Source organism: Coregonus clupeaformis, unplaced genomic scaffold, assembly GCF_020615455.1.
Source record: "Coregonus clupeaformis isolate EN_2021a unplaced genomic scaffold, ASM2061545v1 scaf1013, whole genome shotgun sequence".
Lineage (NCBI taxonomy): Eukaryota > Metazoa > Chordata > Actinopteri > Salmoniformes > Salmonidae > Coregonus > Coregonus clupeaformis.
In genome coordinates this window covers 109,017-181,105 of record NW_025534467.1, presented here as the reverse complement: position 1 = coordinate 181,105, position 72,089 = coordinate 109,017, and the positions used below count along the sequence as shown (strand labels likewise).

The following is a 72,089-nucleotide window of genomic DNA, read 5'->3' as shown; positions in this document are numbered from 1 at the left end:
TAACTCTGTCTCTTACGTCTCTTGTTTGGGTCTCTCTCAGACCTGAAAGTTGTCCTTCTTGGTGGCAGAAACTCTGGGAAGAGCGAAGTGGGCAATGTGCTGCTAGGCAGGGAGGAGCTTGTCATCAAGGAGCGGACAACGTGCTCTATGAGAGTGGGAGAGGTGGCAGGTGGGTGGGTCACTGTGGTGAACACACCTGGCTGGTGGTGTGACTTCAACGTGCAGGACACCCCTCAGCTGGTGAAAAGGGAGATAGTTCGCAGTGTATGTCTGTGCATTCCAAGACCCCATGTTTTCCTTATCGTCATTAAGGTACGCTCAGGGTTCTGTGAGAAGCGTCGCAGGGCTGTAGAGGAGCACCTGGCCCTCCTCAGTGAGAGAGTGTGGAGTCACTGTATGGTCGTCTTCACCTGCAGTGACTGGCCTGGACACATGCCCATGGAGCAGCAAGTCAAGAGAGGAGGCAGGCCCCCCTGTGGCTGGTGGAGAAATACAGTTATGGGTATCACTGCCTCAACTTGAAGAGTGGACCAGGTGGAAATCAGGTCACAGAGCTGTTCATGAAGATGCAGAGACTGGTGACAGAAAATAGTGACAGCTATTTTGAAATGGAGGGAATGCTTTTACAAGACGTGGAGGAAAATAAGAGGATAGTGATTGCTAAAGAGATTGATAAAAATGCAGAAACAGAGATGTTGCTGGGAGACAAGTCACCGTGGTGAACACTCCAGGCTGGTGGATGAATGACTTCTCTCAGGATAGTCCTGTTTTTGACCGACAGGAGATAGTGTGTAGTGTATCTCTTTGCTCTCCTGGTCCACATGTCCTCCTGCTGATGGTGCGTGTGGACTGGTCCTTCACAGAGACCTACAGGAGAGCTGTGCAGGAGCACCTAGAGCTCATCACAGACACAGTCTGGGCTCACGTCATCGTCCTGTTCAACTTTGAGGACTGGCTGGGAGACACAACCATCGAGCAGCACATTGAGAGTGAGGGGGAGGCCCTCCAGTGGCTTGTGGAGAAGTGTGGCAACAGGTATCATGTCCTCAACAATAGAAGCAATTCAGGATTTCAGGTTACAGAACTGATGAGAAAGATTGAGGAACTGATGTCATACAACAGCAGTTGTTACTGTAAGATTGAGGGTGGCGTTCTGCAGGAGTTGGAGGAGAAGAAGAGGGAAGAACAGAAAAGAGCAGGGGAGAGACTGATGAGAAGGCAGAAACAAAGAAAGACTGCCAGATCTCTATTGGGTGAGTTAAATCAATCTCTCTCAAAATGCACTTTAGGTGTCTGATTCTATTCATATTGGTGTGAAATATTTTGGATGAACATTTTCCATTCATTCATAGAGCTGTAAATCAGACAATGTTAATGAAGCACTTTGTATTCATTCATTTTATGTCTACAGTAGACGTGTTATACATGACAGTATTCTTATTTGTTTGTGACAGGGAAGCTCCACTGTTGCTCAGAGCTGAGAATAATGCTGCTGAGTGGCCGCAGCACAGGCAGGAGCTCTGCTGTAAACACCATCCTGGGCAGAGAGCACTTTAAAGTAGGGTGCCATGCCACTGACTGTGTGGAAGGACAAGGAAAGGTCAGGGGTAAGACTGTGACAGTGCTGGACCCACCAGGCTGGCTGTCAGTGGGTCCTGGCTCCCTGATGTCTCCCTCAGCCTCTGGGGTAACTGTGGTCCTGGTGGTTGTGAATGTGAGATCCTCCTTCAGCCACACTCTCCGGAGAATAGTAGAAAAACACCTGGAGGCGCTCGGAGAGAAGGTATGGAACCAAACCATGTTCCTATTCACCTTTGGGGACTGGCTGGGGGACACGACCATCGAGCAGCGCATTGAGAGTGAGGGAGAGCCCCTCCAGAGGCTTGTCGAGAAGTGTGGCAACAGATATCACGTGTTGGACAGTAAGAGCCAGGGCACCGGTGCACAGGTCACTGAACTGCTGGAGAAGATAGAGGAGATGCTTGTGGAGGAGAGGCTGGAGGTTCTACAGAGAGGAGAACAGGTTGGGAAGTGTCTCACAGTGATGCAGGAGCCAGAGATGGATGGAGTGATGAGACAGGGAGAGGGCATAGAGGTCCCTGCAGCAAACTATACAGACGCTCCCTTTCATGATGGTAAGCAAGACTGATGCACATTAGTTATAACTTACAGTGCATCATGTCATGCTATATTTACTATTTATTCTGACAGAGCTCTCTTGTGTTGCAGCGTGTGAGGTGGCCAGTTCAGAGGACCTTCTAACCCCAGACGACCCAGGAGCCTCAGACTTTGGTGGACAGGGGTTGGCACTACCAGAGGGTAGCGGAGGAGGGTGGACTGGAGCAAATCACTCCATCCTGGATGTGGAGGGGTTTCTGTCCAGCATGGCCAGTGTGCTTCAGGGGAATCAGGAGGGGCTGATGTGGAACATGGGGGGCAGACAGACGCTAGTGGTGAACCTCCCAGACTGGCTCCACACTGGATCTACTCAGAGCCATCATCTGAGATGGAATGGACAGAATGGTAGAAAACCTGTCACCCTGTTCTCGCCAGGACACCAAGCTCTCCTCCTGGTCATACCCGTGGAGCAACCCAAAGAACCAGAACGAATGCTGGTGGAGAAACAGGAAGACATTGTGGATATACAGTCCCTTGGACACCCCAGGCTGAGGGACAGGGCCTTCAAGGAGATCGCCAGAACAGGAGGCCTGCAGGCACTGATTGACCAATGGGGGAACAGTAACTTGGAGGAGCTTGAATCCTTCATTGACTCCTATTTTGAAATGGTGTGGAAGGAAACCATGGGGTCTTTCATGGTAGAGGAGGAGGACTGTCTCATCAGCAACAGCCCAGAGCTGGATGATGTTGGGGATGATCTTGTAAATGAGGGTGGCCAGGAGGTGCTGTCATCCATTGACAAGAAGCTGTCTAAGCTGGACATCCTGGAGGGCATGCAGAGAGACCTGCTGGAGCTCAGACAGAGCCTGGATCGCAGCTGTAACATCATACAGGAACTCAGTGACAAAAGTAAAGCAACACAGGAGCCTGCTGTGCCCTCTGATGCAGGGGAGGCAGAAGTGGAGGAAAGTTGCTAGAGGAGAGATGTTTAACAATAACATAAATTATAAGTTATAGATTGGTTTGTTTGTTTTATCTAATGATGCCCTAACAAGTAATTAACAGTATTGATTTATTGATGGAGTTAATGCTTATGGTGAGCCAGTATATTCACAAGATTTCTTTGTGACTTTATGATGTCATGTGTTTCCACAAGGGGGAGCCCTCTGACAAGTGATTTTGGGGGGGTTGGTCTCCTGCATAGTCTACTGATCCAGTAGTTTTTTGAACTGAGGTTACTGTATCTATTCACTACATGAAACATTTTAATCACTCCATTATTATGCAAGATACCAGTTATTTTAAATAAGTTATTGCTGATAATTTCCTAGATTATTGTTTTATTTATTTTCTGAGGCTTGTACAAAGACAGACATATCGGGTCCAGATGATAGCACATGTATCATGCCATAAAAGTTACATATTATATCAAGAAACATATCATATCATAAAAACATCCTACAAGTATCTCTCCATCCAAGGGGGAACTCAACAGCAATCTGTTATTTTTTGTGTGTTTGCTCATGGGATGACTTGTTCGAGTGAATGTCAAACGAATTGACAGCAACAAAGACTGAGAGCCGTGGCCCTCTTAGGTTGTGGGTAAGCTGAGGATGAAAAACTCTCTGACTGTGTTGTGCTGTGGTGACTGTCTGCAGGTGCTGCAGCCCCAGCCTCAGCCCACTGGCTGATGACTCATCTCTCTACAGCAGAAGCAGAACATGTACAGTTGAACTGATGCACAACTGGAAGGGAAATAGGTCTTCACATTGGGTCACTACTGTTCATAAATAAGGGCATGGAGTTTTTCCTCTTCAGGTCACATGGTTAGGAAAAACTCCAGGTGCTTTTCACAACTGCGCTCCATCTTGCAACATGCTGAGGTGTGTGAGAGGGAGAGAGAGAGAGAGAGAGAGAGAGAGAGAGAGAGAGAGAGAGAGAGAGAGAGAGAGAGAGAGAGAGAGAGAGAGAGAGAGAGAGAAAGGGAGGAATAGGAGAGAGAGACTGCACAATAGAGAGTGAGGGGGAGAGAGAGAGAGAGGGAGAGAGAGAGAGAGAGAGAGAGAGAGAGAGAGAGAGAGAGAGAGAGAGAGAGAGAAAGGGGAGGAATAGGGAGAGAGAGACTGCACAATAGAGAGTGAGGGGGAGAGAGAGAGAGGGGGAGAGAGAGAGAGAGAGAGAGAGAGAGAGAGAGAGAGAGAGAGAGAGAGAGAGAGAGAGAAAGGGTACAGGAGAGAGAGAGAGAGAGAAAGGGGAGGAATAGGGAGAGAGAGACTGCACAATAGAGAGTGAGGGGGAGAGAGAGAGAGAGGGAGAGAGAGAGAGAGAGAGAGAGAGAGAGAGAGAGAGAGAGAGAGAGAGAGAGAGAGAGAGAGAGAGAGAGAGAGAGAGAGAGAGAGAGAGAGATGCAGAAACAGAGCATGTCCTAAATTACCTTCAATCTCCAGTTAATGAAAAACAGGAAGTTGGTTCAGGCTGACCAGACATTGTGTGAGCTGAGAATACCATAAAGCTGGAAGGCTACATTTCTAAACCCTTTCAGAATTTGCCCAAGAGCCAGAGAGATGAGTCACACAGACACATATAGCGGCTAATAGATTTCTGGCTGGGTAAGTAAACACTTTGCAAAGCCTGGTGCAGTCAAGGTCAAGCTCTATCTACTTTTAAAGCCAACATGTAAGAACCTCAAAGTAAAGTGTTTTTATAGGACAATTTTTGTTGAAGTCATTTAAAAAAATGTTTTTCCCAAGGAATTCTTTTTTTTTACCCTCTATTTTTTGTTGATCCTCTGAACAAGGTTACAACGTTGACTGATTGAGGACAAACGTGATGTTTTATTGTCACATACACCAGATAGGCAGTACTGTAAAAACGATTGATACTCAGACATTGTAGAATTACTGAAACTTGGGCCAAAAACCAGCCAGTCAATTGTCTTTTCCTCTCAATACGGTTGAGTGTGTTTTTGTATTAATTTCTAGTTCTTGTCAACCTCTAGTTTAACTCTCTACATCCAATACTCACCTTTGTCAATAGCAACACTGGGTTATTTTTAGAGGAAAGAAATCCCCCAGCCACAAAGTGAGGCTCTTGGGTCATAAATGCACTTATTTTATTTTTGACACATAGCCTAGGCATCCGGTCTAGTGTTTTTCTTCCTCAGACTAGAAGTTCCATTCTGGGAGCATGCATTATGCAGCGATCCCCAGAGTGCTCGGGGAGAGTGAGGAGGGTCCCACCTGGTGTGTTCAGAGTGCATCTCCCCACCGCCCAACTTACTGGCCAATGGGAGAGAGGGTTGTGACTCCCACCCCAGCATAGCCTGGACTGGAGAGAAGGGAGAGTGAGTAGAAAAGGGTAAACAGAGAGGGTATGGGATGTTTTTAATAAGGTGTAATATGAACCATGCCTCTCAAGCAACAGATGTAAACTACACTCTTGGAAAAAAACATCCCTGAAAAGTGGATGTTAGCGTGTTCTGGCGACTCAGCATAGGCTAGCCCTCCAGTCACTATCCTTCTCTTCCTCTCTCTATGTCTCTCTTCCCAAGCTCCTTCACTCCCTGTCTCCTTCTCTCCTATTATTGCCTTTCCTCCCTATCCCCCCACACACACACACACTCTTTCAGCTCCAGTTGTGAGTCTCAGCCCAACCTACCCGTTAAAAAAGATCTGCAGCTCGGACGGAAGGAAGCTGGAGAGAAATGGATCTCTCAGTGTGACGGCGGTGCAGTGGCCGTTTGGCCCGGGAGACAGTCCTGAGCCCACATCCATCTCCATTAGTAGGACAGCCCAGCAACCAGCACGACCCTCCCCCCCACCCCCCACACACACACACACACAGGATCACGTTTCACCGCCTGCTATTTTTCCAGGTGGAGAGAGAGGATAGTAAAAGGAGGGAGGGAGAGAAGCAGGCATGGAGGGAGGGAGAGAGAGGGATGATTTAGACTTGGTGAAAAAGAATCAACCATCCTTCACTTGCCCTCTCCATGCTCCAATGTCATGACCCCCCAAAGGGTCGATGTCTGTCTGAGGTGGTACAGTGTACAGTCGTGGTCAAAAGTTTTGAGAATGAAACAAGTATTGGTCTTCACAAAGTTTGCTGCTTCAGTGTTTTTAGATGTGTTTGTCAGATGTTACTATGGTATACTGAAGTATAATTACAAGCATTCCATAAGTGTCAAAGGCTTTTATTGGCAATTACATTAAGTTTATGCAAAGAGTCAATATTTGCAGTGTTGACCCTTCTTTTTCAAGACCTCTGCAATCCGCCCTGGCATGCTGTCAATTAACTTCTGGGCCATATCCTGACTGATGGCAGCCCATTTTTGCATAATCAATGCTTGGAGTTTGTCAGAATTTGTAGGTTTTTGTTTGTCCACCCGCCTCTTGAGGATTGACCACAAGTTCTCAATGGGATTAAGGTCTGGGGAGTTTCCTGGCCATGGACCCAAAATGTCGATGTTTTGTTCCCCAAGCCACTTAGTTATCACTTTTGCCTTATGGCAAGGTGCTCCATCATGCTGGAAAAGGCATTGTTCGTCACCAAACTGTTCTTGGATGGTTGGGAGAAGTTGCTCTCGAAGGATGTGTTGGTACCATTCTTTATTCATGGCTGTGTTCTTAGGCAGAATTGTGAGTGAGCCCATTCCCTTGGCTGAGAAGCAACCCCACACATGAATGGTCTCAGGATGCTTTACTGTTGGCATGACACAGGACTGATGGTAGCGCTCACCTTGTCTTCTCCGGACAAGCTTTTTTCCGGATGCCCCAAACAATCGGAAAGGGGATTCTTCAGAGAAAATGACTTTACCCCAGTCCTCAGCAGTCCAATCCCTGTACCTTTTGCAGAATATCAGTCTGTCCCTGATGTTTTTCCTGGAGAGAAGTGGCTTCCTCGCTGCCCTTCTTGACACCAGGCCATCCTCCAAAAGTCTTCGCCTCACTGTGCGTGCAGATGCACTCACACCTGCCTGCTGCCATTCCTGAGCAAGCTCTGCACTGGTGGTGCCCCGATCCCGCAGCTGAATCAACTTTAGGAGACAGTCCTGGCGCTTGCTGGACTTTCTTGGGCGCCCTGAAGCCTTCTTCACAACAATTGAACCTCTCTCCTTGAAGTTCTTGATGATCCGATAAATGGTTGATTTAGGTGCAATCTTGCCTGTAAAGCCCTTTTTGTGCAAAGCAATGATGATGGCACGTGTTTCCTTGCAGGTAACCATGGTTAACTGAGGAAGAACAATGATTTCAAGCACCACCCTCCTTTTAAAGCTTCCAGTCTGTTATTCTAACTCAATCAGCATGACAGAGTGATCTCCAGCCTTCCAGTCCTCGTCAACACTCTCACCTGTGTTAATGAGAGAATCACTGACATGATGTCAGCTGGCCCTTTTGTGGCAAGGCTGAAATGCAGTTAAGGATAGTAATTGGGCACCAGTGAAACTGAGTTCCAGTTCATTTTGAATCTGCGTCTGTTTCTCGGGGACTGGTACCTGCTAAATCATTAACCTCAACCACCGCTCTGCTACATACTGTACATTAACAACTTATGACTGCACTCCAATGACAGGGTTGTCGCTACAAATCCACTGAGAAGAAGGCTATGAGAAAACCCTCTAGTCGATGAGGACTGGGTTTGCCTCTATCTGACCCTGAGCTTTTTAATAAATTCTACTTCTCATCATAGATTACTGGATGAAGATGCAGTGGGATGGAAATACTTGCCCTGTTGCCTCAAGAGCTATGGCCACAGATAGAGTGCTCTTACAAATAACCTAGCTTAATATGAATTCCTTCCTGTTATCAATTGTTACATGTCTGGATATTTCTGTGATTGTTGTTGGATGGTCTTTTTCACCAGTAAACAATTCTGATACGGATGGGGTTTGTATAGAGAGGACACTGGGATGATATAAATGCAAGGCTATTGCTTTGTGGCTGGAATGATAAGAGACACAAAGAGCCTGTTGGGATGCAGCATGCAGGTTATCTGTAGGTTTATAGGGATGGTGATTGGAGAGAGAGATGAGGAGAATACAGCAGGACAGAGAGGAGGAGAAATAGTTAAAGTTCAAATTCTAGCATCTATTTGCAAAGACATAGAGACATAAGCATGCCACACACACTGACACAAACACATCCTGTATACACACTTGCATGGCACGTACTGTACACACACACCCACATGCAAACACACACCCATGCAAACGCACACACACACCCATACAAATGCACACACACACACACACACACTCACACACACACTCACTCACTCACACACACACACACACACACACACACACACACACACACACACACACACACACACACACACACACACACACACACACACACACACACACACACACACACACACACACACACACACACACACACAGAAAGTTGACTTTCTCTTTGTGTGCTTGTTGAGGATTTCCAGGACATTAGCTTGAAGCCATGTGTGCGTCTTGACTGAACATGTCCCAGCCACACAAGGTTAAAGGCTTTGATCACTGCCAGTGAGGCAAACAATATGACCAGGCTGCCATGTGCAAACAAGTATACGCAGAACACAGACAGACAGACAGACACACACACATGCACACTTTTCTCTTTCCACATCCGCCCTGGGTAGCAAGTAAAATTACCCATAATAAAAAAAAAGACATATTGAAGCACACACATAGACATAATGAAGGCCTACATGCACATTTGTGTTTGGATGTGTTGGATTCATCAGTAAACTTTCTTTGGATTGCCATGTCACAATTGGTTTATTATTTATTTGCATGGTTTATTATATTGGATCAGGCACACACTTTGATTATCCTATTAAATTGAATAATTCATTAGTAAATATTATTCAATAGAATGGAGCTGAGGAAGTCCAGTGCCTGCAGGGTTCAATAAGAGCCTGAGATCAGATCACATTGTGGAAGGGAAGGAAGCAGGGAGGAAGAGAGAGAAGATCAGGTTATCACTGATGGCTATTCAATACCAGGCCACCAACCAATCAGATTAGTCCCTCTCTGTGCCTGGCTGTCAATACTCATCACTAAGATGGTCTGTGTTAACACTTCTCCTTTCCTCCTCCCCTCATTCGCTCTTTCTTTCAGTTCCGCTCCTCTTTCTCTGCTACACTCTTCTCTTCCCCTTCTCAATTCCTCACTCTCACCCGCTTTCTCTCCCCTCTTTTTGAACCCAGTAACCTTCTCCTCTCTTCTCCTCTCCTCCCTGGTGCTGTCCATTTAACAGATGAGAAGAAGACATCCAGTGGAGGTCTTGGTCTCAGTGGTTGTTAAGGATCCCAGGACACTCATACAGAAGATTAGAGATTTAAACAATGGTCTCCTGGCTTTCTCATGCAATCTCACATACACTAAGACACTTTGATCATTCCACTGTTTGATATACTGAATACATGACTAGCTGCGTGTGTCCAGAACAAAATAGCTGAGTGCTGCCCTCCCCCCACTGCCCTCAATACATATTGTATGTATTGAGGGATATAAATGAAACCATATCATAGTGCAAATAGCAAACTACTGATACTGATATACTAATACTAAACTAAATTACTGATATGTTCTTGAAACGTTATATACACCATTTTACACAATACAGTAATAACAGTATTGTTGTGGAAAATGTGAATTCTGCCACAACAATATGTAATAATAATCCTTTCCTGAAGTTCTCCCTGCCCTCTAAAGAAGGCCCCAGGGGAGGTTTCAAGGTCCCCACCTCCCAACATCATCAATATTCACCCAGAGCAGACCATCCATTTAGCTGATTAGAGCTGGTAGCTCAACCAGACTGATTAGAATGGGAGGGGAGAGCAGGAGGGAGACTAAAGAGAATCACTCCTCTCTTCTCTGTTGCCTGTATGTGGTGGTGAGTGTCCAGTTGCAAAATACTGCTATGCATCCATCCACCAGGTTGGGTTCCTACATGGTGGTGGATGAGGGGAGTTACCCCTATGTGCTCTATGACACATTGTACAATCAGTAGAAGGGAGGCAGGACCAACTGGACACAGACGTCAATTCAACGTCTATTCCACATTGGTTCAAAGTAATTTCATTGAAATTACGTGGAAACAACGTTGATTCAAGCAGTGTGTGCCCAGTGGGGAGTTTTCCATTCTAGTCAATACACACAACATGAACAACCTAGCATCTATCCCATGAATGTAAACGGGATGCTGTGTTTATTAGCTGACCTGCGTGCTTAGGGACAAGATCCTTTTCACATCTGGGGGATGTCAGGGGCACACTGGACTTCCATCATGTTTGGAGCTGAATTCTCAGACCACATCCTCAGGGCCAACAGAGGACCACCATGCCTGTATTTGTCTGACACCCTCTCACTCCTCAATGCTCTAATGGTCAGATAGAGACAGAACTGTCTATTACAGCATGGTCTATCACCTGTACAAACACAGGGAGCCTAGGCTTGGCCACTTCCCTGTGATATCCTCCAGGTCTTACTAGTGGCCCCAAGGCACTCAAGGGTCATCCCCTCTAACAGGTCAGGTGCTTTACAACCTGGTCTCGCCAGCCTTACTGCACCTTGCCACAACCCTGACCACTGACTCTGTTTGGCTTCGTGCTGCTGCCTTACGAGGTGACAGCAGGGGAGCTGGCGTGAGCCGGGAGGGGGACACGGTCCTGTCGCCAGGCGTGTAACCAGGAACAGGGTTGAGGGACTTTACAACCCCTCAGGACCATTACATAACACCTGCCCATTGTTTATGTTAGTATTGTGGGTGCTGGGTTAGTGAACTGAGAAAGGTGGTGTTAGTGGGTGTGTGGGTCGAGTCAGGGTAAACACATTGCACCATCACAGGCTGTGTGGAGACAGCGGTTGGCCTTGGACAGTGGTTGGACAGTGGTTTCCGTTGTCCCCTCCCAGATAGAATGAGCATCTCAGGGAGCTATAATATGACCTATACCACTGCACTAGCTCTCCCTCCTGAGCCAGAGTGTATGCATTCTGGGTGAGGATTGGGGAAGCCACAGAGTCCAGGGGTAGATTGGGTCAAAGTCTGGTCATGGTCAGTGCCTCCTAACAGCCCCAGCCCACCTCCCTCTAGCCTCACAGATGTCTGAGGAGGACTGTGACTCGAGACATGAGGTATGAGTTTACACTTTGAAGATACAGTATAGCCACACAATGCATGTTGAGGGGTGCTGTATAACAAGTTGTAACCGTTTTGCTTTTTCTCCTTGGTTTCATACAGAGCTGTCATTTGAATTTACTGTCCATGTAAGTCAGAGGAATTTGGCATAGTACAAAGCATAGTAAACATGACTCAATCTAGGAAAATACTCACAGGGGAGAGTTATGCATGCACACACATAACTAGGGGCCAGTATGAAAAGGTATGAAAAAATAAAAAATGTATGTATGCACTCACTAACTGTAAGTCGCTCTGGATAAGAGCGTCTGCTAAATGACCAAAAAAATTAAAAAATATATGTTTAAAAAATGTAGAACAAAGGAATGTTCCCTAAAAGAAACAGAGGGAGAGATTACAGTCATCTGGGATTTTGGACTTGCTGACCGCAGGCCCCAAAACAGAATGGATATCATTAGTCAGTCCATTAACAAGAGGGATAATTAACACATAACTAATGCACTTAGCATCACATTATGATTGAGGGGGGAGCACGGAGTCTTTGCAGCTATCACCCCCCCATAACCTGTTGTTCTAATGAAAACACATTATAGAAACGATGCAGAATCTTCAGGTTTCTATGCAATCAACAACTCCACCTGAATGTGGTTCCCTTAATAACACTTTAAGGGGGGAGAGGGGGCGTTTATATAATGGTTCTGATGGGATCATCTTTTTGTGCATCCTTTTTCATCTTACTCTTTGAACCCTTGACATCCGATCTGAACCCAGAACTCAATCCATCTGTCAGGGTTACGGTAAATGCAAAAAATGAATGTGACAACACAAAGATGGCTGGCCAATGAAAAATGTATGCTCCCCTGCTGCAGTCTTGGCTAAGGTCCATATTTGAACATTTTCCCCCCGTCTATCTATACTTACAAACGATTTGTGCCGCCGCTCTTTTATGTAAAGGAACCATATTTCTTGTTTTTATATGTTGGGCTTTTCTGTAACCATTCTCAGGTGATAGGCTATTCCCTACTTGGCAATAGATACATACATGTGGTGTCCACTCTCTCCACTCCATGCTGCAATGCACACTAGGCTGTGACCTCATAGGGGACAGTCCACCTCTTAGATCAGCCTCTACCTGCCCGGTCCCAACCTCAGTGCACACTGTGCTGATAGGCCCTAACTCCTAATTTGTCTATTAATGTTCTGTATTATGTCATGTTTCATGTTTGTGTGGACCCCAGGAAGAGTAGCTGCTGCTTTTGCAACAGCTAATGGGGGATCCTAATAAAATATAAAAAATACCAAATACCAGTACACTGTGCTGATAGGCCCTAACTCCAGTACACTGTGCTGATAGGCCCCAACTCCAGTACACTGTGCAGATAGGCCCTAACTCCAGTACACTGTGCAGATAGGCCCTAACTCCAGTACACTGTGCAGATAGGCCATAACTCCAGTACACTGTGCTGATAGGCTCTAACTCCAGTACACCAATGTTGGTTGTATTTGTTTACTGTACAACATGGTACACTACATGGCCAAAGATATGTGGACACCTGCTCGTCAAACATCTCATTCCAAAATCATGGGCATTAATATGGAGTTGGTCCCCCCTTTGCTGCTATAACAGCCTCCACTCTTCTGGGAAGGCTTTCCACTAGATGTTGGAACATTGCCGCGGGGACTTGCTTCCATTCAGCCACAAGAGCATTAGTGAGGTTGAGCATTGATGTTGGGCGATTAGGCCTGGCTCGCAGTCGGCATTCCAATTCATCCCAAAGTTGTTCGATGGGGTTGAGGTCAGGGCTCTGTGCAGGCCAGTCAAGTTCTTCCACACCGATCTTGACAAACCATTTCTGCACAGGGGCATTGTCATGCTGAAACAGGAAAGGCCCTTCCCCAAACTGTTGCCACAAAGTTGGAAGCACAGAATCAGAATGTCATTGTATGCTGTAGCGTTAAGATTTCCCTTCACTGGAACTAAGAGGCCTTGCCCGAACCATAAAAACAGCCCCAGACTATTATTCCTCCTCCAACAAACTTTACAGTTGGCACTATGCATTGGGACAGGTAGCGCTCTCCTGGCATCCGCCAAACCCAGATCAGTCTGTCGGACTGCCAGATGTGAAGCGTGATTCATCACTCCACAGAACTCGTTTCCACTGCTCCAGAGTCCAATGGCGGCGAGCTTTACACCACTCCAGCCGACGCTTGGCATATCGCATGGTGATCTTAGGCTTGTGTGAGGCTACTCGGACATGGAAACCTACTTCATGAAGCTCCCGACGAACAGTTCTTGTGCTGACGTTGCTTCCAGTGGCAGTTTAGAACGCGGTAGTGAGTGTTGCAACCGAGGACAGACGATTTTTACGTGCTACGCACTTCAGCATTCGGCGGTCCCGTTCTGTGAGCTTGTGTGGCCTACCACTTCGCAGCTGAGCTGTTGTTGCTCCTAGACGTTTCCACTTCACAATAACAGCAGTTGACTGGGACAGCTCTAACAGGGCAGATATTTGACGAACTGACTTGTTGGAAAGGTGGCATCCTATGACGGTGCCACGTTGAAAGTCACTGAGCTCTTCAGTACGGGCCATTCAACTGCCAATGTTTGTCTATGGAGATCGCATGGCTGTGTGCTCGATTTTATACACCTGTCGGCAATGGGTGTGGCTGAAATAGGCGAATCCAAGTCCACATACTTATAATAGGCGAATCCAAGTCCACATATATTTGGCCATGTAGTGTAGCTCTATGCTAGTGAAGGGAGTTCAATGTTCTGACTGCTGCGGGGGGGGGGTGGAAACGGTTTTTAAAATGTTCAGTTTTGGTGGTCAATGACCTGTAGGGCCTACCAGAGGGGAGGGGCTGAAATAGGTAATTGGATGGATGGGAGGGGTCGTTGCACGTTTGGAGGCGCTTGGTATACAGAAAGCTCCAGAGGGAAGGTCCCAGGACAGCCAGTAATAACACAACCCTCTCTAGTCTCTTCTTAGTGAGACTGTCCATGTTACTATACCAAACTGTAATGGACTGTATGAGGCAAAGTCATGAGTAAGGTACTTTCAGAAACCTATCAAATTTCATTACTTATCCGAATGAATATAAGGCCATTCAGCTACTTTACCGATTCAAACCTTTAAAAAGTTCAACCTCATCAAATCGTTATCACGACTATATTTTATGAGTGACCTTGCCGAGTGGAATGGCATTTGCTTACAGTATGCTGACTAATCATTAAGACAGGAACATGATATGTGGGGAGAGAATAATACATGTATCATAGAAGGGCTTGTCAGCACACCAGCAGTATATACATAACACTACTTAAAGAGCTCTCATTCAGTGGCTATTTGTTATTTATGGCCAGTTGGATAGATACATTTCAGCTATAAGTACTATACACCTCCATAACCATGTAATCATCATATTCATCATCACCTCTTTCAATGGGCTGTTTATCCATTAGTAAGTTGCCATGACAATCATCTTAACAAACCAACCAAGTGTATGACAACAAACTACCATCATGGATAATAATATATTCTTAAGAGTCATATTGTGGCTACATGCATACAAACAAAAACCAACTTGAGAGTGACACCATTTGTAATGGTCAGTGACACAGTAGAATACTTTCTTAATGGTGTATTTCCTATGCAATGTTTTAGATTAGGTTAAAGTGACTGGTTGGTACGTGTCCTCTGGATGGGGGACATGGGGGTGTGAGGAGTGGGGGCTGGTATTCTGGGAGGATGTGGGATCATTGATGTGTCCAAAGATCAATAAGGGAGAACATTCAGATCTCAACAGTGAAACCTAACCAGCCTGCCAATACAAGGGGGCTTCAGCCCATAGAGTAGAGTAGAACCCCTCAGCTGATAGGTACAGAAGGGGTGGAGCCAGACAGGGTCAGGGGGACAATAAGGTTATAGTGGAGGTGGGACGTGACGGTGACAGGTCAGTGTGCTGCAACATGATTGGTGGCTTCTGCTGGCCAAATTGTCAGAGATCAATAGCCATCAACACTGATTTGCCTTTAAGTGTAAAGGGTAAATACCTCAATGAGCATTAAACACAATTATAGAACTCAGACGTGCATTAGTGGTCTTTCAGTGGCCTTCCCAAATTTAGTGTATCGTCAAGGACTGTGGAGCCTGTCCAAAAACTCCACATAATGGACCATGTGATATGCTTTGATGGACAGGTTCAATACAGAACATATCCCAGAGGTGTGTGTATGAGCATAATGGCTCAATTGAAAATTCACACTCTCTCTCACTCTATTCACTTGCCATATGGCGTTGTGTCATCATGGTACTATGAGTACAAGTGGTAGGTCAACGGTTGTGAGCTTTGGTATGAAATTACATTACATGAAATTATGTTATAAAATGGATTGTAAAACATGAGTCAATATTAATTCAGTTGTTTTTTCTTGAAAGTGCACATCCTTCATTGAACGGACTTTCCTTTGATAGCCTGAACATTCACAGTAGTGTTACTTCAGGGATGACCAACTATGCAAGTTAAGCAGTCTCCCTCTTGTGGTGTATCATTATATTGTGCTAGATTATGTGGTGTGGCTGGTAAAAATCCTAGCAATATGAGCCATGTTACAATTCCCACCAAGTGGGTTAACCCTATTGTCGCTATGCACAGGGTTAATATAGCGGAGACCCGGATTCGCTTCCCGCTCCCTCTGTTCGCTATATTGGTGTCAGAAGTGGGATGGCGGGCGAGAGGCCATCGGAAGGTACGGACATATGTGTGAAGGGGCTTGAAAGAAAGTCGACGTGCCTACCCGTTCGAAAGGGGCAGTATGGCGGGTCCTCGCTATATGATCCACTTTACAATTCCCACCAAGTGGGTTAACCCTATTGGCGCGATGCGTAGGGTGTTGCTTCCTACTTCTTCTGTTTGCTACATGTACTGTATATATATATTTTATTTTTTTGGGTGCGGCTGGTAAAAAGCTGTGCCTTGAATGATGATGTGCTTGACACCTGATCCTGAAAAAGGCACAGTGATGCCAAAACGTTGGTGGTTTACCCAATACATTACTGTGAGCTTGTATATAGAGTGTGCGACACTCTTTGTTAGTTTCTTTTTTTGCGTACAGTTTGTTCGCCTTTGGTCAGCACCTCTACCAACTTTTTTGGGGTGTGCACCAGCTCATGCTTTTTATTAGACACCCAAATTCATTCATAAATATAAAGTTGACGCAATAAAACAGACCACATAAATTAAAAATGATCAACAAAACTGCATGTGAAAAACGCATCTACCCAAAGATTTCAAGTAGATTTCCGGGGATGCTTTCTATGGCAAACAACATGCAATGTAACACTTCGGAGGGAGAGCTAGAGAGCGAGAGAGACAGAGAGAGAGCGAGAGAGAAGAGAGAGAGAGAGAGAGAGAGAGAGAGAGAGAGAGAGAGAGAGAGATGAAGTGTCAGAAAAGTGACTCCAGTAGAACCTTGTCTCTTGTCTGTGTAGATCAGGGTTCCCCAACTGGCGTCCAGAGGGCCGAATTTGTACCGCAGGTGTTTTTAATTGTTGGACATAAAAAAAAAAAGTTAAAACACCGGGAAATCAGCTCCAAGTTATTTTTATTTGGGATATCTGTTCCCAAGTATTGCCATGTATAATAGAGAGACACATGACCATATACAAATGTAAGCAAGGTTTGGAATTATTATGTTTTAGTCAAATATTATATATGTTTGGGCTACTTGCGGTCAATTTGCAGTCTACAAATTATTTGTAGTTATGTTCCGGCCCCCCAACCATCCACTCAAGAAAAAATCGGCCCGCGCCTGAATCTAGTTGGTGATCCCTGGGGTAGATCGTGCAAGTCGTCTACTGCAGAAGTCTTCAGTTCGTGCACGACTCTTGCCTCCGCAGTGCACTGCTGGATACCGCTCAGTACAGTCAGTCTGCGCGGGGACGCTGTACGCACGCACCAGTGACCTGCCAAAGCGACGCATCTCACTCTCAAAAGGTCTCGAACGCTACACCGCAGCGAAGAGCATGGGGAATTCACTGCGGACTCATTGATAAAGAATTGCCACTGGAATTAAAATGAACAATTCGTCCTGTATGTTCCTTTGCAGTATCCACTTAGTATAGTCTATTTGTTTATGACACTGTAGGAAACCGAAGCATGATGGGTACCTTATCGTTGGTGATGTTGTTTGGAGTGGTAAGTAGTGGCATGATTTATAACTCTGATTTCATAAAAAATATATTTCATTTTTATTGAATAGCTAGCATGGGAGAAACGTGTTCATTGTTGGCATTTTATTACTCTGCGTTATAACACTGGAGTTGTATTGGACTGGGGATCCCTGCACTGTCCCGCGTATTTCTCCAACTAATGCTGGCAAATTAGTCACGATACTAATCTGAGGAGAGATGCTGGAGGGAAGGTGCTTATCACCCCTCATCTCAGAACTGATCATAATAAACCGTATGTGTATTTTATAATAACACCGTGCTCTTCATCTATATCCTTTATAGAACAACCATCCTGGAAGGTTTTCATAGGCAGGTGCCATAGTCCAAGGTTCCTTTTAGAATTGTTGGATTTCATAGCAGGTCCATTCATTAAAAACTGTTATAAGATCACATATGGACTGAAATGTAAAAAGCTGTTTCATATATGCATACTCAGTGTTGGCGAAGCTACTCAGAAAATATAGTTGACCAAGCTACCAATTACTTCACACTGGAAGAAGTTAATCTACCCTTAAGAACAAATATTTTACTTAACTAAAGTTACTTTGAAAAAGTAGTTCACTACATCCAAACTACTTCTTGAAAAACATTAATATGTAAATCTGAAATGTCATAGACTACAAATTGCAGGAACAGATCACTTTGAGGTCATATGATAACAGAATGTGTAATTTAACCTAATAAACACAAAAACAAATGTTCCAAGTGAGAATTAGGCAGGTCTGATGCCGAAAAAATAAAGGAAATCATTGCCTACTTCACCCATATACCCAGTTTAACTACTTCCTTTGTGAAGTCATTGGTAGCTTGGTAAACTATATTTTCAGAGTAGCTTCCCCAACATTGAGTATGCATATATGAAACAGATCTGTACCATTTACTGATGACTGACCAAACCCTTTAAATTTCAGTCCATATGTGCTCTAATAACAGTTTTTATAAATGGACCTGCAATGAAATCCTAAAGTCCCCATATTTCCTTTTCCTTTTTTGGCAGTAGGCTTCTGTTGAAGTGGAGGTAGTGTCTTATCTGAAGTGCAAAATGTTTTGAGCAATTCATGACATGCATGTGAATTTTCGATAGTTGGGTGATGATAATGATAATGGTGATGGTGATGATGACAAACTATTTGCTATTATTTGGGAAGTGGCTGTCATGGGCTAATCTTCCTGATATGCCTAAACCTGCTGGTCTAGTGGCTGTCATGGGCTAATCCTCCTGATATGCCAAGACCTGCTGGTACAATAAGGCTTGTTCATTCACTCACCATGTGAACAGCCCTATACATGACTCAGGAGAAGTCTGTTTTGACAGCTTCTTTACAACATTGTGGTAGTATTGTTTGTAGAATTAGATTGAGAAATATTGTTTTTTTATTTCACCTTTATTTAACCAGGTAAGCCAGTTGAGAACAGGTTCTCATTTACAACTGCGACCTGGCCAAGATAAAGCAAAGTAGTGCAATAAAAACAACACAGAGTTACATATGGGGTAAAAAAAACATAAAGTCAGAAATACAACAGAAAATATATATACAGTGTGTGCAAATGTAGCAAGTTATGGAGGTAAGGCAATAAATAGGCTATAGTGCAGAATAATTACAATAGTATTAACACTGGAATGCTAGATGTGCAAGAGATGATGTGCAAATAGAGATACTGGGGTGCAAAAGAGCAAAATAAATAACAATATAGGGATGAGGTAGTTGGGTGGGCTAATTTCAGATGGGCTGTGTACAGGTGCAGTGATCGGTAAGGTGCTCTGACAACTGATGCTTAAAGTTATTGAGGGAGATAAGAGTCTCCAGCTTCAGAGATTTTTGCAATTCGTTCCAGTCATTGGCAGCAGAGAACTGGAAGGAATGGCGGCCAAAGGAGGTGTTGGCTTTGGGAATGACCAGTGAGATATACCTGCTGGAGCGCAGACTACGGGTGGGTGCTGCTATGGTGACCAATGAGCTAAGATAAGGCGGGGATTTGCCTAGCAGTGATTTATAGATGGCCTGGAGCCAGTGGGTTTGACGACGAACATGTAGTGAGGACCAGCCAACAAGAGCGTACAGGTCACAGTGGTGGGTAGTGTATGGGGCTTTGGAGACAAAACGGATGGCACTGTGATAGACTACATCCAATTTGCTGAGTAGAGTGTTGGAGGCTATTTTGTAAATGACATCGCCGAAGTCAAGGATCGGTAGGATAGTCAGTTTTACGAGGGCATGTTTGGCAGCATGAGTGAAGGAGGCTTTGTTGCGAAATAGGAAGCCGATTCTAGATTTAACTTTGGATTGGAGATTCTTTATGTGAGTCTGGAAGTTGAGTTTACAGTCTAACCAGACACCTAGATATTTGTAGTTGTCCACATACTCTAGGTCAGACCCGTCGAGAGTGGTGATTCTAGTCGGGTGGGCGGGTGCTAGCAGCGTTCGATTGAAAAGCATGCATTTAGTTTTACTAGTGTTTAAGAGCAGTTGAAGGCAGTTGAAATAGTCTCTAATTGACTATGAAATCGGGGAGAGTGCAAAGCAGGAATGTCAAGGCTGGGGATGTGACCTGGTGTGTGTATGTGTGTGTGTGTGTGTGTGTGAGGGCATTGCCTTATTCTACACTTTTGAGTTGAAGACTTAAAGCCAATTTATGCTTGATCCGAAAATGTGGTCGGAGGCTCCGTATGGATGGTGTGACGCAATTGCAGAGTTTCCGGAGGGGAGGCATGCAGAGACCAAATTAAGCTCTGTACCGCATCGCCGTGCGCCTCTCAAATTTTGTGACAATGCGGAGGGCTCCATATAGCTCCGCATTGACATGATTGGTTCATGGTGGGTGAGGGCAGGAGGTCCTGTATAAACACAAACTCACTTCCATGACAACGTCCTTCACAACAGTTCTGCGCTGCTCCGCGAAGCTCAAGAAGTATGAATGCCCTGACTTCTGCAGAGGCCATATCACCCTAAATGCTGCACGGCCAATGCAGACGTCGGATTGACCATGCAGCACCTTTCAGTCACTCAGATCATGTTGAGGGTAGCAGGCTCCTTATCAGAGGTGAGGCTGGTAATTGCCAGTTTATTTCACTGACAAGATGGACACAAATACAGATAAACTCGGGGGTTTGGGCGGCATTCCAAGTTCACATTCACCGACCTGGTGATTTTAATCTATGACCATATTCAAATAAAAACAGAGGTTTAGAGCCAATGTTTGCATAAATTAGGAAGGATAAGAAAAGGTGCTGATGTGTGGTTTAGCAATGCTTTGGGAAATTCTCCAACAGAGGGAGACATGACATGAGTAGAGGGGCCAGGGGTGCAACTTTCACTGGGGACGGAGGGGGGTGACGGGGGACGGGGGACATGTCCCCCCCACATTCTGAAATTGTATTTTTGTCCCCCCCTGTTTTATCATTGGAATGTGATACAAAACAAAGGTGTGCTTTAGGACCATGCGGATGCCTCCGAGCGGGCGGGTAGGCTGTTTGGAGTGTTTATCCAACTGGGGGGAGGGGGGCAGGAGAGAAAGACAGGAGATAGAGAGAGGGAGGAGAGAGAGAGGGAGGAGAGAGAGAGAGAGAGAGAGAGAGGGAGGAGAGAGAGAGGGAGAAATGTACAGAGCGTTTGAGAGTCGATCGACAGAGAGAGAGAGCTGTGCTGGTGGCTGCTCTCAGTGCATCTGTTTCTGAATGAAAGCAGGGGCTGAGGGAGGGTGAGAGAGGGAGACAGTTAAAGAGAAAGAGAGAAGACCAGCAGTTTTTCTTAGTAAAATGTGAGGCATTAAACGTTAAAGCATTTCAGTCTAATGATTTTGATGATTATGACCTCAGAATGTGCTTCACATTATTGTTTCCTTATTTAAATGTATTGTACGTATGAAAACATGCTTTAGTCCTGTGCCTGTGAAGCTGTTTGGCATTTATATCAGAGTGAGAGAGAGGAAGTGACAGAGAAGGGGAGAGAGAGGGAGAGTGGAGAGAGGCAGTGAGAAAAAGAGTGGAAATAAAAAGAGAAAGAGAGAAGATTGTGTGTAGCAGGAAGCAGCGTGTGTGTGTGTGTGTGCGTGTGCGTGTTTTGTGTGTGTGCGTGTGTGAATTTATAGTTAAGTTGCGCAATATGAGGAATCGTTATGCAAATTACAGAGAGGAATCTGCCTTTTACCACACTTAGCAATTAGAGAGAAAAACAAGGAAGTTAACTCTCCCAGGGCCTCCATCAATAGTACTGAGTCTGACCAATAGCCCCGTAGACAGCTCCGTTTGTCTTGGCCTTCAAGAAAAAGATACGTTTCTCAAACGCGTTACTTCCAGGAACAGTCCCACCTGGACTTGCAGTATGCTCTAGCCAGCGGTACTCGACTAACGTTTGCACTACAAGCAGAATAAATAAGGAGGAGAGTAACCCCTATGTGGTCCTCTGTAGCTCAGCTGGTAGAGCACGGCGCTTGTAACGCCAAGGTAGTGGGTTCGATCCCCGGGACCACCCATACACAAAAAAATAATAATGTATGCACGCATGACTGTAAGTCGCTTTGGATAAAAGCGTCTGCTAAATGGCATATTATAAAACACAAATCAAGTGTTTTACAAATGTAGATCTTCTCCTTATGAATGAATGGGTTCAGGAGTCTTTGCAGACACACTGAGAGCTGCAGTGTGAAGGGCAGCAGGCTGGAGATGGATGATCAGAACAGGAATTCTGGGGGGAAGCGAGTGTGTATGGGGGGATATATTGAAGTGCTAACATGCAACATGAGGTTGTGCGTTAGGCGCATATGTTTCTAGGTGTTACTAGTACCAGTCATGGGTGAGCACCGGGAGGCTTGCCTTTATGTGCCTTTAAAGGCTCTCTGAGGTTGGGACAATGTATTGCTCTGTAGAAGAATTTGTCTCTGATTTGGATGTAGACAAAATGATTTAATGCCATGATAAGAGGTTAGATTAGGAACATGATTGTAATACACATCTGGCTGTCATTTTTGCCTCCAAAACGTTCCCCTCAATGGGTGCCCTCTGCTTTAACCCCCTTCTGTCTGTTCCTCTGTCTGTGCCAGGTTGGGGTATTGCTGGCTTCTAAGACGGAGTGGGCGGTGCAGGTGCCCTGTGAGTCAGGCCAGTACACCAAGAGTGGAGCGTGCTGTGAGGAGTGCCCACCTGGAGAGGGGGTGGTGAGGAAGTGTGGTGCCAACCAGACCGTCTGCGCCCAGTGCCTGGACAGTGAGTACATCCCTCAAATGCAAAAGTGCACATCTATACAGACATATACACAGGCACACAGGCACACACACACACAGCTATTTTCAGGTGCACAACTACAGGTTTTTTTCTGGATCAAAAAGGGGCTTATGTGGTGGGTGTGGTGGGCGTGGCAGGAGGCATGGCAGGGGGCACAGTTGGCCCGTCGGCGCGACAGAATTTTAGAAGCCCCCATCTTGGTGGTGTAGAGAAATTTTTGAATTTTTGAGCCAATTTCCTGCAATTCTACACATTTTTCCATGGAGCAGAGATACATTTTTGCCGTTTTAAAGTTAATTTCCTGCAATTCTACACATTTTGCCATGCAGCTGAGAGAAAACATTGCAGTTTTAAAGCAAATTTTCTGCGATTCTACATATTCTACCAAGGAGCTGAGAGAATTTTGCAGTTTTAAAGCAAATTTCCTGCAATTCAATGCATTTTGCCATGGCTACTGCTGTGTTCTTTTGCTCAAACATAATAACAAAATCTATACTGCTAAATTCATTATTTTTTGAATTTTCAATTCTCCCTGATTGTCTAGCTTTTATTTTGGGGATGTTAGTTCTCCAATATTATATTATAAAAAAATATATAGGTCCATTATATTTATTACATACTTTATATCTGGTTTTAGTTGTTTAAGTTTAGACGGAAAGTGTTTTTCCATCCCGAAAATGTATATAAAATGTAATAAATAAATATATATATATTTGATAATTTTTACACTGTTTGGACTTATATTTATTGCATACTTTATACCTGGTTTTACACTGTTTGGACTTATATTTATTACATACTTTATATCTGGTTTTAGTAATTTAAGTTTAGACTGAAAGTGTTTTTCCATCCAGAAAATGTAGAAAAAAAGTAATATCTCAGACTGCCCATCTTAATCTTTTATTTTTATTGGCCAGTCTGAGATATGGCTTTTTCTTTGCAACTCTGCCTAGAAGGTCAGCATCCTGGAGTCGCCTCTTCACTGTTGACGTTGAGACTGGTGTTTTGCGGGTACTATTTAATGAAGCTGCCAGTTGAGGACCTGTATTTGTATTTGTCATGCACCGGGGCCTCCCACTCCTCTTTCTATTCTGGTTAGAGCCAGTTTGTGCTGTTCTGTGAAGGGAGTAGTACACAGTGTTGTACAATATCTTCAGTTTCTTGGCAATTTCTCGCATGGAATAGCCTTCATTTCTCAGAACAAGAATAGACTGACAAGTTTCAGAAGAAAGTTATTTGTTTCTGGCCATTTTGAGCCTGTAATCGAACCCACAATTGCTGATGCTCCAGATACTCATCTAGTCTCAAGAAGGCCAGTTTTATTGCTTCTTTATTCAGCACAACAGTTTTCAGCTGTGCTAACACAATTGCAAAAGGGTTTTCTAATGATCAATTAGCCTTTTAAAATGATAAACTTGGATTAGCAAACACAACGTGCCATTGGAACACAGGACTGATGGTTGCTGATAATGGGCCTCTGTACGCCTATGTAGATATTCATTTACATTTACATTTTACATTTACGTCATTTAGCAGACGCTCTTATCCAGAGCGACTTACAATTTGGTGCATTCACCTTATAGCCAGTGGGATAACCACTTTACAATGTTTGTTTTTTTTTTGGGTGGGGGGGTTAAAGGGGGGTAGTAGGATTACTTTATCCTATCCCAGGTATTCCTTAAAGAGGTGGGGTTTCAAATGTCTCCGGAAGGTGGTGAGTGACTCCGCTGTCCTGGCGTCGTGAGGGAGCTTGTTCCACCATTGGGGTGCCAGAGCAGCGAACAGTTTTGACTGGGCTGAGCGGGAACTGTGCTTCCGCAGAGGTAGGGGAGCCAGCAGGCCAGAGGTGGATGAACGCAATGCCCTCGTTTGGGTGTAGGGACTGATCAGAGTCTGAAGGTACGGAGGTGCCATTCCCCTCACAGCTCTGTAGGCAAGCACCATGGTCTTGTAGCAGATGCGAGCTTCAACTGGAAGCCAGTGGAGTGTGCGGAGGAGCGGGGTGACGTGAGAGAACCTGGGAAGGTTGAACACCAGACGGGCTGCGGCATTCTGGATGAGTTGTAGGGGTTTAATGGCACAGGCAGGGAGCCCAGCCAACAGCGAGTTGCAGTAATCCAGACGGGAGATGACAAGTGCCTGGATTAGGACCTGTGCCGCTTCCTGTGTAAGGCAGGGTCGTACTCTCCGAATGTTGTAGAGCATGAACCTACAGGATCGGGTCACCGCCTTGATGTTAGCGGAGAACGACAGGGTGTTGTCCAGGGTCACGCCAAGGCTCTTCGCACTCTGGGAGGAGGACACAACGGAGTTGTCAACCGTGATGGCGAGATCATGGAACGGGCAGTCCTTCCCCGGGAGGAAGAGCAGCTCCGTCTTGCCAAGGTTCAGCTTGAGGTGGTGATCCATCATCCATACTGATATGTCTGCCAGACATGCAGAGATGCGATTCGCCACCTGGTTATCAGAAGGGGGAAAGGAGAAGATTAGTTGTGTGTCATCTGCATAGCAATGATAGGAGAGGCCATGTGAGGATATGACAGAGCCAAGTGACTTGGTGTATAGCGAGAATAGGAGAGGGCCTAGAACTGAGCCCTGGGGGACACCAGTGGTGAGAGCACGTGGTGCGGAGACAGCTTCTCACCACGCCACTTGGTAGGAGCAACCGGTCAGGTAGGACGCAATCCAAGAGTATGCCGCGCCGGAGATGCCCAGCTCGGAGAGGGTGGAGAGGAGCATCTGATGGTTCACAGTATCAAAGGCAGCAGACAGGTCTAGAAGGACAAGAGCAGAGGAGAGAGAGTTAGCTTTAGCAGTGCGGAGAGCCTCCGTGACACAGAGAAGAGCAGTCTCAGTTGAATGACCAGTCTTGAAACCTGACTGGTTTGGATCAAGAAGGTCATTCTGAGAGAGATAGCAAGAGAGTTGGCTAAAGACGGCACGCTCAATAGTTTTGGAGAGAAAAGAAAGAAGGGATACTGGTCAGTAGTTGTTGACATCAGAGGAATCGAGTGTTGGTTTTTTGAGAAGGGGTGCAACTCTCGCTCTCTTGAAGACGGAAGGGACATAGCCAGCGGTCAAGGATGAGTTGATCAGCGAGGTGAGGTAAGGGAGAAGGTCACCGGAGATGGTCTGGAGAAGAGAGGAGGGGATAGGGTCAAGCGGGCAGGTTGTTGGGCGGCCGGCCGTCACAAGTCGCAAGATTTTATCTGTAGAGAGAGGGGAGAAAGAAGTCAAAGCATAGGGTAGGGCAGTGTGAGCAGGACCAGCAGTGTCATTTGACTTAATAAACGAGGATCGGATGTCGTCAACCTTCTTTTCAAAATGGTTGACGAAGTCATCCACAGAGAGGGAGGAGGAGGGGGGGGGGATTCAGCAGGGAGGAGAAGGTGGCAAAGAGCTTCCTAGGGTTAGAGGCAGATGCTTGGAATTTAGATTGGTAGAAAGTGGCCTAAGCAGCAGAAACAGATGAAGAAAATGTAGAGAGGAGGGAGTGAAAAGATGCCAGGTCCGCAGGGAGTCTAGTTTTCCTCCATTTCCGCTCGGCTGCCCGGAGCCCTGTTCTGTGAGCTCGCAATGAGTCATCAAGCCACGGAGCTGGAGGGGAGGACCGAGCCGGCCGGGAGGATAGGGGACATAGAGAGTCAAAGGATGCAGAAAGGGAGGAGAGGAGGGTTGAGGAGGCAGAATCAGGAGATTGGAGGGAGAAGGATTGAGCAGAGGGAAGAGATGATAGGATGGAAGAGGAGAGAGTAGCGGGAGAGAGAGTGTAGTATATTAAAATTATGTCTTTGTTAACGGTTTTTCATGAAGAAATGGAAGGTTGATTATTGCTATCAAGAGGGAAGGTTTTAGCGTGACGTCACATATGACAAACAGGAAGTGGGTGGTAAGATACGGGGATTGAACAGTAGAGGGAGCTATTCAACTCTTGGAAGGCTATATAAAGGGGGGAGCAACGACGGAGAGTTAGAATGCAGCAAGATTTAATTGGGTCTGGTTCTCCGGACATTGTGTCTGTACTTACGCTGGAACCTCGTGGTTTGAATAAAGGCCTTTGAACGCGATACAGCCTAAGCAGACTCTTTTAATTGATGGTAACACCTACGATTGACGTATACTACAAGAGAGCAAAGGTTGCGACGGCGCATTACCATCTGAGTAGGGGCAGAGTGAGTAGTGTTGGAGGAGAGCGAGAGAGAAAAGGATACAAAGTAGTGGTTGGAGACATGGAGGGGAGTTGCAGTGAGATTAGTAGAAGAACAGCATCTAGTAAAGATGAGGTCAAGTGTATTGCCTGCCTTGTGAGTAGGGGGGGACGGTGAGAGGGTGAGGTCAAAAGAGGAGAGGAGTGGAAAGAAGGAGGCAGAGAGAAATGAGTCAAAGGTAGACGTAGGGAGGTTGAAGTCCCCCAGAACTGTGAGGGGTGAGCCATCCTCAGGAAAGGAACTTATCAAGGCATCAAGCTCATTGATGAACTATCCAAGGGAACCTGGAGGGCGATAAATGACAAGGATATTAAGCTTAAATGGGCTAGTGACTGTGACAGCATGGAATTCAAATGAGGAGATAGACAGATGGGTCAGGGGAAAAATAGAGAATGTCCACTTGGGAGAGATGAGGATTCCTGTGCCACCACCCCGCTGACCAGATGCTCTCGGGGTATGCGAGAACACATGGTCAGACGAGGAGAGAGCAGTAGGAGTAGCAGTGTTTTCAGTGGTAATCTATGTTTCCGTCAGCGCCAAGAAGTCGAGGGACTGGAGGGTAGCATAGGCTGAGATGAACTCAGCCTTGTTGGCAGCAGAACAGCAGTTCCAGAGGCTGCCTGAGACCTGGACCTCCACGTGGGTGGTGCGTGCAGGGACCACCAGGTTAGAGAGGCAGCAGCCACGCGGTGTGAGGCGTTTGTATAACCTGTGCGGAGAGGAGAGAACAGGGATAGACAGGCATAGTTGACAGGCTGCAGAAAATGGCTACAATAATGCAAAGGAGATCAGAATGAAATGAACTAAACATCTGGGAAAAGAGAGAGCGGGGCCTCCCTCACCACAACACCCAAATATAACTCTCCCAACTTCCACCTCAGAAACTATAATTGTTGTAAACTACAGCGGTTCAATGTTTTCTAGGAATAGACTAACTTAGTTTATTCAGCTAGCTAACTTGGTACAGTATTGTTCCGTGAAAATCGTCCAGGGCACCTAGTCATAAGACGCCACAGCCAGCTAGCATGCCGGACTCCAACAACACGGTTTAGCACCAATACTCGGCCACAACAAACCACCAGTGTGTCAACACGCCAAGCAGATCGTTCGTGTCCGTGTCTAACGTTGTGGGTTAGTCCCGACAGCTTGAGCGAGTCCGTCGCCAACTTATTCAGCCAGTTAGTTAGCTAGAATAGTTAGCATACTAGCTAGCCATTGCTTTCAGACAAAGAAGAAACCCCTCCTTTCACGGCACGAACACACAGAGAGAGCCAAGCTAACGTTAACTAGTCACCCATGTCCCGAATTCATTGAACGACTCTGGCTACCAATATGTAAAAACAAAACATAAATGTAGGTTATGACTTACCCCTAGCAGCTACTGTTAGCTAGCCAAGTGCAAAGCTAGCCACTGAATTGACTCAGCCAGTTCGCGTCTGTTCGCTAGGTCGTTCCAGCTATTGTTTACTAGTAGCTATCCAGGTAGCAACAAGCTAGCTAAATTTCAAGCACAGTAGCCACTTACTACCTAACGTTAACGGTTCAGACAATGAGGTTAGAAAACAGCTGAATGGTAGGCATTATTGTATGTAATTATTGTAGGCAGCCAGCTGGCGTAATTACAGGCACTCTCAGGCGTGAAACAACTATACCGTTGCTAATAGTTGCCAGTAGCTACCCGCCAGCTAGTCCAGGTAGTGGGTTAGCTAGCTAGCTTCGTGCTTCACTGGGCTCAGGCGAATACAATACTAACCTACAATAATTACATACAACAACCCACGATAACTACCTACAATACCTAACTACAATCTAAATACATAGTTTAAGCTTTACTCGACAAAGCCCAAACTATGTATAAAGCCAAGCTTACCCGACGACCTCACCCGACGACCTCACCCGACAACAAAGAATATATTCCATTAAAAATCTGCAGTTTCCAGCTACAATAGCCATTTACAACATTATCAATGTCTACACTGTATTTCTTTCGAAAAACAACGACATTTCTAAGTGACCCCAATCTTTTGAACGGTAGTGTATATAAATTATTTAATGTCACCTTATATGCACTCATTAACACCATCAATGCCAATTTACACATTAATACCCCACCATATAAAACCATCAACTCAAAACAGAAATAAGCCTGAACAAAAATGTTACTGTCCAATTTGCACTTTACAAAAAAAAAGCCTTCTGTCCCTGTTTTAATAACATAGTGTTCTTTAGAAACAGGCAGGAATTCCTGTGTTTGATGGCTGTAAGTGGGGCCAAATGTGTTCACTTACAACTCAGGCTGAAAACCATTAGCACTGATTCAGAGGGAGGATAACACGGGACGGGAGAGGTGCCAATGTTGCGCTAGAACCTTTATGCAAACATTTTCAATTTTTTTAAAAACATGTTTTAGTCATTTAGCAGACGCTCTTATCCAGAGCGACTTACAGTTAGTGAGTGCATACATTTTTCATACTGGCCCCCCGTGGGAATCTAACCCACAATCCTGGCGTTGCAAGCGCCATGCTCTACCGACTGAGCTACAGGAGGCCCCAAACAAACATATGCATTTCATCTTAGGGCTTGTTTCACCATTTTCCCTCTCTTTCTCTTTTACTCTCTTTCTGTTGTTGTCCTTTACAGTAGTTAAGATGCTCCTATGTAGTATTTGTGAGAACACAGAGTAGAAGTCAAAGTGTAGTTCTCATAGGTCACTGCATAGCTTTGGTGGATGAGCAGAATGTCAGAGTGCATTGTGACTCATGATTGGTGTCAGGTCTGCTCTATTGATTGAGTCATACAAATAGGATCTTCTTTCACAACTGTGACATTTTCACAGACAAAGTATTCTTCAGTTGAGGTCCTTTACAAATCCCAGGAATGCCATTGTTTTCCAACAATGTTGAGCAGGACACAGAACAGATGAGGTCTAAAATTAGATAAATTAAGTCATTTAGTCAGAAGATGGCCTGTGTTGCTGCTTGATATAGTCTCAACATAATAAGTTCCTACAGGCACAACACTGGCCTCGGATGCCTGTGAACTGCTGGCCAACAATGTGTAAAGACATGGTATGCACATAATTTTAATATTAATATTAATATTCCTGGACCTTGGCAGTTTAAGATCAAACTCTCATAGAGAGGTAAGAGAATAACTGTAATATTCTGAGGATGAAGGGAGGGGAAATGTAAATGTAAGAGGAGGGAATGAGGAATGGAGACTAATTCATCATTATTATTAGCAAATTACACAAAGTGATGGATTACAGCAGACTGGGGCCGCTTGGTTTCTCTGCAAAAGCAGCAGAGATATCCTAATATGGACTGTGTTGTATTCTAAGGTTTGACTGAACCCTGCCCTAAGAGTCCATAATTTATAAATTAAAATGTATAAATGCTGTCACTTTTACTGTGATAAAAAATATGTTAATGGTAAATTATAAACCACTGCTCAGCATTCCAATTATGTTACTGACACTGCTAGCCTTTGCCTGTTTGAGGGACTCTTCCCCCCCCTCCTAGCCTTTGCCTGTTTGAGGGACTCTTCCCCCCACACACCCTCATTGCCTACCAGTCTTTATGTGACTCATCGGCTGTAACAGGGACAGAAAATGGTCTCAGGGAGCATCAAGCACCAAAGAGCAGGGTTTGCTCATTCATCTTGTATGGTGTTACATGACTGCATCTTTACTCATTTAAACATACTAATTATACCAGTGCTCCACACCCATTTGATCTCCTACACAGGGATGCAGAAAACAATTATCTTTTTTTGGGGGGGGGGTACTTTTTACCCCTTTTTCGTGATATCCAATTGGTAGTTACAGTCTTGTCCTAGGTGAAGGTCGAGAGCCATGCGTCCTCCGAAACACGACCCCGCCAAGCCACACTGCTCACTTAACCCGGAAGCCAGCCGCACCAATGTGTCGGAGGAAACACCGTACAGCTGGCGACTGAAGTCAGCGTGCATGCGCCAGGCCCGCCACAAGGAGTCGCTAGAGCGTGATGGGACAAGAACATCCCAGCCAGCCAAACCCTCCCCTAACCCGGACCACGCTGGGCCAATTGTGTGCCACCTCATGGGTCTCCCGGTTGCGGCGACAGAGCCCGGGATCAAACCCGGATCTGTAGTGATGCCTCTAGCACTGCGATGCAGTGCTTAGACCACTGCGCCACTCGGGAGGCCCTAGAAAACAATTATCTTGAGCCACAATACAGACATAATATCAATAATGTGGTAAACATTCCACGATTTAGCAGAATTGTGTTTGTTTGTGTCAATTTGAGTCAATTTCCAATTGTTCTCTGCTTGTCCTATTTTGTTAGTCCCAATAAAATCTTAATGTGCTTGATGCATCCGTGAAACACTAACAAAAATAGGGCCTGAGAGTGTTATAAATGGATGTCAGTGGCTGAAAACACGGACCTTTACCTGAATAACAAAAGCTATATACGTAGATAGAAGCAGTATTTCATAAAGTGCAGGTATTAATATTTTAAAAGGTGAAAAAACATTCAGAGCATCCATTTCCTGTTTGATGATAAATATGGATGCATCTTTATTTACCTCTTCTTCCTCTCTGGATACTCTACTTCCTGTCCCGCTAACACCTCCCCACCTCCCTATCCTATCCTTTCAGGTCTAGACGTCTGCCAACGTCAGCACCGCTAAAATATTTATCAGTCCTTTCCACTTTCTCTCTCTCTGCCTGTCATGGGACACAGCACATCCAGAGCTGCCTCTCGGTGAAGCATCACAAAGGGGGCTGCAACTGACTGGGGATCAGTGGGGATGGAGAGAGAAAAGGCAGAGCCCTGCCAGTCAATGAAGCGTTTACAAAGTCCTCTGACTGAATGGGGTTCAGTTGGGGATTTAGAGAGAGAGAGAGAGAGAGAGAGAGAGAGAGAGAGAGAGAGAGAGAGAGAGAGAGAGAGAGAGAGAGAGAGAGAGAGAGAGAGAGAGAGAGAGAGAGAGAGAGAGAGAGAGAGAGAGAGAGAGAGAGAGAGAGAGAGAGAGAGAAAAAGAGAGAGTGAGACTGAGAGAGAGAGGAGAACCACAGCTTCCTTAGTCAATGGAGTGTGTAAAAAAGGACTGACTCATTGTGGATCAGTGGGTAATGGGGGAATGATGAGAAATTAGAGTTTGAGAGTCCTCTGTGGCTCCTACAGCAGAAACTACTGCATTACTCCACTGACCCCAGAACAGCACTAGGCAAGATAATGAGGGATAACATGTAACTGTCACCAGATATGACTTCCCTTTTTAAAATCCTAATAATAGCATTATAGTAACGTTAATAATACCCTAAACAGATGTTGTAAACCTTGGGGTCGAGCCAAGCGGACCACTGAGGCGTGGCGATAATTACACACTGTTAAAGAAATGTTTCAAGTTTTAAAAGACAAATAAAAACTGGCACGCAGTTTTCAAAACGTTTAACGTATAGCCCTACAGAGAGAAAGGAGCCAGTATGTTATGTTAGCATAGCAGAAAGAGAGAAAAGAGTTAAGGAAGGAAAGCCATAGTACTGTCTGACATCAGTGGGGAAATGGGCATTGGCCACTGTCCCCCAGAAGAACACAGCAGGATAGTGCTGATGATGGAGAAGAGGAAAAAGGATGGACACAGGAGAAGCTTAAGGATGTCCAGACCTGCATTATTAATTATGCTAATCTAATGGGGTCGAAACACTTCAGTGTGAGAGGAGGGACCTTCTCAGGCTGAATTGGCACATTTACACTACATCCATCAGCCTTCAATCACTAACTGCTGACAGGATCATACTGCTAGATATCTAGAGGAGGGTGGTCAGGTTGAGAGGAACCATGAGGATCATATTCAGGAAGAGAGGAAAGATGTTGCTAACCTTTATGTTCTACATGGTCTCAGGTGGTGACGGGCATGGTAACTGATTTTCACCCCCTCTCTCTCTCTCTCTCTCTCTCTCTCTCTCTCTCTCTCTCTCTCTCTCTCTCTCTATCTCTCTCTCTCGCTCATCTCTCTCCTGTGTCCTGCATGTGCGTGGTTCTGGAGCATACGGTGCATATGGTCACGTTTAGACATGTTTATATACAATGACTGCATAGGGATTTATGCATGCGAGGCCTTTTGCACTGCGGGATAATTGGAGAGGTTGAGGAAAGGTTGTACCGTCGAGCCTGACTGAAAAGAAAACAAAGGCTCTGAGTCCTACTTCAAATCATTATTTACCCTAAGGTCAGTTATTTATCCGCCGGATCGAAGGCCCCGCTCACTCGGTCAATGTCAGAGCTGCTCTACAACCTCTAGCCAGAGCCATATAAAGAGACCAGACCACCATCTGAAGCACTCACTGCTGACTGACTGCTGAGAAATGTTAGAGAACAATAACACTGGACCTGGGCCACCACCTGTCAGTGGAGGGAGCTCAACCTCAGGTCTCTCCATTGCCCTGTCACATGTTCCCTGATTCTTATGAATCATATGAATTTATATTTACTATTTGATGGTCTTTTTGATGGTCTGTAACATGCATGTTTGTTTGGATCATCCAATTTTGGACCATCGCCAATGTTTTTCACTGTGTTACCTCAAATGGTTGGAGTTGGAAACTCAGAGGAAATAACATCCTGTTCTCACAGTATGAGCCTGTTTTATCCAGCCCTGTTCTCACAGTATGAGCCTGTTTTATCCAGCCCTGTTCTCACAGTATGAGCCTGTTTTATCCAGCCCTGTTCTCACAGTATGAGCCTGTTTTATCCAGCCCTGTTATGAGGTTTATCCGCCACTAACGTTTCAAAGCCATTACCTCTCACATTCTCTGTTTCCACTGTGGTTAAAGTAAGGGAGATGACACCCTGTATTGTCAGGTAGTAAGCTGTGCTGCTGTTTGCAAGGTGTTAGAGCTATAAGGCTCAGCCTGTGCTAGTGTTTACATGCTGGAGCAGCTTACAAGGCAAGGCAAGCTCTGGGACATTGCTGCAGGGCTTTTTACACCAGCAATACACTCTCTCTCTCTCTTACTGAACACAACAACAACTGCCACCCAACACTTCTCACTGTTCGTCCTGACACAGACACACAGACACACATGCACACACACGCAGGCACACATGCACACACGCACGCACGCACGCACGCACGCACACACACACACACACACACACACACACACACACACACACACACACACACACACACACACACACACACACACACACACAGACACAATACATGATACTCTCACGTAGATGCAGACACACACAAAAGCATGCATCTCTTGCTGTTTCTAATAGTAAGGGAAAGCCTCAAAAGCTCTACATTGAACAGATTGCACAAGATGCCTCCTCTCTCCTGTTCCCCCTTTAGAAGAGCATCACACAGGAGTACAGAGGGATTTGGGGAACACTCTATATCCGGTGGGGATCCCGCTGTTCTGTTATCCGAACCAGCCAGCCAGCCTCTCCTCTCCTCTCCTCTCCTCTCCTCTCCTCTCCTCTCCTCTCCTCTCCTCTCCTCTCCTCTCCTCTCCTCTCCTCTCCTCTCCTCTCCTCTCCTCTCCTCTCCTCTCCTCTCCTCTCCTCTCCTCTCCTCTCCTCTCCCACCAACCGCCACTCTCATCTCCTACAGCCAGTAAAATAACAGACTCTATGAATAATTCAGCAGGGTTCCAATTATATCTGAAAAAAAATCTATATGAACATGCAATATTAATGGATGACTTTGTACCGCTAAGAACTCTCAGCATGAGAATAACCCAGTTTGGGGTCAACACCTTCATGGCTCAACTTCTAGCACCAACATTCCTGAAGAGCACATTCTACTGATGGAACTTCATAAAGACAACTACATCTGGCTCAGCAAATAGTCATTAGTGGCCTCCTTTATAAACGTTGCATATGTACAAAATAAACCACAAAACTTGCGTTCACCAGTTTTTATGTTGGCATTTATAAAAAGTGAACTTGGCGTGAGAATGTCCTTTCCTCCACGCAAAGTTTAGACCATGCGTACCCACATTTTCTAGTGGTTGATGTAATGTATTGCAAGCAGGCAAGTAAGTACTTTGTGCAAATGGGGGATATGATGACATGCTTATTCATAAAAACATAATAACAAGATGAAACCATTTGCCGTTAGTGAGAAGAGAGAAAATCAATGTGTTTTATTTTTGGAATTGAATTCAAAACATTGTTGACAGGTCCACAACAATTTGCCATAATTTTCTCTTTCAGAAAGTGTCACAGTCCTTTGCCAAATACAGCATCAATTACTGCAAAAGATGAAAACATTCTGCCAACACAGTAAATAGACTGGTAGCTTATGTAAAAGACTTCACAGTATGGGTATAGGCTACAGTATTGCTGTGCGATAGGAGCGCGACATCTCAGAGACCAAGGCAGGAGATACGGAAGAAACACAATCATCTATTGATAAACAAAACAATTCGTCTTTTGCAAAGAAGTGTGGGCTGTAGCATTTTACTTTTAAATTGTTTTGAATATACAATCAATCAAGTGTTCGGCACTCGCTATAGGCATCATGCATGTTTAGTTTGAAAAAGTCACTGTAAAAGATGAAAACATTCTGCCCACACCTCTACAGAAATGTGATCAGATTTGCCATTGCTCTTTCTTTTAGAAACTGCCGTCCCGTGGCCTAATTCCAATAGTTCCAAATCATACAGCAAATAAAGGGTGTTAAAGGGTGTTATAGTCAGGTGAACGGAGGGGTTTCCCTGGCGGAGTTATAATGCTTGTTCACACACGCACAGTTTTATGACAAGTCTGATTTACAATGGGAAACATGCGTATGGCGTGCGCCAAGTTTATACATTTCAATATTTTTAGACGTACATATTATTTTCAGAAATAGCGCACGCAGATATTTAGTGTGACATTAACTCAATGGTTATAAATTAGCCCCCTGAGTTGTTACCAAAATATGTCTGATGAAATTATAATTTGGGTTTATCATTCTGCAACATACTTGAAAATGATGAAGATTGGCCAAGCATCAAATGATCAGTGATACTTTGTGCCAAATCCAGCTTGATTAATTTTGAATAGAGGCCATCTCATAGTCTGTTCAGAGCAGGAGAGATGTATATCATTACTGCAGGTCACATTGTTTATGATTTAGATACTCAGGACAGTCCACACAGAGATCAATATAGTAATGAGTGCGGCGGGCTTCAGACTCCTTCCTCAACAAGAGCACCTTTCATGTCCCAGAACACAAATCATCCAGAGCCCACTGTATCCCCCCTTTAGATGAACACAGCAGCAGTAAACATGATTCATGTCATTAGACTGACTGACTGTCTCTCTCTCTCTCTCTCTCTCTCTCTCTCTCTCTCTCTCTCTCTCTCTCTCTCTCTCTCTCTCTCTCTCTCTCTCTCTCTCTCTCTCTCTCTCTCTCTCTCTCTCTCTCTCTCTCTCTCTCTCTCTCTCTCTCTCTCTCTCTCTCTCTCTCTCTCTCTCTCTCTCTCTCTCTCTCTCTCTCTCTCTCTCTCTCTCTCTCTCTCTCTCTCTCTCTCTCTCTCTCCCTGCTTATCTTCTCCTCATATAAATATTTCCCCTCTCCTCTCTCCTCCCCCCTCTCCCCTTCACCCCTCTGTCTCATCCTCTCCCTCATCTTTCTCTGTCCCCTTCTTCTTTCTTCCCCTCCAGGTGAGACCTACTCAGAGAACTACAGCCACACAGAGACCTGTATCCCCTGCACCATGTGTACAGGTCTGATGCGCATGCAGACGCCCTGCACTGACTCCAACGATGCCATCTGCGTGTGTGACTACAACTACTACCTGAGTGAAGTGTCTGGGCTCTGTGAGCCCTGCACGGTGTGCCCGGCGGGCCAGGGCGTGTTGGCACACTGCGAGCACAACCACGACACGGTGTGTGAGGAGTGTATAGATGACACCTACTCCGACCGGGACAGCTACCTGGACCCCTGCCTGCCCTGCACCATATGTGATGAGGGCATCGAGGTGGAGCTGAGCGCCTGCACCCCCATCAGCGACTCCTTCTGCCACAGTAAGAGAACCAACACCCTCACACAAGTTCAGAAAAGAACACACACTCGTTGCCATACACACACACACGCACACACACACACGCTAGCCAGTAGCAGTAACGTCTGGTAACCTTTGCCCTCCTGTCCTATCAAGGCCGTATAGTAAAGGCCTGTATGTCTCTATCACAATGTTTTCTTTTCCATGTGAATTTAGCAGGTCAACAGGCGTGACTTCCACGTGTGTCTCTTTTAACAGTCAGGGTCAGAGGGCCATGCAGGCCAAATTGTCAGACGGCAGAAAAAACAGAACAGCGGTCACAGAGGTCATGAAGTAGTGGAGTGTCAACACAAATACACTGCATAATCTCCACATGCTCTAACCAGAGGGCAGGTATTCACTCTGCAGGCACGGTGGACACATACGCACTACAGGGCAGGCTGCAGCACTGGAGCACATACCCAGGAAGCTGTCAATCCAGCAGGGTGGAGGTGGCATGAAATCAGCCACCTCCAGATGACCTTTGGTACAGTAGGACTAGAATGTCCAAGGTTCCGTAAAGGCGATAAAAACAAGGCCTGAAATTGGTTTGGACATTTACAGTGGGGAAAAAAAGTATTTAGTCAGCCACCAATTGTTCAAGTTCTCCCACTTAAAAAGATGAGAGAGGCCTGTAATTTTCATCATAGGTACACGTCAACTATGACAGACAAATTGAGGAAAAAAATCCAGAAAATCACATTGTAGGATTTGTAATGAATTTATTTGCAAATTATGGTGGAAAGTAAGTATTTGGTCACCTACAAACAAGCAAGATTTCTGGCTCTCACAGACCTGTAACTTCTTCTTTAAGAGGCTCCTCTGTCCTCCACTCGTTACCTGTATTAATGGCACCTGTTTGAACTTGTTATCAGTATAAAAGACACCTGTCCACAACCTCAAACAGTCACACTCCAAACTCCACTATGGCCAAGACCAAAGAGCTGTCAAAGGACACCAGAAACAAAAGTGTAGACCTGCACCAGGCTGAGGAGACTGACTCTGCAATAGGTAAGCAGCTTGGTTTGAAGAAATCAACTGTGGGAGCAATTATTAGGAAATGGAAGACATACAAGACCACTGATAATCTCCCTCGATCTGGGGCTCCACGCAAGATCTCACCCCGTGGGGTCAAAATGATCACAAGAACGGTGAGCAAAAATCCCAGAACCACACGGGGGGACCTATTGAATGACCTGCAGAGAGCTGGGACCAAAGTAACAAAGCCTACCATCAGTAACACACTACGCCGCCAGGGACTCAAATCCTGCAGTGCCAGACGTGTCCCCCTGCTTAAGCCAGTACATGTCCAGGCCCGTCTGAAGTTTGCTAGAGTGCATTTGGATGATCCAGAAGAGGATTGGGAGAATGTCATATGGTCAGATGAAACCAAAATAGAACTTTTTGGTAAAAACTCAACTCGTCGTGTTTGGAGGACAAAGAATGCTGAGTTGCATCCAAAGAACACCATACCTACTGTGAAGCATGGGGGTGGAAACATCATGCTTTGGGGGTGTTTTTCTGCAAAGGGACCAGGACGACTGATCCGTGTAAAGGAAAGAATGAATGGGGCCATGTATCGTGAGATTTTGAGTGAAAACCTCCTTCCATCAGTAAGGGCATTGAAGATGAAACGTGGCTGGGTCTTTCAGCATGACAATGATCCCAAACACACCGCCCGGGCAACGAAGGAGTGGCTTCGTAAGAAGCATTTCAAGGTCCTGGAGTGGCCTAGCCAGTCTCCAGATCTCAACCCCATGGAGAGTTGAAAGTCTGTGTTGCCCAGCGACAGCCCCAAAACATCACTGCTCTAGAGGAGATCTGCATGGAGGAATGGGCCAAAATACCAGCAACAGTGTGTGAAAACCTTGTGAAGACTTACAGAAAACGTTTGACCTGTGTCATTGCCAACAAAGGGTATATAACAAAGTATTGAGAAACTTTTGTTATTGACCAAATACTTATTTTCCACCATAATTTGCAAATAAATTCATAAAAAATCCTACAATGTGATTTTCTGGATTTTTTTCCCTCATTTTGTCTGTCATAGTTGACGTGTACCTATGATGAAAATTACAGGCCTCTCTCATCTTTTTAAGTGGGAGAACTTGCACAATTGGTGGCTGACTAAATACTATTTTTCCCCACTGTATTTGGGGTTTTGGAAACAAGATTTCCGTAATGGTTTTGGATATTAGGTTCGGAATTTGGAACTTGGACACATACGAGGATTAGTTACTTTTTGGATGGGGGACTTGGATGAGGTTTGTGTGCTGGGCTTGGATGCTGCCTGCGCCGGAAATGCCACATTGCAAATGGAAGAGGGATATCTGTGGACACCTGCTGCATTGTGCTAGACATGCTTGTCAGGCAGATGGGGGTCATAAATCACTCTTCTTTTAATGTTCTGTCATCTTTAGGCCGCGGCTGGCAGTTCTCAGTTAGTCTGTGAAACAGACTGAGGAAAGATAAACCCAGAAAGAGCAGGAGAGGAGGAAACAAGGGATGAGTCCATAACAGGCCACACTCACTCTCACACCCACACATAGGCTGTGTCCCAAATGGCACCCTATCCTCTATATAGTGAACTACTTTTGACCAGAGCCCGTAGCAGTAGTGCACTACATAGGGAGTAAAGTGCTATTTAGGAGGCAGACACATCCTCCTCCTCACTGGCAGCTGTTTCTGGGTTCTCAAAAAGCCAGAAACACCTGCTTCTGATCAGCCAGGGACATCTCTGTTCAGAGAGAGGGAGATTAGTTTGAGAGAAGATAGAGAGAGAGAGAAACAGAGAGAGAGACACAGAGAGAGAGACAGGTAGAGAGAGACAGAGAGAGAGACAGAGACAGAGAGAGACAGAGAGAGACAGAGAGAGACAGAGAGACAGAGAGAGAGAGACAGAGAGAGAGAGAGAGAGAGAGAGAGAGAGAGAGAGATGAGAAGGTAGTGAGAAAGAGAAGAGAATAGAGGACACAGTTTCTTACACGATCATGTCCCAGCACCTTCCCAATTCATAAACACATATACCAGTCCATCTCTCTCTCTCTCTCTCTCTCTCTCTCTCTCTCTCTCTCTCTCTCTCTCTCTCTCTCTCTCTCCTCTCTCTCTCTCTCTCTCTCTCTCGCTCTCTCTCGCTCTCACTGATTCTGAAATTAAAAGTAGTAAATATGAGAATTGGCCATATTAGACATCACTCATAAGTTGCGTAAGTTGCGTGAGAGTCAGAGAGTCATATGGACTGCAGAAATCAAATCAAACCGCACCATGTGTGCCTCATACAGTGAGTGAACATCTATATCAGGCCTTCTATTATGAGTGATGTACAGTAGGGTACAATACAGCCTTGTGCTGTCCCGTATAGAGGACCACCAGCAGTGTAGTTAAAGACAGCACACCACCAGAGCTCCTCTCACCTCTGACCTCGGGGCTCTGTCTTCCTCTCTGTGACCCTGTGTTGTGTTTCGCTGGCCACGGACAGTGCTAGGGACAGTAGTGGCAGTATGGGGTGGCTCTGGGTGACCTTGCCCTGTGTGGTGTGTCAGGGGGACTCTGGCATGTGAAAGAAGCCACAGTCATATACCCATAAGGCCACACGGAAACATGTGGACGCCATCGAACCATTGCCATGACTGTTCTGTTCCCAAGCCACCCCGGTGGCCTATGATGACAAATGTGCTGTAGTCCGCACGTCAGCCTGTCAATGGGTTTGAATGCTTATCAGACAGATGGGGGTCATAAATCACTCTTCTTTTGATCTTCTGTCATCTCTAGGCCGCAGCGGGCACTTTGAATTGGCGGTGTCAGAGAACTGCGTTAGAGTTGTCAAATCCACAAGCAGCTCCCGGCATTATACCTAAAGCGGACATTGCCATTGGCTGCACGGAGTCGCATTAAGAGAAGTCCCATGCAGCCTTGTTTACAAGTTCGAACACTGGAATGTGAGATGTAATCTACACCTCCATTAGGCTGATTAGAAATCCTCATTATTTTGTTTAATGATTTCAATTCGAGCTTCATTATTTCTTTATAGCCTACACTTTCTTGTTCTGAACTTCTAACGCTAGTGGGATGGGTGTGGCTTCGTGACAATGATTACATGAGCTGCAGCTCGCCGATTTGACAGCTCCATCGGCTATGCGGGTGTCGGCTATTGCTGGTTAGCCTCGTCGCGAACTAAGCTTCCCTAAAATGCGAAACCTGGGGAAGTTCCATGGCAGAAGTCAGCTAAAGAAGGGTAGGAACCCGGTGTAAATCAGTGATGCCTCGCAACACGTCAAACCAATCAAATGCCTTGCTTGGGCTGAGCTCCAAAGGTGCTCACCAGATTAGTGCCGTAGGAGCAACAGTGCGTGAGGACAAAAAAAATCTACAAAACAAGCATTGGTGACAAAACATTTGAGAACGTTTGCCGGTGGCCAACCTTTCTCCACTGATCCCTGATCTACTGGGTGAGCAGACTTCTGTTCAAGCAATAGCACACTTGATTATCAACTCGTTAGATTTGCTAAGTTAAATCAGGTGTGTTATTGCTGGGCTGAAACAGAACACTACACACCCAGCAGATCTCCAGCAGGGTTGGCCTGCTCCAATTGTAATAGCTTTATACATTGTGTGTGATGTTTAACTGTATTTTTGTATAAAACATTTGCTAACATACAGTAGGTAGGCCTACACATATAACCCATGGCATATAGGATATACACTTAGTCTCTTGGGACATTCATTGGGACCTCTCTCTTCATCTGAAAACAGGCTTCCATATTTTATTTCACCTTTATTTAACATTTACCTTTACATCATTTAGCAGACGCTCTTATCTAGAGCGACTTACAAATTGGTGCATTCAACTTATGATAGCCAGTGGGACAACCACTTTTCTTCTTTTATTTTTATTTTTTATGGGGGGTAGAAGGATTACTTTATACTATTCCAGGTATTCCTTAAAGAGGTAGGGTTTCAAGTGTCTCCGGAAGGTGGTCAGTGACTCCGCTGTCCTGGCGTCGTGGGGGAGCTTGTTCCACCATTGGGGTGCCAGAGCAGCGAATAGCTTTGACTGGGCTGAGCGGGAACTGTGCTTCTGTAGAGGTAGGGGAGCTAGCAGGCCAGAGGTGGATGAACGCAATGCCCTCGTTTGGGTGTAGGGACTGATCAGAGTCTGAAGGTACGGAGGTGCCGTTCCCCTCACAGCTCTATAGGCAAGCACCATGGTCTTGTAGTAGATGCGAGCCTCAACTGGAAGCCAGTGGAGTGTGCGGAGGAGCGGGGTGACATGAGAGAACTTGGGAAGGTCGAACACCAGACGGGCTGCGGCATTCTGGATAAGTTGTAGGGGTTTAATGGCACAGGCAGGGAGCCCAGCCAACAGCGAGTTGCAGTAATCCAGACGGGAGATGACAAGTGCCTGGATTAGGACCTGTGCCGCTTTCTGTGTAAGGTAAGGTCGTACTCTGCAAATGTTGTAGAGCATGAACCTGCAGGATCGGGTCACCACTTTGATGTTAGCGGAGAACGACTGGGTGTTGTCCAGGGTCACGCCAAGGTTCTTTGCACTCTGGGAGGAGGACACAATGGAGTTGTCAACCGTGATGGCGAGATCATGGAGCGGGCAGTCCTTCCCCGGGAGGAAGAGCAGCTCCGTCTTGCCAAGGTTCAGCTTGAGGTGGTGATCCGACATCCACACTGATATGTGGTAAGCCAGGTAAGCCAGTTGAGAACAAGTTGAGAACAAGTTCTCATTTATAACTGCGACCTGGCCAAGATAAAGCAAAGCATATGGAATAAACAAAATGTACAGTCAATAACACAATAGAACATATATATACAGTGTGTGCAAATGTAGTAAGTTATGGAGGTAAGGCAATAAATAGGCCATAGTGCAAAATAATTACAATTATAATTTAGTATTAACACCGGAGTGATAGATGTGCAGAAGATGATGTGCAAATAGAGATACTGGGCTGCAAATGAGCAAAATAAATAACAATGTAAATAACAATATGGGGATGAGGTAGTTGGGTGGGCTAATTACAGATGGGTTGTGTACAGGTGCAGTGATCAGTAAGCTGCTCTGACAACTGATGCTTAAAGTTAGTGAGGGAGATAAGTGTCTCCAGCTTCAGAGATTTTTGCAGTTCGTTCCAGTCATTTGCAACAGAGAACTGGAAGGAATGGCAACCAAAGGAGGTGTTGGCTTTGGGGATGACCAGTGAGATATACCTGCTGGAACGCATACTACGGGTGGGTGTTGTTATGGTGACCAATGAGCTAAGATAAGGCGGGGATTTGCCTAGAAGGGATTTATAGATGACCTGGAGCCAGTAGGTTTGGCGACGAATATGTAGTGAGGGCCAGCCAACAAGAGCGTACAGGTCACAATGGTGGGTAGTATATGGGGCTTTGGTGACAAAACGGATGGCACTGTGATAGACTACATCCAATTTGCTGAGTAGAGTGTTGGAAGCTATTTTGTAAATGACATCGCTGAAGTCAAGGATCGGTAGGATAGTCAGTTTTACGAGGGCATGTTTAGCAGCATGAGTGAAGGAGGCTTTGTTGCGAAATAGGAAGACGATTCTAGATTTAACTTTGGATTGGAGATGCGAGAGTTTACAGTCTAACCAGACACCTAGGTATTTGTAGTTGTCCACATATTCTAAGTCAGAGCCACCGAGAGTAGTGATTCTAGTCGGGCAGGCGGGTGCAAGCAGCGTTCGATTGAATAGCATGCATTTAGTTTTACTAGCGTTTAAGAGCAGTTGGAGGCCACAGAAGGAGTGTTGTATGGCATTGAAGCTCGTTTGGAGGTTTGTTAACACAGTGTCCAATGAAGGGCCAGATGTATACAAAATGTTGTCGTCTGCGTAGAGGTGGATCTGAGAGTCACCAGCAGCAAGAGCGACATCATTGATATACACAGAGATTGTCTAGCCCAGCTGATTTGTAGGGGTCCAGATTTTGCAACTCTTTCAGAACATCAGCTATCTGAATTTGGGTGAAGGAGAAGCGGGGGGGGGCATGGGCAAGTTGCAGAGCTGGTGGCCGGTGTAGGGGTAGCCAGGTGGAAAGCATGGCCAGCCGTAGCAAAATCTTGTTGAAATGTTCGATTATCGTAGATTTATCGGTAGTGACAGTGTTTCCTAGCCTCAGTGCATTGGGCAGCTGGGAGGAGGTGCTCTTATTCTCCATGGACTTTACAGTGTCCCAAAACTTTTTGGAGTTAGTGCTACAGGATGCACATTTCTGTTTGAAAAAGTTAGGCTTTGCTTTCCTAACTGATTGTGTATATTGGTTCCTGACTTCCCTGAAAAGTTGCATATCGCGGGGACTGTTCGATGCTAATGCCGTACGCCACAGGATGTTTTTGTGCTGGTCAAGGGCAGTCAAGTCTACTATAGGGATTCAGTTCTACTATAGGTCCCTAGTAGGACTGGACTGACCTGTGGGATTCAGTTCTAAATCTAATCACATCATTGTGTTCGTGAGACAGTGTGCAATGGAAAGTCTAGTCCATCAACTCTGAATAGCAAACTGCAGCTTGTGTAGCTCTATAAACAACATTAACCCACTCATACCAATATCAATGAGTGATTTGGGTCAATACATGTATTGGTTTATCTGTGATCTGCGCAGACAAATGTTCTGAATGGACAACAGTAGTATCAAAAACTGGAACAAAAAGGAAATTGTCTAAAATTGGAGTGGAGGATACATGTGTGAATGATAGTGAATCGCTTCTTGTTGGGATGCGTTTGTTGAGTAAGGATGCATATGTGGGAAACCTGTTTGAGGTGTTGAAAATGGAGTATGTGCTTGGAAAAGTGGAGTCTGTCAGAGTGACCAGGAGTGGTCTTATTTTGATTAATTGTATTTCTGAAGAACAGAGGAAGATTGCAGTGGGCCTCAAAAGAATCCGGACAACAGAAGTTTTGTGTTTTGAACTTCGGAGTAGAGCACCCGTCAAAGGAGTCATCTCAGGGGTGACGACGGATGTTCAGGTTAAATACCTGAAGAGAATTCCTAGTGTGGTTGGTGCCTGGCGTCTGACCCGCTGGGTGAATGGAGAAAAATAAGAAAGTCTGTTGGTCCTGTTGTTTTTTGATAAAGAGCAAATACCTACGAATGTGAAGCTTGGTTATGTAAGATACACCGTGAGAGCTTTCGTCCCCAAACCACTGCAGTGTAAGTATTGTAAAGGATTTGGCCATGTTTCAAGTGTGTGCAGACAAACAGAGTATACTGAAGAACGGTGTGTAGAAGGACGACGGTGTTGCAATTGTGGTGGGGATCATGATCCTGAGTTCCTGGAGTGCCCTGTAAGGGTGAAGGAGATTGAGGTGGCAAAAGTTAGAGAGGTCAGTTGAATCTCCTATGCGGAGGCGATTTAAAGAACTGAGAAAACAAGTGATGCTAGTGAAGATATGATAGTGGATACACCACAGCCTGTAGTAAATGTTTGCTGCAAGACAAAGGATACCCTGTGTGTTAAAAAGGTGGATTTTGTTGCGTTCATTGCCACAGTTATACAGTAAACTGTACAGCACAAGTCTCAAAGAAGTCTAAGAAACTGGACATTATTGTGGCTGTGGCAGAAAGGTTTTTGGGATTTAAGGATTGTATTTATTTTGTTGGTAGTTTGTTCAGTTTTCATCCCGTATAGTAGGTGGCGGGATGCACATGAAATTGTGTGATCGAGAATATACCATAGAAGAAGAAGACAACATGCAATCGACAATCCTCACGACCAAGTGAAGATTCTTCTAGCGTGTGACCCCGTCTGTGCCACATCGTTTAGTGTGCGCACCACTACGTTGGCAAGACAAAAAAACTACAGGAAAGACAGTCGTTTAATGTGAGAGGCTCAGCGATGTTAAGATTTTGAAAGTCATATACTGCACACCCGGCTTTACCCTAAAAAGTGGCCTACTGTAGCCAGCTAGCTAGCTAATAATACATTGTTTTTAACATTAATTTTTTTTTGAATTTACTTACTAGGTTCTCCCACTGCCTCAGTTTTTTGGGTCTTTACAAAAACAAATATAATGGGCAATCTTCACGATATTTGCGGTGGTATCAAAGTGCAGCCAGCAGCCATGTGGATGAATGGAGGCAGGGAAAAAAGTCTGTCACCAGAGCGGTTTAGAATGTGTTGTGACATTTGACTTTACCAGCATAATCCACCTTCAATTTCAATGAAAATAAATCGCAGACTGTCGGCCACCTTTGATAACTTGAAAACTAGAACTTGAAACTAGCATAGGCCACAACTACTGGAGGGAATACAGTGACGCACATAACACACAGCACCCATATACATTTACGTAATTTAGCAGACGCTCTTATCCAGAGCGACTTACAGGAGCAATTAGGGTTAAGTGCCTTGCTCAAGGGCACATCGACAGATTTTTCACCTAGTCAGCTCGGGGATTAGAACCAGCGACCTTTCGGTTACTGGCACAACGCTCTTAACCACTAAGCTACCTGCCGCCAGGCGTGTGGGGGAGGGTTCATGAAATGTAACATCCAATCAAAATCTTCCCGCTGGGAGCCAGTGGACCATTCAAACCGTTTTTGCAATAAAAAATTATCCAGACCTCGGCGGTTATTTTTTATTTTTTTTATTTCACCTTTATTTAACCAGGTAAGCCAGTTGAGAACAGGTTCTCATTTACAACTGCGACCTGGCCAAGATAAAGCAAAGTAGTGCAATAAAAACAACACAGAGTTACATATGGGGTAAAGAAAAAAAACATAAAGTCAGAAAATACAACAGAAAATATATATACAGTGTGTGCAAATGTAGCAAGTTATGGAGGTAAGGCAATAAATGGGCTATAGTGCAGAATAATTACAATAGTATTAACACTGGAATGCTAGATGTGCAAGAGATTATGTGCAAATAGAGATACTGGGGTGCAAAAAGAGCAAATTAAATAACAATATAGGGATGAGGTAGTTGGGTGGGCTAATTTCAGATGGGCTGTGTACAGGTGCAGTGATCGGTAAGGTGCTCTGACAACTGATGCTTAAAGTTATTGGGGGAGATAAGAGTCTCCAGCTTCAGAGATTTTTGCAATTCGTTCCAGTCATTGGCAGCAGAGAACTGGAAGGAATGGCGGCCAAAGGAGGTGTTGGCTTTGGGAATGACCAGTGAGATATACCTGCTGGAGCGCAGACTACGGGTGGGTGCTGCTATGGTGACCAATGAGCTAAGATAGGGCGGGGATTTGCCTAGCAGTGATTTATAGATGGCCTGGAGCCAGTGGGTTTGACGACGAACATGTAGTGAGGACCAGCCAACAAGAGCGTACAGGTCACAGTGGTGGGTAGTGTATGGGGCTTTGGAGACAAAACGGATGGCACTGTGATAGACTACATCCAATTTGCTGAGTAGAGTGTTGGAGGCTATTTTGTAAATGACATCGCCGAAGTCAAGGATCGGTAGGATAGTCAGTTTTACGAGGGCATGTTTGGCAGCATGAGTGAAGGAGGCTTTGTTGCGAAATAGGAAGCCGATTCTAGATTTAACTTTGGATTGGAGATTCTTTATGTGAGTCTGGAAGTTGAGTTTACAGTCTAACCAGACACCTAGATATTTGTAGTTGTCCACATACTCTAGGTCAGACCCGTCGAGAGTGGTGATTCTAGTCGGGTGGGCGGGTGCTAGCAGCGTTCGATTGAAAAGCATGCATTTAGTTTTACTAGTGTTTAAGAGCAGTTGAAGGCTACTGAAGGATTGTTGTATGGCATTGAAGCTCGTTTGGAGGTTTGTTAACACAGTGTCCAATGAAGGGCCAGATGTATACAAAATGGTGTCGTCTGCGTAGAGGTGGATCTGAGAGTCACCAGCAGCAAGAGCGACATCATTGATATACACGGAGAAAAGTGTCGGCCCAAGAATTGAACCCTGTGGCACCCCCATAGAGACTGCCATAGGTCCAGACAACAGGCCCTCCGATTTGACACACTGAACTCTATCTGAGAAGTAGTTGGTGAACCAGGCGAGGCAGTCATTTGAGAAACCAAGGCTATTTAGTCTGCCAATAAGAATGCGGTGGTTGACAGAGTCGAAAGCCTTGGCCAGGTCGATGAAGACGGCTGCACAGTACTGTCTATTATCAATCGCGGTTATAATATCGTTTAGGACCTTGAGCGTGGCTGAAGTGCACCCGTGACCAGCTCGGAAACCGGATTGCATAGCGGAGAAGGTACGGTGGTATTCGAAATGGTCGATGATCTGTTTGTTAACTTGGCTTTCGAATACTTTCGAAAGGCAGGGCAGGATGGATATAGGTCTGTAGCAGTTTGGATCTAGAGTGTCACCCCCTTTGAAGAGGGGGGATGACCGCGGCAGCTTTCCAATCTCTGGGGATCTCAGACGTTATGAAAGAGAGGTTGAACAGACTAGTAATAGGGGTTGCGACAATTTCGTCGGCTAGTTTTAGGAAGAAAGGGTCCAGATTGTCTAGCCCAGCTGATTTGTAGGGGTCCAGATTTTGCAGCGCTTTCAAAACATCAACTGTCTGAATTTGTGTGAAGGAGAAGCGGGGGGGCATGGGCAAGTTGCAGCAGAGGGTGCAGAGTTGGTGGCCGGGTTAGTGGTAGCCAGATGGAAAGCATGGCCAGCTGTAGCAAAATGCTTGTTGAAATTCTCGATTATTGTAGATTTATCGGTGGTGATAGTGTTTCCTAGCCTCAGTGCAGTGGGCAGCTGGGAGGAAGTGCTCTTATTCTCCATGGACTTTACAGTGTCCCAAAACTTTTTGGAGTTAGTGCTACAGGATGCAAATTTCTGTTTGAAAAAGTTAGCCTTTGCTTTCCTGACTGCTTGTGTATATTGGTTCCTAACTTCCCTGAAAAGTTGCATATCGCGGGGGCTATTTGATGCTAATGCTGTACGCCACAGGATGTTTTTGTGCTGGTCAAGGGCAGTCAAGTCTGAGGAGAACCAGTGGCTATATCGGTTCTTAGTTCTGTATTTTTGAATGGGGCATGTTTATTTAAGATTGAGAGGAAATTACTTTTAAGGAACAACCAGGCATCCTCTACTGACGGAATGAGATCTATATCCATCCAGGATACCTGGGCCAGGTCAATTAGGAAGGCCTCCTCGCTAAAGTGTTTTAGGGAGCGTTTGACAGTGATGAGGGGTGGTCGTTTGACCGCGGACCCGTTACGGACGCAGGCAATAAGGCAGTGATCGCTGAGATCCTGGTTGAAGACAGCTGAGGTGTATTTAGAGGGTATATTAGTCAGGATGATATCTATGAGGGTACCCATGTTTAAGGATTTAGGGTTGTACCTGGTAGGTTCGTTGATAATTTGCGTGAGGTTGAGGGCATCTAGCTTGGATTGTAGGATGGCTGGGGTATTAAGCATATCCCAATTTAGGTCACCAAGCAGTACAAACTCAGAGGATAAATGGGGGCAATCAATTCACATATGGTGTCCAGGGCACAGCTGGGGGCTGAGGGGGGTCTGTAGCAAGCGGCAACAGTGAGAGACTTATTTCTGGAAAGGTGGATTTTTAGAAGTAGAAGCTCAAACTGTTTGGGCACAGACCTGGATAGTATGATAGAGCTCTGCAGGCTATCTCTACAGTAGATTGCAACTCCACCCCCCTTTGGCAGTTCTATCTAGACGGAAAATGTTATAGTTGGGGATGGAAATTTCAGAATTTTTGGTGGCCTTCCTGAGCCAGGATTCAGACACTGCTAGAACATCAGGGTTGGCAGAGTGTGCTAACGCAGTGAATAACTCAAACTTAGGAAGTAGACTTCTGATATTTATGTGCAAGAAACCAAGACTTTTGCGATTACAGAAGTCAACAAATGATAGCTCCTGGGGAGTAGGAGTGATACTGGGGGCTACAGGGCCTGGGTTAGCCTCTACATCACCAGAGGAACAGAGGAGGACTAGAATAAGGATACGGCTAAAGGCTTTAAGAACTGGTCTTCTAGTGCGTTGGGTACATAGAATAAAGGGGGCAGATTTCCGGGTGTTATAGAAAAGATTCAGGGCATTATGAACAGACAAGGATATGGAAGGACATGAGTAAAGTGGAGGCAAACCTAAGCGTTGGGTAACACCGAAAGAGATAGTATCTCTAGAGGCATCAATTGAGTCGGTCTCTGAGTGTATGGGTGGAGGGACAAAGGGGCTAACCAAGGCAGGTTCAGCTAGGCTGGGGGGTCTACAGTGATATAGTTCAATTAGAAATAACCGAAACAACAATAAACTAACCATGTTTGGGCTGAGGCTAAACATAAACAGGATGTAGTACCGTAAAAAGGAACAGTCCAGCAGATATCAGCTGTATAGCTGAGTTATCACAAGGTCCGGTGGTGAAGCGCCAGTGAGCAAGAGGCCACGGCTAGCGTGTGCTACGTCCGTTTTGTTGTAGCCAGCTGGTAGCGACGGAAAAACTGATATGTTCTGGGTCGACAACGCGCGGTGCTGACTGTCCGAATATCCGGCGATCAATGTCCAGTGATTAAAACCAATCCCGCGGAAAAAAATCAAATGTTCTGGGTGAAACACCGCCAGCTGTGGCCAATAGCAAGTAGCTAGTTCAGTAGCTAGTTCAGTTTAGTGAGTAAGCGTGTGCTAACGGGCCAGGGCTAGCAGATGGATGGAATCTTCGTGGTTACGTCGTAACCACATCAGACGATTTCGTCGGCAGACCAGTCGTGTAGGATCGGCGGGGCTCCGCGTCAATCCTAGGTGGTCCCGGCCCAGTTGATAGAGAGGGAGATAGCCGGGAGATGGGCCTAGCTCAGGTTGATTAGCCAGACCACAGCGTCCGTTTTGTTGTAGCCAGCTGGTGGCGATGAATCCGGAGTTAAAGGTCCAGTGAATCAGTGATTCCGGCGGAAGAACTGATATGTTCTGGGTCGATAACGCGCTGTGCAGACTGGCCGAATATCCGGTGATCAATGTCCAGTGATTAAAAATTAATCCTGCGGAAAAAAATCCTATGTTCTGGTGAAACACCGCTAGCCGTGGCTAATAGCAAGTAGCTAGTTAGCTGGCTAGCTAGTTTCAACTGGAGATTCTAGATTCTGGATAAAAGGTAAGTCAATAATAGAATCCGTTCCACATTGAGTGAGGCAGGTTGCAGGAAAGTATATTTTGTAGAAGGATGAAAAGTCTGATAGGGAAATATGTACGAAAAATACAAAAAACTGGGTATTTACAGGCTATTTACAGACACACGAAAGAAACAAGACTGCACTACTTCGCCATCTTGGAAAAGTGAGGTTAACGCTTGATCTGATTTAATCTAGGCCTAACTCAGTCAATGTGTGTGATACTAGATTTCAATCTTGCTGACACAGTGTGTGTGTGTGTGTGTGTGTGCGTGTGTGCGCGTGTTTAAGTAGCTACGGCAGGCATTTCTACATTCTCCCTTCATATCCAGCTGTTTCTCAAGTGGCAATCACTCACAATGAGAGAAGGATTTGAGAGAGAGAGAGAGAGAGAGAGCGCTGCAGCAGATGTGCTGTTCTGTGTGGACTGGAGGGTCGATAAGACTACTGGGGTTTCTCCTGCTCACACTCAGGTTTCACTGGGTGACCTCTATGAGCACCGAACACCCTGCAGCAGTACACACACAGACTTAGACAGACACACTCTTTCGCTCTCCCTCCCTCTCTCTCTCTTCCTCTCTAAGCTCACATCTCTCTCTCTCAGCTCACATCTCTGTCTCTCTCTCTCTCTCTCTCTCTCTCTCTCTCTCTCTCTCTCTCTCTCTCTCTCTCTCTCTCTCTCTCTCTCTCTCTCTCTCTCTCTCTCTCTCTCTCTCTTTCTCTCTGTGTTCCTCTCTTCCTCTCTCAGCTCACATCTCTCTGTCTCTCCCACCATGTGGTTGTGTGTGTCGGTGAGTGTGCAGACTGTGTGTGTGACAGGGTTATTGCACAATTCCTTAAACACTAAATGTCAACTTTTCATGACTCCGTTTTTCACCTACAGACCCTTCTTCGATAAAGAGGGAGACATTTTTATCTCCCTCCTTATCTCTTCCCCACTCTCTCTCTCAGCCTCTCTTCTCCTCCCCTCTCTCCTTCCTCCCTTTCTCCCCGAGCACCCTGGAGTGGTTAGGCCAAGGGAAAAGAAGGGGGAAAGGGATGAGGGGAGGAGGGGGTCATTCAGTGCCTTCACTGCTGCAGTGTAATTCCTCCTGCTAATCAGAGCACTTTACAGCAGCGCTTCTGTTCATCTACTCCTCCATCCTTTCTCCCCCACTCTCCCCCTCACTCCCATACACTCTCCTAATACTCTGCCTTTCTGACTCTCTCTCTATCGCCCCACTCTCCCTATTAACTCTCACTCTCTATGGAAAGCAGAACACCAACTTGAATAATTTCATCCGGGGAGAGAGAAGTGTCTGTGTGTGTGTGTGTGTGTGTGTGTGTGTGTGTGTGTGTGTGTGTGTGTGTGTGTGGTGTTTACAAGAGGCAGAGGCAAATAGAGATATGCCATAATGAGACAGTGGGAGAGTGTTCTCTGATAGATAAAGAGGTCATTGTGCATGTGCTGTGTCTGATAACCGTCCTCCACCCCAACTTGGCTGCAAGGAGCCAGGCAGGGAATACTTTGCCTTGAGAAAGTATTTACACCCCTTGACTTTTTCTACATTTTGTTGTGTTACAACCTGAATTTAAAATTGATTAAATTTAGATGTTTTGTCACTGGCCTACACACAATACCCCATAATATCCAAGTGGAATTATGTTTCTAGATTTTAAAAAAACAAATTAATACAAAATATAAAGCTGAAATGTCTTGAGTAAATAAGTATTCAACCCCTTTGTTATGGCCTAAATAAGTTCATGAGTAAAAATATGCTTAACAAGTCACATAATAAGTGGCATGGACTCACTCTGTGTGCAATAATAGTGTTTAACATGATTTTTGAATGACTACCTCATCTCCGTACCCCACACATACAGTACAATTACAGTGGGGGAAAAAAGTATTTAGTCAGCCACCAATTGTGCAAGTTCTCCCACTTAAAAATATGAGAGAGGCCTGTAATTTTCATCATAGGTACACGTCAACTATGACAGACAAAATGAGATTATTTTTCTCCAGAAAATCACATTGTAGGATTTTTAATGAATTTATTAGCAAATTATGGTGGAAAATAAGTATTTGGTCAATAACAAAAGTTTCTCAATACTTTGTTATATACCCTTTGTTGGCAATGACACAGGTCAAACGTTTTCTGTAAGTCTTCACAAGGTTTTCACACACTGTTGCTGGTATTTTGGCCCATTCCTCCATGCAGATCTCCTCTAGAGCAGTGATGTTTTGGGGCTGTCGCTGGGCAACACGGACTTTCAACTCCCTCCAAAGATTTTCTATGGGGGTTGAGATCTGGAGACTGGCTAGGCCACTCCAGGACCTTGAAATGCTTCTTACGAAGCCACTCCTTCGTTGCCCGGGCGGTGTGTTTGGGATCATTGTCATGCTGAAAGACCCAGCCACGTTTCATCTTCAATGCCCTTGCTGATGGAAGGAGGTTTTCACTCAAAATCTCACGATACATGGCCCCATTCATTCTTTCCTTTACACGGATCAGTCGTCCTGGTCCCTTTGTAGAAAAACAGCCCCAAAGCATGATGTTTCCACCCCCATGCTTCACAGTAGGTATGGTGTTCTTTGGATACAACTCAGTATTCTTTGTCCTCCAAACACGACGAGTTGAGTTTTTACCAAAAAGTTCTATTTTGGTTTCATCTGACCATATGACATTCTCCCAATCCTCTTCTGGATCATCCAAATGCACTCTAGCAAACTTCAGACGGGCCTGGACATGTACTGGCTTAAGCAGGGGGACACGTCTGGCACTGCAGGATTTTGCCGTAGTGTGTTACCGATGGTATGCTTTGTTACTTTGGTCCCAGCTCTCTGCAGGTCATTCACTAGGTCCCCCCGTGTGGTTCTGGGATTTTTGCTCACCGTTCTTGTGATCATTTTGACCCCGCGGGGTGAGATCTTGCGTGGAGCCTCAGATCGAGGGAGATTATCAGTGGTCTTGTATGTCTTCCATTTCCTAATAATTGCTCCCACAGTTGATTTCTTCAAACCAAGCTGCTTACCTATTGCAGATTCAGTCTTCCCAGCCTGGTGCAGGTCTACAATTTTGTTTCTGGTGTCCTTTGACAGCTCTTTGGTATTGGCCATAGTGGAGTTTGGAGTGTGACTGTTTGAGGTTGTGGACAGGTGTCTTTTATACTGATAACAAGTTCAAACAGGTGCCATTAATACAGGTAACGAGTGGAGGACAGAGGAGCCTCTTAAAGAAGAAGTTACAGGTCTGTGAGAGCCAGAAATCTTGCTTGTTTGTAGGTGACCAAATACTTATTTTCCACCATAATTTGCAAATAAATTCATTACAAATCCTACAATGTGATTTTCTGGATTTTTTTCCCTCAATTTGTCTGTCATAGTTGACGTGTACCTATGATGAAAATTACAGGCCTCTCTCATCTTTTTAAGTGGGAGAACTTGCACAATTGGTGGCTGACTAAATACTTTTTTCCCCCACTCTATATGTATGGTCCCACAGTCGAGCAGTGAATTTCAAACACAGATTCAACCACAAAGACCAGGAAGGTTTTCCAATGTCTCACAAAGATGGGCACCTATTGGTAGATGGGTAAAAATAAAGAATATCCCTTTGAGCATGGTGAAGTTATTAATTACACTTTAGATGGTGTATCAAGACACCCAGTCACTACAAAGATACAGGCATCCTTCCTAACTCAGTTGCCAGGGATTTCATCATGAGGCCAATGGTGTCTTTAAAACAGTTTAATGGCGATGATAGGAGAAAACTGAGGATGAATCAACAACATTGTAGTTACTTCACAATTCTAACCTAATTGACGGAGTGAAAAGAAGGAAGCCTGTACAGAATACAGCAATTCACTTTTGTCCTGAATACAACATTTTATGTTTGTGGCAGATCCAATACAACACCTGTACCACTCTCCATATTTTCAAGGATAGTGGTGGCTGCATCATGTTATGGGTATGTTTGTAATCATTAAGGACTGGGGAGTTTTTCAGGATAAAAAATAAATGGAATGGAGCTAAGCACAGGCAAAATCCTTGAGGAAAACCTGGTTCAGTCTGCTTTCCACCAGACATTAGGAGATGAAATTACCTTTCAGCAGGACAACAAACTAAAACACAAGGCCACATTTACACTGGAGTTGCTTACCAAAAAGACAGTGAATGTTCCTGAGTGGCCTAGTTACAGTTCTGACTTAAATCTACTGAAAATGGTTGTCTAGTAATGATCAACAACCAATTTGACAGAGCTTGGAAGAATTTTGAAAATAATAATGGGCAAATGTTGCACAATCCAGGTGTGGAATGCTCTTAGAGACTTACCCAGAAAGACTCATAGCTGTAATTGCTGCCAAATGTGCTTTTACAAAGTATTGACTCAGGGGTGTGAATACTTATGTAAATTATTTATTTCTGTATTTCATTTTCAATTAATCTGCACAAAATTCGAAAAATATGTGTTCACTTTGTCATTATGTCATATTGTGTGTAGATGGGTGAGGAAAAAATTGATTTAATCCATTTTGAATTCAGGCTGTAACAACAAAATATGGAATAAGTTAACGGGTATGAATGCTTTCTGAAGGCACTGTATAGGGTTAACTTTACAACAAAAACCTAAAATGCCAAATAAAATAAAATAAAATAGCATTTCTCTCTCTTCCTCCACTCCCCCTAATAAACAGTTATTCATGGACCTGGGCTCATAAAAGCTCAGGGAATTTTTATTTGTTTCAGAGACGTATAAAATCCATTGAAGCTGAAACAAAACAGTTAAACCACGGCCGCCTTTGGGTAACACTCTTAGCCGACCGAGACAGGCACTGGAGCCGCAGGTTAACTGCCTTACTTTCTAGATCAGCACAAGGCTGATGCATACATGCAGGTAAGCATGAGATATGAGAGAGAAGGAGAGAGAAAGAGAAAGAAAAGGGGGCGAAAGAGAGAGAGGACGAGGGGTTCAGAAGAATATAGAAAGAAAGAGAGACAACTAGAAGGAGGGAAAGATAAAGTTTGTGTTGGTTTCAGTGAGTGTTGAGTCACTCTGACTCACTGCAGTCACCACAGAGAGCCATCCGTAGGGTACCGGATGAAATGGACATGGCTATCATAACTCACACACGCCGTCTCCAAAGGTGTGAATAAATGGTGTGTGTGTGTGTGTGGTCATTGTAGAATTATATGGCTGACGTAGTCGCTGCGTGTACTGTATGACTCATACAGTGTGTCACGCCCTGGCTCTGGGGACTCTTATATGTTGAGCCAGGGTGTGTAGGTTTCATTGTTTAGTTTTCTAGGTTTGTGTTCTAGTTCGTGTATATCTATGTTGGCCAGGGTGGTTCCCAATCAGAGGCAGCTATAGCTTGTTATCTCTGATTGGGGACCATACTTAGGCAGCCTGTTTGGCACTGTTATTTTGTGGGATCTTGTTCCGTTTGGTTTGTTGTATGACCTAGGACTTCACGTTTCGTTTTGTTGTTTTGGTTCGTGTGAGTACACTAAATAAAGTATGTACGCCTATCACGCTGCGCCTTGGTCCGCTTCTTATAACGATCGTGACAGAAGATCCCACCACGACTGGATCAAGCAGTGTGAAGAGGAGAGAGGATGGACTTGGGAGGAGAAGAGTGAGAGTCTGGCGAGAGCCATGGAGGCCATGTTCACGGGGGAGAGACAAGCCCAAAACATTTTTAGGGGGGGGCTCACGCCGTGGACGACGAGGCAGCAGGAGGCCGCGATAGAGCGGTTCAGCCGGTTAGCAGAGGAGGCCACTAGGTTACGGGGGCCACTGGTCACGAGGGAGAAGGAGAGTGTGGAGGCACGGCGAGAGGAACTGGTTAGGCAGCAGAGGGAGCGGAGGTTTATGAGGAAACCCAGTCCCGCTCCTCGCACCAAGCAAGTGGTGTGTGTCACCAGTCCGGTCCGGCCTGTTCCTGATTCCCGCACAAGGCCAGTGGTGTGTGTTCCCAGTACGGTCAGGCCCGTTCCTGCTCCCCGCACCAAGCCAGTGGTGCGCGTCGCCAGCCCGGTCCGGCCCGTTCCTGCTCCCCGCACCAAGCCAGTGGTGCGCGTCGCCAGCCCGGTCCGGCCTGTTCCTGCTCCCCGCACCAAGCCTGTGGTGCGCGTCGCCAGCCCGGTCCGGCCTGTTCCTGCTCCCCGCACCAAGCCAGTGGTGCGCGTCGCCAGCCCGGTCCGGCCTGTTCCTGCTCCCCGCACCAAGCCTGTGGTGCGCGTCGCCAGCCCGGTCCGGCCTGTTCCTGCTCCCGCACCAAGCCAGTGGTGCGCGTCGTCAGCCCGGTCCGGCCTGTTCCTGCTCCCCGCACCAAGCCAGTGGTGCGCGTCGTCAGCCCGGTCCGGCCTGTTCCTGCTCCCCGCACCAAGCCAGTGGTGCGCGTCGTCAGCCCGGTCCGGCCCGTTCCTGCTCCCCGCACCAAGCCAGTGGTGCGCGTCGCCAGCCCGGTCCGGCCTGTTCCTGTCCCTCGCACCAAACCAGTGGTGCGCGTCGCCAGCCCGGTCTGGCCCGTTCCTGCTCCCTGCACCAAGCCAGTGATGCGCGTCGTCAGCCCGGTCCGGCCCGTTCCTGCACCCCGCACCAAGCCAGTGGTGCGCGTCATCAGCCCGGTCCGGCCCGTTCCTGCTCCCCGCACCAAGCCAGTGGTGCGCGTCGCCAGCCCGGTCCGGCCCGTTCCTGCTCCCCGCACCAAGCCAGTGGTGCGCGTCGTCAGTCCGGCACGGTCCGTGCCTGTTCCACCGGTCAGCTGCTCCACACCGGAGCCAGAGCAATCCGCTCCACCGGTGTCCAGTCCAGCTCCGGCCAGCGGGGCCAGACCAGACCAGGGGCGCTACGGGGGGGGTAGAGAGAGAGGGGTGGTCACGCCCGGAGCCGGATCCGCCTCCGAGGTGGAATGCCCACCCGGCCCCTACCCTCTTGTGTTTGGTTGGCGCGGTCGCAGTCCGCGCCTTTGGGGGGGGGGTACTGTCACGCCCTGGCTCTGGGGACTCTTATATGTTGAGCCAGGGTGTGTAGGTTTCATTGTTTTCTAGGTTTGTGTTCTAGTTCGTGTATATCTATGTTGGCCAGGGTGGTTCCCAATCAGAGGCAGCTGTAGCTTGTTGTCTCTGATTGGGGACCATACTTAGGCAGCCTGTTTGGCACTGTTATTTTGTGGGATCTTGTTCCGTTTGGTTTGTTGTATGACCTAGGACTTCACGTTTCGTTTTGGTTCGTGTGAGTACACTAAATAAAGTATGTACGCCTATCACGCTGCGCCTTGGACCGCTTCTTATAACGATCGTGACACAGTGGAAAAAGTGGAAGAGGGGAATGTTATGTGATTGTGGAAATCTCATATTTGGGATCCTCTTGTTTTATCACCATAATGCTAAATCGACTGCAACTGATCAGTGAATAGAGATGGAAGGAGAAGCGTGCATCCTGAAAGGTCAAGCTTGTTCTGATACACCTACACTGGGACTGACAGACTGCAAACGTGACTATCATTCCCACTGGCCACACACTTGTGACCTGACCTTGGCCTAAAATAATTCCCTCAAATCGATACCATGCCTTTAAATAGATTGAGTTTTATTTTTGTGTCTTGGTGTGACGTGGCTGTGTGCAGGAAGTGTCCAGTGTGGAACGGTATTCTCTACAGTTTCAGTAAACCTATCCCTCCCTACGGGCTAAGGAATGCCCTGTCATCGCCAAGCTGCAGAATTTAACACATTTACCCTAAGACTCCCATCAGTGTCCCTGGGGAGTGTAAATAAATATGCATTAAATCAATGTGGAGAAAAAAACTGAAAAACGGTCTTGTCAGTAATAAAAAGAAGTGCTGAATTTCGACGGTTCGTTATTATTGTGATGGTCCACTGCTTTCCTTTGTGTCAAACTGTCAAGAGACCACATCACTGACCATAACTGCCATTTCATACTTCACTATGTTCTTAAAGGTCCAATGCAGCCATTTTTATCTCAATATCAAATCATTTCTGGGTAACAATTAAGTACTTTACTGTGATTGTTTTGAATTAAAATGGTCAAAAAGAAAGAAAAATAGCTTCTTAGCAAAGAGCAATTTCTCAAGCAAGGTTTTTGCTAGGACTGTCTGGCAGTGGTCTGAGTGGGGAGGGGAAAACTAAAAACTAGCTGTTATTGGAGTGGTTTGGAACTTTCTTATTGGTCTAACCAAAAGAAAACAGGCAGAAATTTCAGGCAGTCTTTTCAAACAGCTCTCCACTAAAAGGGCATTATCATAATTGTCACAATTTCACAGTATTATACCAACCATAGTGTGGAAATATACACTCACTGGTCAGTTTATTAGGTACACCACCACGTTCACAAAAATGGATCGCTCCTACAGACAGTGAGTCACTTGGCCGTGGCTTGCTATATAAAGCAGGCAGACAGGCATCGAGGCATTCAGTTCCTGTTCAATTGAATGTTAGAATGGGCAAAATGAATGACCTAAGAGACTTTGAGTGTGGTATGATCGTTGGTGCCAGGCACGCCGGATCCAGTATCTCAGAAATGGTCACCCTCCTGGGTTTTTCACGCAAGACAGTGTCTATGGTTTTCCGAGAATGGTGCGACAAACATAAAAATCCAGTCAGCGGCAGTCCTGTGGGCGAAAATAGCTTGTTGATGAGCGAGGACGAAGGAGAATGGCAAGAATCGTGCAAGGTAACAGGCGGGCCACAAACAGACAAATAACGGTGCAGTACAACAGTGGTGTGCAGAACGGAATCTTGGAATGCACAACTCGTCAATCCTTGTCACGGATGGGCTACTGAAGCAGACGACCAAACAGGGTTCCACACCTATCAGCTAAAAACAAGAAGAAGGGGCTCCAGTGTGCCGATCACCAACACTGGACAACTGAGGAGTGGAAAAACATCACCTAGGCCGACAATTTGGCTTAAGCAGCATGAGTCCATGGACCCATCCTACCTGACACCGACCAATCTGCAGCAACTGTGTGATGCCATCGTGTCAGCATGGACCAACATCCCTGTGAGATGTTTCCTACTTGTAGGTCTGACCCGGTACTAGATGGGTGTACCTAATAAACTGGCCAGCGAGTGTATAGAAAACACAGGAAAATCACGTTATTTGAGGGCTGAGGAAGCCTGCATGGGGTTCTGTTCTGTTGGGGATTACTTCTTCATTTACACACCACCTGGCATTGCTTCCCACCACAGAGAGAGACAAGGCCCATCTTCACCATTCTCCCCTGAGGGTATGGATACTGGCAGACATACTGTAGCTACATCTAATACTTGAAGCATAACAGTTTTATTCCACAACACACACAGTAGGAGTGCATGACACAGCAGATAACAGGGTAACTACTACAAAGAACATGACTGAGTTTCCCTGTACTGTATGTACGTTGCTAGGGGAAGCAGAAGCCAGAAGGCCTCTGGGCAGGCATGGTGAATGGTGTCGCTGGCACACTGGAAAATAGCAGTTGATCATTAATGCAATTTACAGAGAAACAGAGAGAGAGAGGAAATGGGACAATTTATAAAATAATTAGTGAGTTAGGCCTGATGAATACCAGACCCCTCCAGTAGCAGAGAGAGAGAGAGAGAGAGAGAGAGAGAGAGAGAGAGAGAGAGAGAGAGAGAGAGAGAGAGAGAGAGAGAGAGAGAGTTCCTACTGCTGCCCTCCCAGGCCTGGCCTGCAGCACCAGAGGCTAAGCTGAACACACTGACCCCCTAAAGCCCCTGACTTTGTACTGCGTGTACTCCACATGGTGTGTGTCATGTTATGTACAGAGATCACAGTCACGCTCCCATTTAGAGAAGGACTTGGGCTGCGTCCCAAATGGCCCTATGAGTTCTGGTCAAATAACTATGTAGGGAATAGGGTGCCATTTAGGATGTATACCTGGTGAGAGAGTCATGAAATGCTGCTGGGCTTGGGTTATTATGTGGGTGAGTGACAGTTTGCCTCCCACCTCCTCCTCCTCCTCTAGAAGCATTCCAGATAGCACTCAAACATCTGCTTAGGGACATCGTGGTGACTAAACCCAGGCTCAGAACTACTTGAAGAAGGATGCATACCGTTATAGTTTATTAAATAGTATTTTTTCATAATGGAAACATATATATTTAGTTTTTATTTCCCTGGTCCCCATGTAAATTCCCTTTTTGATATACCGGTGTGCTAACTACAGTACAATGTGCTGGTTCCAAGAAGACTTTGATGTAGGTTGCTTAGCCAATGATAATGTATTCCTAAACTGGCTATTATTACTTCTGGTTAAGTGTGTGAGTTTTGAAATAAAGAATTCTTACCGTGAAATGATGACCTCATATGAAAATGACCTCTTCCTGTCTTATATAATAGCAATCTCTCCTTTTCCCTCTCCTCAGATCCTCTCCTCCCGTCCTACACGTCTCCCACCTTTCCCCTGGACCTGTCTTCCCCCACCTTCACAGACAGCCTCCCACCAGACAGCTCCAGCAGCCCCTCCCCGGGGGGAGAGACCACCACGGCCCAGCCCAGCTACCCTCGCTTCATCGGACAGGGCTTCAACGAGAACCTCATCCCCATCTACTGCTCCATCCTGGCTGCTGTGGTGGTGGGGCTGGTGGCCTTCATCGTCTTCAAAAGGTGAGGGGTCATGGAATGGGACCAGAGACAAAGCAGGGAGATAGGATATGAGCACAGATAGAAGCAGATATCATGCAGATAGAAGCAGATATCATGCAGATAAAAGCAGCTTTCATGCAGATAGAAGCATATATCATTCAGATAGAAGCAGATATCATGCAGATAGAAGCAGCTTTCATGCAGATAGAAGCAGATATCATTCAGATAGAAGCAGCTATCATATAGATAGGATCAGATATCACACAGATAGAAGCAGCTATCACACAGGTAGAAGCAGCTATCACACAGATAGGACCAGAGACAAAGCAGGGAGGATAATACAGCACTTTTCTCTTTCAGTGGGCTCAGGCTGGAGGAGGGAGAGAGAGGGAATGAACTAGGACAGAGAGGTTGAATAGTCAGGGAGGGGAACAGACAGGCAGGGTGGTGTTTGAGTGATGTAGCCCATGGCTAAAGAAAGGCAGGGAGGCAGATAGAGAGGGACTGTATGGTGAAATATTCAGGCCTGCTGTGGAATGGCGAGACATTGACCCAGTTACACCACATGATTACACACACACACATACACTCCAACACACCATAATGCATTTCAAAGGTCACACACTCAGAGCATAATGATTGACAGAGGTCAGTCACACATCAAACATTAGAAATTACGCACAGAGACACACACACACACGCATGTGCACACAAACACATACACACACACACACACACACACACACACACACACACACACACACACACACACACACACACACACAGCGATTCAAACACACCATGTAGCTAGTAAACAAGCTCATCATCACATCCAGCATCGATTGTAAAGTGCAGTCCAGTTGAAATCTGAGTGGCTACTTTGTCAACACAAACAGTTACGGGGCTACTTTAGTATCTGTCTCCTTCCACTGTATAGACAGGTACAACACTGTCTGTTAAAAGGCTTTGATTGACTGATTGATTAGATTTGATCATTACAACTAGAAGGCTGCTCCAGCCAGAGACAACATTACATTAAAAATGATTGAGGATAAAACCACTATAAAGCCAGAAGGCTTGTTTCCCTTGTGCTTCTTTATGTTTACTGGAATACATTCAGAGATGTTCGATGACTTTTCACTCCTCGTCCCTGCCACGTGTCCTGATGACGATCCCAATCCCAAAATGTCCATCACTTGCATCACACCAATTAAACCACTGCTGTGAACACAGTGTTACATGCATGACTCACTTCTTCTCCGGTCACACCTTCCCAGGTGGAACAGCTGCAAGCAGAACAAACAGCCGGCTAACAACCGCCAAGCCACAGCAGCCAATCAGACGGTGACGCCGGAGGGGGAGAAGCTGCACAGCGACAGCGGCATCTCAGTGGACAGTCAGAGTCTGCAGGAGCAGCAGCATGCAGCCCAGGCCCAGGTCCAGACACAGACACACAGACAGGAACATATAGGTGAGCTCTCATAACACTGTAACACTGTTACCTTACAACACACACTGTACACTTAGCTAGATGCTGTAATGGAAGTCTGTATGTCTGTGTGTTCATATGTTGGGTCTGTCATGACATTCCATGCTAGCTGGACTAGGCATATACAGATGGATAGATGGTTCCAGTACAGAAGTGAGCGATGAAAGTGGTAACAAAGTGAATTTAGGATAAATATTGTATTATTGTACCTAGCGAGTCTCAGTTATTATCCCGTTGTGAATACATACTTAGAGATACGACTTTGTAAATGTCACCAAAGAAGTCTTAACATGGGAGGTTATGAAGGAGGGAAGGATGAGTAGTCTACACAATTTACATCTGATATCTGTGTTCTACCAATGTATACCCCTCTGCCTCTGCCTATGTGACCCGGCCTTCGATATATATATATAGACACAGAGAGAGAGAGAGAGAGAGAGAGAGAGAGAGAGAGAGAGAGAGAGAGAGAGAGAGAGAGAGAGAGAGAGAGAGAGAGAGAGAGAGAGAGAGAGAGAGAGAGAGAGAGAGAGAGAGAGAGAGAGTGGACAGGGTGGTCCAGTATTCGGTTGGAGACAACACCACTGCCATCCAGAACAAAGACCCTCAATAAGCAGGAGGAAAGCATTGTGGGAAATACATGATGAATGGTTGTGAAGGAGGAGAGCAACCTTTTAAACGGAACAAGAAAGTTAAAACAAAAGCAAGAGCTTCAGGAATGTGAAGTGGTCTCTCTATAGAGCCTGGAGCGGTCTACCTTCCTTCAATTCAAAAATCGGTGGCACAGACACAGTCAGTCCTCTTATACTGAGGAGAACCATGCTCTACTTACTCCTCTCTCCCTCTCTTTATCTCTTTCAACTTATCTCTCTCTTTCTGTGTCTCTCTAGATATCTACTCTTTCTTCCTCCCTTTCTCTCTCTCTTTTTCTTTATCTCTCTCTCTCTCTGGAGTCTCAGTGGCGTGGCACAGTTTCTGTCCACTCAGAGGAGTGATAGAGAGAGCTTTGTCATCAGAAGGAAGAGAGGAGACCAACTACAGAGTGAAGAGTTTGTTTTTCCAACCTCCTAAGTGCTGAGCCAGAGCCTAAGGGCCCTACACATCCAGTGACTCAGCATCTCTCTCTAAACAGTCATGAATACATAACTGAAGAAGTTATGAAGTAGTTATGAGGTAGTTCAGAAGACAATTATAAAGTCACCTGATCTGACCCTGGACCTCTGCTGTTTTGGATCTTACCCACAACCTAAATGCATACCCATGCCCATGTGATGCCTGGGAAACCTGGGAAATGCTGCTATCGTTTTATTTTGTGTTGTGGGAATTCTATTCATGTTCTCCCACTCAGAAATGCAAAGCCTCAGCACAATGGAGAAAAGGGGGCATCTTTCCCTGAGGATTAGCATGTGATTGGGTCATTGAGTAGATGCCCGCCCCTTTAACCTTAGTCTCTTTGTGTGATTGGCTCATTAGCAGGTGTTGTGTGATGGAGGCCAGGCCCGATCCCCCTGCCTGTTTAAATCTGATCCAGCAACAGTGTTTAATGTCTGCTAATTAGCGTTAGCGCTGTCTTCTGCGCTGAAGCCATTAAAATACAGTACTGCACACAGCATGCTGTGGGTTGTGCGTCTCCTCCACTGCTAATGGGACTTGTTAAAATATAAAACACCCAAGGGGGTGAGAATATGTACAATAAATCCATAAAATCATAAGGGTTTCCTTTTCAAATGAACCATATTTTACACATACAGTATGACTGAAAAGCCCATAGCAGTCTTTGTAGACGGTGTCATACTCAGTCAAAACAAGTCAATTAAGATTTCAAGTGAAATATGAAAATCTATCAAATATGCCCTGTGCTTTGATTGACAAGCTCAAAAGGACTCCCCGGGTCATTGTGTGAGTCACTGCCTTGGGGTAAGACCTCTCAAAAGACTTACAAACATCAATAATAAGTCTTCTCTACTCTCCAGTGCAATCTGGTGATCTTTTAAAAAGCAATCTGTCTTTTCCCTCTGAGGCCCCTTCCCCCTTTACGCTGGAGTATTCCTTCCTCAAGGGGCAGAGGGAGAGTGGTGTTTAAAATTTAAATGGGACTCAAACCTCTCACTCGTCTCCATCACCATGCCTCTGTCCTTAATCTGATCCCATTCTCTACCTGAACGGTAGTCACAGAAACTGTCAATCAAAGTCTGCTCGTCGCGGGTTAGAGGGGCAGTGGGCTAAAGCTAGTGTAGTACAGCGCTAGTGTAATAGGAGAGTAGCTAGTGGGGTAGGAGAGTAGCTAGTGGGGTAGGAGAGTAGCTAGTGGGGTAGGAGAGTAGCTAGTGGGGTAGGATAGTAGCTAGTGGGGTAGGAGAGTAGCTAGTGGGGTAGGATAGTAGCTAGTGGGGTAGGAGAGTAGCAAGTGGGGTAGGAGAGTAGCTAGTGGGGTAGGAGAGTAGCTAGTGGGGTAGGAGAGTAGCTAGTGGGGTAGGAGAGTAGCAAGTGGGGTAGGATAGTAGCTAGTGGGGTAAGAGATAGCTAGTGGGGTAGGAGAGTAGCTAGTATAGTAGGAGAGTAGCAAGTGGGGTAGGATAGTAGCTAGTGTAATAGGAGAGTAGCTAGTGGGGTAGGAGAGTAGCTAGTGGGGTAGGAGAGTAGCAAGTGGGGTAGGAGAGTAGCTAGTGGGGTAGGAGAGTAGCTAGTGGGGTAGGAGAGTAGCTAGTGGGGTAGGAGAGTAGCAAGTGGGGTAGGATAGTAGCTAGTGGGGTAGGAGATAGCTAGTGGGGTAGGAGAGTAGCTAGTATAGTAGGAGAGTAGCTATTGGGTAGGAGAGTAGCTAGTGGGGTAGGAGAGTAGCTAGAGGGGTAGGAGATTAGTTAGTGGGGTGGGAGAGTAGCTAGTGGGGTAGGAGAGTAGCTAGTGCAGTAAGAGAGTAGCAATTGAAGTATGAGTGTAGCTAGAGGGGTAGGAGAGTAGCTAGTGTGGTAGGAGAGTAGCAAGTAGGGTAGGAGAGTAGCTAGTAGGGTAGGAGAGTAGCTAGAGGGGGTAGGAGAGTAGCAAGTAGGGTAGGAGAGTAGCTAGTAGGGTAGGGAGAGTAGCTAGTGGGGTAGGAGAGTAGCAAGTAGGGTAGGAGAGTAGCTAGTAGGGTAGGAGAGTAGCTAGAGGGGTAGGAGAGTAGCTAGTGGGGTAGGAGAGTAGCTAGTGGGGTAGGAGAGTAGCAAGTAGGGTAGGAGAGTAGCTAGTGGGGTAGGATAGTAGCTAGTGGGGTAGGATAGTAGCTAGTGGGGTAGGAGATAGCTAGTGGGGTAGGAGAGTAGCTAGTATAGTAGGAGAGTAGCTATTGGGTAGGGAGAGTAGCTAGTGGGGTAGGAGAGTAGCTAGAGGGGTAGGAGATTAGTTAGTGGGGTGGGAGAGTAGCTAGTGGGGTAGGAGAGTAGCTAGTGCAGTAAGAGAGTAGCAATTGAAGTATGAGTGTAGCTAGAGGGGTAGGAGAGTAGCTAGTGTGGTAGGAGAGTAGCAAGTAGGGTAGGAGAGTAGCTAGTAGGGTAGGAGAGTAGCTAGAGGGGTAGGAGAGTAGCAAGTAGGGTAGGAGAGTAGCTAGTAGGGTAGGAGAGTAGCTAGTGGGGTAGGAGAGTAGCAAGTAGGGTAGGAGAGTAGCTAGTAGGGTAGGAGAGTAGCTAGAGGGGTAGGATAGTAGCTAGTGGGGTAGGAGAGTAGCTAGTGGGGTAGGATAGTAGCTAGTGGGGTAGGAGAGTAGCTAGTGGGGTAGGATAGTAGCTAGTGGGGTAGGAGAGTAGCAAGTGGGGTAGGAGAGTAGCTAGTGGGGTAGGAGAGTAGCTAGTGGGGTAGGAGAGTAGCTAGTGGGGTAGGAGAGTAGCAAGTGGGGTAGGATAGTAGCTAGTGGGGTAGGAGATAGCTAGTGGGGTAGGAGAGTAGCTAGTATAGTAGGAGAGTAGCAAGTGGGGTAGGATAGTAGCTAGTGTAATAGGAGAGTAGCTAGTGGGGTAGGAGAGTAGCTAGTGGGGTAGGAGAGTAGCAAGTGGGGTAGGAGAGTAGCTAGTGGGGTAGGAGAGTAGCTAGTGGGGTAGGAGAGTAGCTAGTGGGGTAGGAGAGTAGCAAGTGGGGTAGGATAGTAGTGTGATGTCACGAGAGGCTACACAGCTTTCAGCGGGATTGCTCAAGTAGTGCAAGGAGACCAGGTTCAACCAAAACAAGGATTTTATTAAAGGTCTTGGGAAACTAACGAAAGTATAACACAATTCTGTTCTCTGGTGGCTCTTTAAGGGTTAACAGTTCAGGGATGTCTCTTCCACATCCAAAATCATAACTCTCCCTCGCTCAAATAACTTTTCCCCAGTCTTACTGTATTCCACGTTGCAGCTAGTGGCCAACCCAGCAAAACGTCCTTCCAAATGTCCCACACGTATTTCCACAGGTGCATATATCCAAAGGTGAGTATTTCCCAAAGGTAAGTATCTCCAAATCCTTATATTCCTCATGGAAGTGGACGTGCAGCACTCTTGTCCTCCAGAGAGCCCAGGTTGGAGACTGTGTCTCTTCACCCCCCACACACTCCCCCAGTGTGTCTCTTCCCTTCCCAAACCTTCAGCTCATCAGCTCCTCATTTGTTTCAGCTGCGTGGGAAGATTGGCCATAGAGGGGTGGAGTTCCCGACCATACCAGCAGATGGAGCCATAGCTGTCTGGGTTTGCAGCCACCTCAGGGGGATGTAACGTCCCTCCAGGACACAGCCTCTCGTGACATCACAGTAGCTAGTGGAGTAGGAGATAGCTAGTGGGGTAGGAGAGTAGCTAGTATAGTAGGAGAGTAGCTATTGGGTAGGAGAGTAGCTAGTGGGGTAGGAGAGTAGCTAGAGGGGTAGGAGATTAGTTAGTGGGGTGGGAGAGTAGCTAGTGGGGTAGGAGAGTAGCTAGTGCAGTAAGAGAGTAGCAATTGAAGTATGAGTGTAGCTAGAGGGGTAGGAGAGTAGCTAGTGTGGTAGGAGAGTAGCAAGTAGGGTAGGAGAGTAGCTAGTAGGGTAGGAGAGTAGCTAGAGGGGTAGGAGAGTAGCAAGTAGGGTAGGAGAGTAGCTAGTAGGGTAGGAGAGTAGCTAGTGGGGTAGGAGAGTAGCAAGTAGGGTAGGAGAGTAGCTAGTAGGGTAGGAGAGTAGCTAGAGGGGTAGGAGAGTAGCTAGTGGGGTAGGAGAGTAGCTAGTGGGGTAGGAGAGTAGCAAGTAGGGTAGGAGAGTAGCTAGTGGGGTAGGATAGTAGCTAGTGGGGTAGGATAGTAGCTAGTGGGGTAGGAGATAGCTAGTGGGGTAGGAGAGTAGCTAGTATAGTAGGAGAGTAGCTATTGGGTAGGAGAGTAGCTAGTGGGGTAGGAGAGTAGCTAGAGGGGTAGGAGATTAGTTAGTGGGGTGGGAGAGTAGCTAGTGGGGTAGGAGAGTAGCTAGTGCAGTAAGAGAGTAGCAATTGAAGTATGAGTGTAGCTAGAGGGGTAGGAGAGTAGCTAGTGTGGTAGGAGAGTAGCAAGTAGTGTAGGAGAGTAGCTAGTAGGGTAGGAGAGTAGCTAGAGGGGTAGGAGAGTAGCAAGTAGGGTAGGAGAGTAGCTAGTAGGGTAGGAGAGTAGCTAGTGGGGTAGGAGAGTAGCAAGTAGGGTAGGAGAGTAGCTAGTAGGGTAGGAGAGTAGCTAGAGGGGTAGGAGAGTAGCTAGTGGGGTAGGAGAGTAGCTAGTGGGGTAGGAGAGTAGCAAGTAGGGTAGGAGAGTAGCTAGTAGGGTAGGAGAGTAGCTAGAGGGGTAGGAGAATAGCTAGAGGGGTAGGAGAGTAGCTAGTGGGGTAGGAGAGTAGCTAGTAGGGTAGGAGAGTAGCTAGTAAGGTATGAGAGTAGCTAGTGGGGTAGGGGAGTTACTAGTGCAGTAAGAGAGTAGCTAGTGGGGTAGGAGTGTAGCTAGTGGGTAAGAGAGTAGCTAGTGGGGTAGTAGAGTAGCTAGTAGAGTACAATTCTAGTGTTGTAGTAAAGTAGCTAGTGTAGTAGGGAGTAAAGCCATTTCTGTTGTAGAGGCAGTCCTGGGATGGGGATGAGGTAGACAGCAAGAGCTTCAGATTAGGAGAAATACTGACGTAATGCATTGTCCAAAACACTTTGAGACTAAATGAAAAGAGCTATATAAATGCTAATCCATTATTGGCATTAATCATGAATAAATGTAACGTAATGTAGTGATGATCTCTATATTGAGTAGAATATAATAACAGCGTCTGTATTGACTCTGTTCTAAAAGACAGCGAAGCCAGGGCCAGGTCACATTTACATTTTACATGTACACTTTGGTAATTCAGCTGACGCTCTTATCGACAGCGACTTACAGTCAGTGCATTCAACTAAGGTAGGTAAGACAACCACAAATCACAGTCCCTGTTTAAGCAACATCACATCACAGAGAGGGTAATTGAATGTGAGGAGGAATGTGAGACACCTCAAGGTGCCAGAGGCCATGACATAACTGCCAGCTGATTGACAGGGGTCTGGTTAGGGCTGGTCAGGGCTGGTCAAATAACCCTGGGGCAACAGAAGGTAATCAGCATGTCTCCTGTATTCCATTCCTGCCTTTAAGAGGAGAGCAGTTGATTGCCTATTCCCTACCAATCTCAATCTCAGTCTTAATCAGCTATCTTTAAAGCTTCGGAGTGGGCTGAAATCAAATCAGCATCGGCTGAACTTACTAATGGAAGATCAACTGTGTTTGTGCTTTCCAATGACTTGGACTATTCTGAAGATGCCCAGTAGAATTTGATCTGATAAAGACTGGTTAATACCTTAGAATTGGAATGTGTGGAGCAGTGGTTCCCATTTAAAGCAACCATTAGAATTGCTGTGTCTGCAATCTTTATCAATGAAGCCACCAACTGACTCAGTAGGTTTACATTTGCAATCTAGGGAGGGCTGCATGAACCATTCAAAGAGGAGATCCTGAAGAGGAGCACAAGTATTTTGCTGCTATCATGAAAAGACAGAATGATGCATTCAGCAAGACTGCTCAGTGTCTCTCTGCAGTGTCTGTGATGCCCGTAGGATGGCTGCCTAAACAGGAAGGAGAACAATTTACAGACTGCATGACGTGCTCTGGAGAGAATCAACACAAATAACGAGAGCTAAAGGAGAGGCAGAGAAAAAAGAATCTAATGTGTGTAGAATGAGAGAAGATCGTCTGTAGCAGCCTTCGTCTGTGTTCACCACATACACTTAAACAGGCCCGATGATGTCATAGCGTGGTTGATACAAAAAATCCCTTCTTGTGAACCTTTAGAATTAGAGCTCTCTTGTACATTCTGGCTGGCACAGGGGTGCATTGATCAAGACAAGAAAACAACCAGTGAACTCGGAGCTCCTCTAAAAAACGCCTCTGAATTCCGGAAGCGTTTCCATGGCACCCCTCAATTGACAACAGGTTGAAGGCTTGTGGGAAAAGGGGACATTTGTCCCTCTTCCTCACTCCCTGTAGTAATGAGTTCAGTGAAACAGTTGGAGGGGTTGATGAGTGTGTGACCTCACAAGGCAGAGTGTGTCAGAGTGTGTCAGATTGGACACAGCATCATAGACCACTGACCATATATGTTTTTAACATGTTTCTCTCTCTCTGTCTCTCTGTTTCTTTCTTTCACTCTCCCCCCCTCTCTTTCTCTCTCTCTGTCAGTGGTGAGGGTGGATGGGGGGCCTGACTCACCTCCCCCCCAGGTCTGAGGAAGAAGAGAAGCCACTGACAGGAAGGAGGAAGAGGAGGAGAAGGAGGAGAGGGGGCAGTGGGGTTGCCATGGAAACCTGGATGTGGGAACGGACATACAGTATAAGAGTACAGACTGAGTGGGCTTCTTGGATACAACAAGGACGTTGTCGACATTATCGGCCCTTTTCACCACGTGTGGCCACCGATTTCTGATTGGCCTCTTGTTTCAGTATGGACCCTTATTGGACAGACTGGAGCATCAGAGCCTGACCCTGTATCTCTACACAGAACCCAACTCTGCCAGTGTGTCTTTGAACACTAAACCTCTCCGCCAATACCAACCCTAACACCAACCCTCCGCCTCAAGTCACTAAAGTTGCAAAATCACTACCACCCATAATCCAAAAAGCATCACTGTGTTAGATATCCTGATCTCTGTGTCTTTTCTGTCAGCTGGTGTTGACCGATCATTATGAAATGTTTGTTAGTATGTTATCCCATGAAGGAGTTTTATCCTGTGTCCCCATAAGTTCACTGCCAACTTCCTTTGACCATTTGCTCAAATTATTATTCATCCACCCCCCGATTCCCCCTACTCACTCACATCATCAAATGTTTGTGCCTCAGAGGTAGATAAAGTCTCTGTCCCCTCTCTCCCCTTGTCTGTACTCTCTCTCTCTCTCTCTCTCTCTCTCTCTCTCTCTCTCTCTCTCTCTCTCTCTCTCTCTCTCTCTCTCTCTCTCTCTCTCTCTCTCTCTCTCTCTCTCTCTCTCTCTCCCTCTCCCCCGCCCCCCTCCCCCTCCCCCTCTCTCTCTCTCTCTCTCTCTCTCTCTCTCTCTCTCTCTCTCTCTCCCAGCGTGTACGTATATGTCCCTCTTTCCATCCCTCCATCTATACCTGTCCTATCCTAGTGTGTTCTCAGGGCTAATCCTACAGTAGTCTCTCAGTGCCTCAGTCACACCTCCAGACACTCTTCTCAGACCTCAGCAGCAGCAGCCTGTTATAATCCTCCATGGGATCCTGTCTGATAGTATCCCACTGTTATCTATTCAACACAACTCAGTGGGGGAACTGTTATGCTGCATTTAGATGGTACGAGGTAGACGGCGTCTGGATGTCATCTCCCGAGTGGCGCAGTGGTCTAAGGCACTGCATCGAAGTGCTAGCTGTGCCACTAGTGATCCTGGTTTGAATCCAGGCTCTGTCGTAGCTGGCCATTACCGGGAGACCCATGTGGCGGCGCACAATTTTCCCAGCGTCGTCC

The 72,089-nt window shown here is 46.0% G+C and overlaps 1 protein-coding gene across 1 annotated transcript; it reads left to right on the top strand.

The window, feature by feature from the left end:
• The first annotated feature begins 17,132 nt into the window (after window positions 1-17,132).
• LOC121568888 (tumor necrosis factor receptor superfamily member 16) lies at window positions 17,133-71,533 on the top strand. Its single transcript, XM_041879358.2, has 6 exons — window positions 17,133-17,456; window positions 22,532-22,694; window positions 36,571-36,933; window positions 61,410-61,650; window positions 62,907-63,100; window positions 70,796-71,533. Exons 1-6 carry the CDS (start codon window positions 17,418-17,420, stop codon window positions 70,840-70,842), a joined length of 1,047 nt encoding a protein of 348 aa, XP_041735292.2. The 5' UTR covers window positions 17,133-17,417; the 3' UTR covers window positions 70,843-71,533.
• Window positions 71,534-72,089: the final 556 nt, after the last annotated feature.

Excerpts from the sequence above, each read along its gene's own strand:
- LOC121568888 (XM_041879358.2), top strand. The coding sequence starts at position 17,418 with ATGATGGGTACCTTATCGTTGGTGATGTTGTTTGGAGTG. Across the intron at positions 17,457-22,531 it reads TGGTGATGTTGTTTGGAGTG|GTTGGGGTATTGCTGGCTTC; the intron begins GTAAGTAGTGGC and ends TGTCTGTGCCAG. Across the intron at positions 36,934-61,409 it reads CAGCGACTCCTTCTGCCACA|ATCCTCTCCTCCCGTCCTAC; the intron begins GTAAGAGAACCA and ends CCCTCTCCTCAG.